The 72089-nt window shown below is 41.6% G+C and overlaps 1 protein-coding gene and 1 long non-coding RNA gene across 11 annotated transcripts; both read right to left on the bottom strand.

Moving 5' to 3' along the window:
* Nucleotides 1-38397: 38397 nt before the first annotated feature.
* Nucleotides 38398-54230, bottom strand: LOC307028912. Of its 2 annotated transcripts, XR_013805147.1 has the most exons (6): nt 54157-54230; nt 46043-46133; nt 45745-45823; nt 45412-45563; nt 39501-39583; nt 38926-39156 (listed from the first exon to the last, which is right to left on the bottom strand). It is a non-coding gene; the product is annotated as an uncharacterized lncRNA (long non-coding RNA). The 2 variants fall into 2 exon arrangements; XR_013805146.1 differs by lacking the exons at nt 38926-39156; nt 39501-39583 and adding an exon at nt 38398-38485.
* Nucleotides 54231-60219: 5989 nt separating this feature from the next.
* LOC307029342 (uncharacterized protein) lies at nt 60220-65521 on the bottom strand. Of its 9 annotated transcripts, XM_079665229.1 has the most exons (7): nt 64317-65205; nt 64036-64175; nt 63223-63388; nt 62726-63067; nt 61969-62104; nt 61705-61758; nt 60220-60733 (listed from the first exon to the last, which is right to left on the bottom strand). In XM_079665229.1, exons 5-7 carry the CDS (start codon nt 62001-62003, stop codon nt 60316-60318), a joined length of 507 nt encoding a protein of 168 aa, XP_079521355.1. In that variant the 5' UTR covers nt 62004-62104; nt 62726-63067; nt 63223-63388; nt 64036-64175; nt 64317-65205; the 3' UTR covers nt 60220-60315. The 9 variants fall into 9 exon arrangements, 4 of the variants coding, with proteins under 4 accessions (XP_079521355.1, XP_079521354.1, XP_079521356.1 ...); XR_013805291.1 differs by having other exon boundaries at nt 61651-61758; nt 64036-65521; XR_013805292.1 differs by having other exon boundaries at nt 61522-61758; nt 64036-65209.
* Between the last annotated feature and the right edge of the window lie 6568 nt (nt 65522-72089).

The following is a 72089-nucleotide window of genomic DNA, read 5'->3' as shown; positions in this document are numbered from 1 at the left end:
GACATTAAAACTTAATGAAACACTAGAACTAGATTATATTTTACAGACCAGATCGATTCTTATTCCAATGTTGGGCTATAATGTTCCCATCCAGGTCCCTCTTCCTCCAGGAAACATTTGATCCTTGCGTTATTTTCTTTGGTATCTTCTGTATCTTCGGTTTCTTTGGTTTCTTTGGTATCTTAATATATAAATATATAAAAGAGATTATATATTTCCCTTAATTGTTGCACACACATCTTTGTAATGTGTGTGTCTTTTATCATTTGAGTAAATGTTATAATACATATTTGGATAATGTTGTACTTGCCTTATTTGCCAACTCATCTGCGAGGGCATTCCCTATCTCTAGCCATTCATTCAGTTGCTTGGATGCCATTTTTAAGTGAGGATAAAAAGGGCAACAACAAACAAAGGATGAACTGACATACAGGGAGGGAGAAAAACAAAACAAAAGACAAGAAAACGAGAGGGGTGAAAGAGAGTAGGAAGAGGAATATGGCTCTGAAAAGAACCGTTGATTTTTTTATGATAATAGGCTACTTCAAATAATTGAATTGATAGATGACCTGAAAAAAACCAAACAGATGAACTCAGATTAGCTGTGCTACCATGTAATTAAGTAGTTAATTGTTGCTTCATAAATAAGCATTTGCCAAAATAAAACTACAGGCAACAAAATCAATCAAGTCCCAGGTAAATCAGTAATTACAGGGAAATATATTTCTCTTTTTAACTAGATGTGATGCTTTCACAAAACTTAAGTTGAATTAGCGAATGTTTAAAGTAGTAAAACAACTATGACCTGATGATATTCAAGTGTTGAACTTACCCTAACTATCATTAATGCAACATGTTAGGTGACATTTAGAAGAAAAAAAAAGTGTGTGCATTATGAAAAGCGCCATGTAAATGTCAACTATTATTATTATTATTATTATTATTATTAAAATGCCATTTCCTTTCGCATTGTTTACGGTCATATCATGTCCTGGTCTGGTTAGCTAAATATACATACTTTTGCCATTGTTATGTGTTATGTCATGTGCTACCAAGGGTTTTGTTTTGAGGCAAGATTTTAGCTCCTTTTGTGCGAAGGAGAAAACTCTCCCTCCAACTTGTTGTAGACGAACCTTCTTATATTGCAATACATATCCGTTAGCGCATATAAGCTAAGCGCTAAGCTAAGCGCTAACCTTTACAGCCATGCTATTGCTAACAACAAGCATTCGCCTATACTGCCTATGCCACGGGCCAGCCCTAAAACGTAAAACTGAAATATCGTGGTTAAACATGATTAGTAGAAAAACGACAGGATTAATTAAAAGCGTAAACAAATCAAATGAAATACAGAAATCAGATTTACCACTTGTAAAACTCTGACGCTCTTTAACAATTCTTCTTCTTCTTCATCTTCTTCTTCATCTTTATCTTCTTGGCTCGTCGCACTTTTATTGATGCGCAAGGTTAAAGTTCACGGGATTACGATCGTGACAAAACGTGACAAAAGGTCGTAATAAACTGCTGCTAGAAATGAATAGGGGGAAAGCTACGTGGCTATGGGTCGTAATATCGTGATCAACACTGCTTAAACAATCAACCTATTTGGTCGTTTTTTGTAGGAGGACAGGCTGTTCACATCATTCATCCACATCTGTAAAGTAACTAAAAGTATTACATACATAGAGTGCAGTAGAAGTACACCATGTACCTCTGAACTGTAGTGGAGTAGAAGAACAAAGTAGCAAAACATTGAAATACTTAAATAAAGTACAACTATCTCAAAATTGTGCCCAAGTATAGTAGCCTACTTGTTGAGTTTATGAACTTAGTTACTTTACACCATGTGGCTATAAAGATAAAAAGACTTAAGCCTTGCACAGAGGCATGACAATATATTTTCAAAATGCTCAACAGTGCTGCCAAAATTATAAACTGACTGCTACACAATTTAAAATAAATGCTTTTATACAGGACTGTCTCAGAAAATTAGAATATTGTGATAAAGTTCTTTATTTTCTGTAATGCAATTAAAAAAACAAAAATGTCATACATTCTGGATTCATTACAAATCAACTGAAATATTGCAAGCCTTTTATTATTTTAATATTGCTGATTATGGCATACAGCTTAAGAAAACTCAAATATCCTATCTCTAAATATTAAAATATCATGAAAAAGTATACTAGTAGGGTGTTCAACGAATCACTTGAATCGTCTAATTAACTCGAAACACCTGCAAGGGTTTCCTGAGCCTTGAAAAACACTCAGCTTGGTTCAGTAAACTAAATCACAAGTATGGGGAAGACTGCTGATCTGACTGCTGTCCAGAGGACCGTCATTGACACCCTCCATCAGGAGGGTAAGACACAAAAAGAAATTTCTCAAAGAGCAAGCTGTTCACAGAGTGCAGTTTCAAAGCACATCCACAAAAAGTCTGTTGGAAGGGGGAAATGTGGCAGGAAACGCTGCACAACCAAGAGAGATGACCGCAGCCTTAACAGCATTGTGAAGAAGAGTCGCTTCCAGAATTTGGGGGAGCTTCAAAGACAGTGGCTGGAGTCCAGGTATCAAAAGTCACTGTTCACAGACGTGTCCGGGAAAAGGGCTACAATAGCCGTATTCCCATGGTCAAGCCACTTCTGAACTCAAGACAACGGAAGAGGTGTCTGACTTGGGCTAAGGAAAAGAAGCACTGGACAGTTGCACAGTTGTCCAAAGTCCTCTTTTCAGACGAAAGCAAGTTTTGTATTTCATTTGGAAGTCAAGGCGCCAGAGTCTGGAGAAAGGCTGGAGAGGAGCAAAATCCAAGTTGCTTGAAATCCAGTGTGAAGTTCCCACAGTCAGCGATGGTTTGGGGAGCCATGTCAGCTGCTGGTGTTGGTCCACTGTGTTTCATCAAGCCCAGAGTAAATGCAGCTGTGTACCAAGAGATTTTAGAGCACTACATGCTTCCGTCTGCTGAAAAGCTCTATGGAGATGAGGAATTCATTTTCCAGCATGATCTGGCACCTGCCCACAGTGCCAAAACCACCAGTAACTGGTGTACTGACCATGGCATTACTGTCCTCGATTGGCCTGCAAATTCCCCTGACCTGAACCCCATAGAGAATATGTGGGGTATTGTGAAGAAGAAGCTGAAAGACACCAGACCCAACAATGCTAATGAGCTAAAGGCCGCTATTGAAGCATCCTGGGCATCCATAACACCTCAGCAATGCCACAGGCTGATTGCCTCCATGCCACCCCGCATTGATGCAGTAATCCGTGCAAAAGGATTCCCAACCAAGTACTGAGTGCATTAATGGACATTTTCAAATGTTTGATTGTGTTTTGCTGTTATAAATCTTTTTTTTTTACTTGGTCTGAGGAACTATTCTAATTTTTTGAGATAGGATTTTTGAGTTTTCTTAAGCTGTATGCCATAATCAGCAATATTAAAATAATAAAAGGCTTGCAATATTTCAGTTGATTTGTAATGAATCCAGAATGTATGACATTTTTGTTTTTTTAATTGCATTACAGAAAATAAAGAACTTTATCACAATATTCTAATTTTCTGAGACAGTCCTGTATATTTCTATTAGATGTGACTCTTTGGCGTTTCTGTTATTATTAACACTGCTGCTTTAGTTGTTCTGACTGCTAAAATCCTCTGTCATTCCGTGGGGTGGGGGAGCCGGGGGCTCGGATCCTTGTCACCTTTTTCATACCTGATGAGTTTGCATCCCTGTATGTTAAAAAGCCTCAATCACCTTAATTCATGTAATAAAAACATCTCAGGTCAGTAACACTCAAAGCTAAATGTGCAATACCATGTTCAGCTATGTTACTATTTATAATGTTATTGTTGTTACATCAGAAGATGTACATATTGGAATGATTTCTTAAATTACAGTAGGCTATTTTTTACAATGTGTGTTGGAAGGATTTATTAAATTAACATGAATATTGTCATTGTTGAAGGCTTTTAGAGAAGGGTGAACTATAAGCCTGAATTACATAACATTTTATACCTAAAAACATAAAAGCCACAATAAATAAATCACAATTATTCTAGTTATTTTTACCTCCCGTATTGCTTTCAACCCACCAGCTTTTATGGTGTTGTTACGTCACTAACTGGAAGCTTGTCACATACAGTCTATGGTCACTCAGAGTAACCTACTGTTAATTTAGCTGCTGGAGAAGAAAGATCAGGGGTGGAGGGGGGGAGAGAGCTGTGGTTGATGGGCCATAAGTTGTGTAAATACACAGCTGAGAGCTGCTGTTTCATTCAGACTGTTTAAAAAACGGTAACAACGGACTATTTTTCTTAGCGGATGCATGTCAATTTAAATCAATACATACAACTATTTTTTAAATCAATAAAAACATTTTCTAAATCCATAAAAGCATTTCAATTGATATTGGGAGTCATGTCGTTACTTTGTTGAGAATGTGGCCATGTAATAAGCGGGATAATTTGCAGCGACTTGTTCCTTATGGGGAAAATAACACCCTTCATCCAGATGAGTATCCCTCCGCTACGCTTTGGGATCTTGATCGACCGACGAAGCTCCATTAAAATATACATATTTTTGGTGAATTACTGAGTTTAGGCACGTTAATAACGTTTTAATGAAGTTGAATACATTATATTCATATGTGTCAGTGATTTCATGTCAATTCGGTGAACATAAACATAAATTATCGTGGTGAAGATGATGATTAAATTAGGATTAAAAATCGAGAGCCGGGCTGCATTTCCTCCCGTTCGTTTTTTTCGAATAACAAAATTATTTTGTTAAATAACAACATGGTGATGTTTTGTAAATGATTACATGTTTCTTATTTAGCACAGAGTATGATATCCGTGACATATGGATCTTAACAAAGTTCCGCTGTACATCCAGCGTACTGTATCTGACTTTATTTCACATGAGCTCCAGTGTGGAACCCCACTGCACCCCCCTGGTGGATCAATGATCCATTGCAGCTGGCTTCATTATAATTACATTTATCTATCACGGGTGCGGTCTCAAGTCAAGCTGGAGGTTTTCCCTTGAGCGAGGACAGATCACGTACCAATCACGGCCCTCGCGTTTCAAACGGTCTGAAATGAATCGCTACATCTGTAGTTAGTATATCTTTAGATAATTTGTTTCGTAGATTCTTTGGGCCAAGTACAATAACTTCAGTTTTGGTCGTGTTTAATATCAATTTAAGGTCATCCACGTTTTTAAGTCCTTGAGGCAGTCTTGAATTTTATTTAGATGATTAATTTCATCAGGCTTGATTGATAAATATAGTTGAGTATCATCCGCATAACAATTAAAGTTTACAGAATGATTCCTTATAATATTGCGTAACGGAAGCATACATAATGTGAACAAAATAGGTCCGAGCACTGAGCCCTGTGGCACTCCATGGCTAACTTTGGTTTGCGTGGAAGATTCATCGTTGACACGTACAAACTGAGAGCGGTCAGATAGATAGGACCTAAACCAGCCTAAAGCAGTTCCCTGTATGCCAACTAAGTGCTCTAGTCTTTGCAATAGGATATCATGGTCGATAGTATCAAATGCAGCACTGAGATCAAGCAAAACAAGAATATTGACAAGTCCCTTGTCTGAGGCTATTAGAATGTCATTTGTGACTTTAACCAGAGCTGTCTCTGTGCTATGATGTGTTCTAAAGCCAGGCTGAAAATCTTCAAATAAATCATAGTTTTTTAAGTAATCACACAGCTGTTTTGCGACTGCTTTCTCAAGAATCTTTGAGAGGAACGGAAGATTAGAAATAGGTCTATAGTTGGCTAAAACCTCTGGATCGATGTTCTGCTTTTTGAGAAGCGGTTTTATCACTGCTACTTTGAATGATTGTGGAACATAGCCGGATAATAAAGACATATTCATAATATTCAATAAAGAAGTGCTAATTCATGGAAAAACTTATTTTAACAGCTTAGTTGGAATCGGGTCTAAGATACACGTTGATGGTTTAGAAGAGAGAATCATTGAATTTAATTGTTCAAGGTTTATGGCTGAAAAGCATTCTAGTTCACTATCTAGTGTAATCTTAGAACTTACGTTTCCGGGAGCTGTTGATAACACTATACTGGTCAAAGGCAAGAGATCATTAATTTTGTTTCTAAGAGTAACAATTTTATCGTTAAAAAACACATAAAATCCTTACTACTGAGTACTATGGGAATAGAAGGCTCAATCGAGCTGTGGCTCTCTGTCAGCCTGGCTACAGTGCTGAAAAGAAATCTCGCATTATTCTTATTCTCATCTATTAATGAAGAGTAGTAGGCTGCTCTCGCTTTACGCAATGCTTTCTTATATTCATTGAGAGTAATATGTCAAATTAAATGAGATTCTTCAAGTTTAGTGGAACGCCATATCCTTTCAAGTTGTCTCGACTTTTGTTTTATTTTGCGGGTTTCGGCATTAGGCCATGGAGCTAATCTATGTTGTTTTATTTTCTTCTTTTTCAAAGGAGCAACATAGTCTAATTTTATTCGCAGCGCATCTGTAGCACTATCAACAACATGATCAATTTGGAGTGGTGTACATTTTGTATAAGTTTCCTCCCTTACATGCAGACATGCTATCGAGTTAAGTATTGGTGGAATCTCTTCCTTAAATTTGGCTATAGCACTAACAGATAGGTTTCTGCTGCAGGAGCTTTTGACTAATGCTTTGTAGTCTAGTAACAGTACTTCAAAAGTTACTAAGAAATGGTCGGATAAAGCAGGATTATGCGGTTCGACTAATAGTTGCTCAATTTCAATACCATAAATCAGAACAAGGTCAAGAGTGTGATTATAACAGTGGGTTGGTTTATTTACACTCTGACAGAAACCAACATAATCTAATATAGAGTTAAATGCAACAGTAAGGCTATTTTTATCATCGTCAACATGAATATTAAAGTCACCTACGATAATTACTTTATCTGTTTTAAGTACCAAAGCTGATAAAAACTCAGAGAATTCTGATAAGAATTCTGAATAAGGACCTGGTGCACGGTACACTGTAACAAATAAGATTGGCTGCAAAGTTTTCCAGGTCGGATGCGTAAGACTGAAAACGAGGCTTTCAAAGGAGGTATAATTTAATTTTTGTTTAGTATTGATAAGTAAACTTGAGTCAAAGATTGCTGCAACTCCACCTCCTCAGCGTGTGCCTCGGGCAATATGAGTATTGATATGGCTGGGTGGAGTGGCCTCATTTATGCTGACATATTCTGCATGTCTCAACCAAGTTTCAGTGAGACAGCATATATCAATATTATAATCTGATATTAAATCATTTACCTATTTACTATACAGTCCGGATTTCTATTCATTTCATGAATCCTGTCATCTATCAATATGAGTTGTGTGGTGTTACTCATCCTGTCTACATGATATCATCGTGCCATCAGCGGAAGAAGACTCTTTGCTGCCGTCACTCTTCACATTCTAACAGCAGACAGATCTTGGTAATTGGCCTCTCCAGCACACTAATCTGTGTTTTAACTTTGACAGCTCGAACCAGTCCTTTAGTGTCTGCCATAGCTTCTAAATGGTAAATGGTCTGTACTTATATAGCGCTTTATCCAGTCTTTAAGACCCCTCAAAGCGCTTTACATACTACATGTCATTCACCCATTCACACCCATTCATACAGAGCAGTGTACCTTACTCTATAGGACCTAACATTCATACACATTCACACACCGTTGGCCATGCCATCGGGAGCAACTCAGGGTTAAGTATCTTGCCCAAGGATACATCGACATGTTGACTGCATGGGCTGGGATCGAACCCACAACCTTCTGGTTGAAAGACGACCGCACTCCCTCGCAGCCACAGTCGCCCCTTCTAGCACTCTTCCCAGGATCTAAGAGCTACGTGGAGCAGTAGGGTCAACTACCATTACTACATCTCCAGGTTTAAAGCTTCTCTTCTGCTTGCACCATTTCTGTTTTTATGCATGAGGGGTAAGTATTCCCGGCACCAGCGTTTCCAGAATAAGTCTGCCATGTATTGCACCTGTTTCCATCGGCGTCTTACGTACAGGTCCTTCTTGTCAAAAACTCCAGGGGGCAGAATTGGCTTGGTTTTTAAGAGCAAGATGTGATTTGGGGTTAGAGGCTCCAGGTCTTGAGGGTCATTTGAGACTGTTGTGATTGGTCCACTGTTCAAAATTGCCTCTACCTCACATAAAAGGATTTGTAGCCCTTCTTCATCCAAAGTCTGCTGCTTCAAAACAGAATAGAGAACCTGCCTCACAGACTTTATCAGACGCTCCCAAACTCCTCCATGATGGGATGCTCCTGGGGGGTTGAAACTCCACTTTATGCCCTTTTGCAGCAGAGTTTCCTGAATTCTGTGCTGTTTCAGAATGGAGAGGGCTTCCTTCAACTCTCTCTGAACTCCAACAAAACTGGTCCCATTGTCAGATCTTATATGTTTCACTTGACCTCTTCTGCATATGAATCTTCTCAAAGCGTCAATACATGAGTCTGTATCAAGTGAGCTGGCGACCTCAATATGCACAGCTCTGCTTGTCATGCACGTGAACAGCACTCCGTACCTCTTTAATGGGGTACGTCCTCTTTTGACTTGAATAGGGCCAATGTAGTCCAGACCAACATTGGTAAATGGAGGCATGTCTGGCTCAAGCCTTTCCTGTGGCAAGTCAGCCATCTTCTGCTCTCCAACTTTGGCTCGTTGTCGTCTGCACAAAACACAATCTCCCAATATTTTTCTTACAGCAGAGTTGGCTTTGATTATGCAATACCTCTTCCTAACTTCAGAGAGGATGTGGTTTCTTCCTCCATGTCCAGTTCTTTCATGCATGTGCCTTAATATGAGAGTTGACACATGACAATTCTTTGGCAGTATGACAGGGAACTTAGTTTCTTCTGGCATAGCTGCCCTCCTCAGGCGTCCTCCCACTCTTAGAACTCCATCCTTTAACACAGGATCAAGCTTGTAGAGGCTGCTTGTCTTTTTGACACCACGTTTTGTTGTTTGCAGTGCTGTCATTTCCTCTGGAAAATACTGTCTTTGGGTTTGGCATATGATGGAGTTTTCTGCATTCTCAAGATCTTCCAGAGTAATGGTCTGTCCACCCAGTGTGGCCTTCATGTTTTCTATTTTCTGCTCAATATTGCTTTTGTTTTGAGCATCAGTGTGGGAGTCATTTAAAGTGGAAACAAGCTCTTTTCTCCTTTGAACGAGCAGATTCAAGCCTTCTTTGAACATCAGGATCCATGCTACTGCAACTTTCAGTTTTCTCCAGCTGGAGAAATGCATCAGTAGCTTGCCTGTAGGATTTTCTGTGACTATAACTGTGTTGATCATAGCATTTCTTTTGACCTCTAAATCATCGCAGGAGAGAGAGATGGATTCCAGGGAAAACAGCGGCCAGTCCTTTTCTGACTTCCAGAGCATTTCTGGGCCATGGATCCATGTTCTGTTCTCCATAAATGTGTCGGCCTTTTGTCCTCTAGAGGCGACATCAGCAAGATTTATCTTTGTGTTCACATAGTGCCATTGGGTTATCTCTGTGGACTCCCTGATGATGGAGATCCTCTTTGCAACAAATGTGTGAAACCTTGTGTTTTGGTTTGCAATGTATTTTAGCACAGATTGGCTATCAGTCTAAAACATAGAGCTTTCCAACTGTAGTTGCAACTCTGTTCTGAGTAATGTGTCCACTCTTGTAGCCAGCACTGCAGCAGCAAGCTCCATCCTGGGGATTGTGATCTTCTTGAGAGGAGCTACTCTTGCCTTTCCCATCATGAATGCCACGTGACTGTTGTTATTGTGGTTTACCAGTCTCAAGTAGCTCACTGTGCCGTACCCCTGCTCACTTTCATCCAAGAAATAGTTGTGCTTGAATCTGTTGGCCAAAGTCATTGGGCTTGATGCACCTTTTTACCTTGAAGTCAGTAATCTTCTGAAGATCTAGCTTCCATGTAACCCACTGCTTAGAAAACTTCTCAGGTATTTTCTCATCCCAACCGTAGCTAGTGCTACACAGCTCTTGTAATAGCAACTTGGCAGGCAGAGTGAAGGGTGCAAGGAACCCAAGAGGATCATAGATGGAGCTCACCATAGATAATATTCCTCTCCTTGTATGTGGTTGTAGCTTAATGCTGACATTGAATGTAAAATTGTCATCTTCCACACACCATTGCACTCCAAGTGCTCTCTCAGTTGTGAGTCGATCTCTGTCCAGGTTCAGCTCCTTCACTTCTTTAGCTCTGTCAGCTTTGAGGAATTGAGGAGAGCACCCTGTGACTGTTGCTTATCCATTTAGAGAAGTGGAAACCTCCCCTCTGACATGCAGCTGTGAGCTCTTTGGCCAGCAGGATAGCTTCTTCCTCTGTAGCAACATACTTTAGGCAGTCATCCACATAGATGTTTTTCAGTATTGTGTCAATCACTTCAGGTCTGAAGTACTCCCTATCATCCATTGCTGTTATTTTTAATGCGTAGCTAGCGCAGCTGGGTGATGAAACAGCGCCAAAGAAATGCAAAGGTCATGCGGTACTCAGAAGGGGGAAGGCTTGTGTCCCCACCAGGCCACCACAAGAATCTTAAAAAGTCTGTATCTTTTTCGGGCGCCTGGACTTGGTGAAACATCGCTTGGATGTCCCGCATCATTCCTATTGGCTCCTGGCGGAATCTGGTTAGTACTCCTCAAAGGCTGTTAGTGAGATCAGGACCCTGCAACAGTTCTGAGTTTAAGGATGTGCCTTTGAATGATGCTACACAGGCAAAGACCACTCTGAGTTTTCTTTTCTTGGGGTGGTAGACCCCATGATGAGGTATATACCAGGCTTTACCCTCCTTTTGCTTCAGCTGCCCCTCTGGCACTTCTTCGGCATTACCTTGGTCAATTACATCACTGAGAAATCTGGTATATTCATCATGAAATGATGCATTCCTATGAAGCTTTCTTTGCAGGCTGGAGAGACGTTGCTCAGCAACGTGGCGATTACCTGGCATTGGAACATCATTCCTCGTAAAAGGTCATCTTAGACTGTAGTGTCCATCCACAATGTTTGATGAGTCTTTTGCTATTTGCATGAATTGCTTGTCCTCTGCTGACATTTCCTTTGTGTCCTGATAGGCCTTTTCACTGAAGTCTCTGTTGTATTGTGTGATCAGTAACTCCTGTAAATTGACCAAAGAAGTTCTGTTCAAGGAGGCGGTATTGCTGTCCTTTGCGATTCCTCCTCTCAACGGGCCATTGACCACCCATCCAAGTAAAGTCCTGCATGCGTATGGGCCTTCTCCTTGGCTATTAATAATTTCTAGTGGTTCCATAACTTTGGGTGCATTGGTACCAATCAACATGCAGATTTCTGCATCAATGGTAGGGAGTTTGATTTGACTGAGGTATGGCCACTTTGATATGTCTGATTGGGAATGTTATGTTTGGTGACAGGCATGATTTTCTGGGTGTAGATTTCTGGGAGAGGGATGAACCTGTTGCCATGTAGCTCACTCACTTCCAGTCCTGTGATGATATGACTGCTCACAGTCTTTTCTTGGCCCATGGTGTGAAGAAGGATGTTTTTTTTTTTTCCTGACATGTTGAGCTGGTTCATGAGCTTGCTTGTGCAGAATGAAGCTGTACTTCCAGGGTCAAAGAATGCATACGTTTGAATAATTTGATTTCCTTTGTTAGATTTTACTTTAACAGGCACAATAGATAACACACACTCCTCTTCCACTTCACCGGCCCCAATATGCCCACATGCTTTTAGAATAGCCTTCTCTCCGGTCCTTGAAGTTTAAGACCTTTCACCTCTTTCCAATTTTCTTTCCTTCTCTTTTCCTATATGGAGCACAGTAGGGTGAGATTGGTTGCACACTTTACATGTTAAGCGGTTATTGCAGTTTTTGCTCATGTGACCTGGTACAAGACAACCAAAACAGATTCCTCTTTCCCTTATGAAGCTTATCTTTTCTTTGTGCATTTTCTTTTTGAGTGAGAAACATGCATCCACTGTATGTCCACCTGAACAGTACAAACAGGAAGCTTGGGAGGTGCTGCTGTGAGGCTGGGGAGATGTGGACCGGCAGTCAATGTTTATAGTTGGAAAAGCTGCTGCTAGTGGATTTTGGCATCTTGTTAATACTTGCTTTAAAGACCAGCTTTGCTGTGTTGACCGTTTGGTCCTGTATACAGCCAAAGACAGGGTCTGTTAATATCTTTACATGATGCTCAATGAACTTGACAAGGTCGCTGAATTTGACCTTGTTGTGCCACCTTTCCATTAGCCTGTAGACTTCTGATCGCCACCTCTCTCTGAGTTTGTATGGTAACTTTGTAAGCAAGGATTTAAGATTTGAAGAAAGATCCAATTCCTCCATGTAGGTGATTTCCTCCATTGCATTACAGCATCCTCTTAAGTACAATGCAAAAGCCTGTAAAGCCTTGGGGTCCTCAGGTTTGATTTGAGACCATGATAGGGCTTTTTCAATGTATGCGTTAGCTATTTTAAACTCATTGCCATAATGTTCTTGAAGAAGTTCTTTCGCCTTTTGGTATCCCCTTTCTGGATCCATGTATAGGCAGGTTCTGACCAGTTCACAACACTGCCCCCTGGTGTACTGTTCCAAATAGTACAGCTGGTCTTTACCACAGAGAGTCTTAGCTTCAATGGCATGCTCAAAGGCCCTTAGAAAGGATCGGTATTCAACTGGATCTCCTTCAAATACCTTGATGTCCTTTTGGGGTAACGAGGAATGGTGTTGTTGCAGAACTAGAGAGGCAGTAATGTCATTCTGTTTTTGTAATATGCTGTACAGAGTTGTGTCTCTTATGGAGTTTTCTTGAGTTGTTGGCTCACCTTTTCCATGTGGTTGTGTTGGTTTCAAAGTGGGGTTTTGTGATGCCTTTGACTTCCCTCGAGCAGGATGGTGCAGTGAGTATCCATACTGGAGTCCTTCCTTTGGTCGCACACCTTGTATATCCACTCTTTCATCCTTTGTGTAATCCTCTTCCTTTGCAGAGATTACATCCTTTTGTTTTCTTTGGCTGTTTGTCTTGAGTGTCCAGAATGTTGAATACAGAGATTTTAGCATCAGTAGCTTCTAATTGGGATTGCAGCTCCAAAGTTTCCTCTCTTTTCCTTAGTTGCTCCCTTCTTCTATCTAGCACCTGCTCCTCCTCCTGCAAAGCATGCCTGGTCCTTAACCTCTTAAGGCTTAGTGGCCACATGCGTGGACAGCACTTTTTTAGCTCTTATGTCCACAATGGTGTACACTGCTGAATTGGGGTCTTATAGCCACATATGTGGACACTTATACTGCCATCTGGTGGTGTCAGAAGAGTATAACATACAATGGTAAAAATTCAAGATGGCGACAAATACGAGGGATGATTCAAGTGGCCACTCCAGACACAAACATCGATCAGGTAAGAAGTCCTGCCTTATTTCATGGCTTATTCTTATTTAGATATTTATATAAGCGTTGGATATTTGTCATGACAAGCAAATTTGGAAAAAAAAGTGTAAAAATAAGAACGTAACATGTCGCTAAACATGAAGTACACGTTTGTGTACTTATGGACTGAAGCTCGTCGAAACAGCTAATATACTAGTAAACATGCACACATGTAAAATGAGAAAACAAGTATATCTGGTGCAGCTAAAAGGCTGTACATTGTCTAAATGTAATACATAACAATTCAATCACTAAATACATATATACATACATAAATTAGTTGGATTAAAACGTTGTACAGTACCATTGAAATCCATTGTTTTTATTTCCAGAGCGTTTTTCTTTACACCAAGCTATGCAGCTACTTGGCTTGATTGATGAAGACAACTCAGATTTAGACCTATCTGACAATGATGATCCCATCCTGGATACAAATTACCAACCATCACCACAGGAGGAAAGCAGCAGTGAGGATGAGGGTGACAGTAGTGACAATGAGGACCCCATTCCTGAGCCCACAGAGCACAGCAGAGGACATAAACGTCGCCGTGGTGCAGATAATGGTTAGTCAAGACCCAGTAGATTTGTGTTTATGTTATGTAGTTAGGGCCTCAGGGCTACGTGAAGGATTGGAGGCAGAATGCTTATTTACATTGACAGGGACAGAGAGTACAGGGACAGGTTCATCCCACACTCCCAGACGTCGATGTCGAACTGTACCGATTGAGACTGATCGTGCAGAAGATGACTCTGAGGAGCCAACACCAGGACCAAGCCAAACCAAAAAAAATAAAAAGGGAGAGTCCAAACAAGGTAATTGTTATTATTTTAGCATGCCTTGAGGGTAAATCTTCAAATTTCATGTAAACGTCCACACAGATTCAAGTTTTTTTGCTTACATAGATAAAATGTAACTTACTGCAATAAATACTATACATACTAAATACTATTTTATTCTGATTCTGGTTGTGCAGGACGTGGAATACGCTGGAAGGCTACTCCATTGACGCCAAACCTTGCGGAGTATCATCATCAGGACGAAAGCGATCTGGACAGACATGGCTGGACCCCACTAGAGTATTTTGACCAGTACATCGATAGAGATCTGATGACACTGATTTCAGAATGTTCTAATGCCATGTCACTGTCTAGGAGTGGGGACCCACTCAACATGTCAGTCGATGAGGTCTACCACTTTTTTGGTGCCTGTATTTTAATGTCCTGCATCCGATACCCAATCATTAGGATGTATTGGTCCAAAGCCTTTAAAATCACTGCCATCACTGACAGATTCACGCGTGCCAGATTCTTCAAACTGAGGGGAGCAATAAAAGTGGTAATTGATGATGATGTGCCTGAAGATCTGAAGATGTCTGACACATTCTGGAAGGTGGGGCCTTTTCTGGAGTGGATTCTGCGAGGCTGCAAGTCTCTGAATCGACCTGATTGCACATCTATTGATGAGCAAATGATACCCTTCACGGGAGCCTGTCCGTACAGACAATATCTGCCAATGAAGCCCAACCCAGTTGGCATTAAGAACGTTGTGTGTGCTACAGCAGATGGCATTGTGCTTGACTTTGAGCTCTATCAAGGTACACAATCACTGATCGAGAAGGTCGAAGAACCTGAGGGCCTGGGCTTGGGAAGCTTAGTCATGGAGCGTCTTTGTCAAACCCTGAAACGCGGCATAAAAGTGTATTGTGACCGGTTCTTCACCACAATCAAAGGTGCGCAACAAATGATGGAGAAGGAGCTGTACATAACTGGTACAATAATGAAGAACCGACTCGCTGGAGCGAACGACAAGTTACCCAGTGACAAAGCCATGAAAAGCGCAGGAAGAGGTACCTCATCAGAAGTGTCCGCTGAAGATGGAAAACTGTGTGTAGTGAAGTGGTATGACAACAAGCCAGTATTGCTGATGTCTGTTGTTCATGGTACACAGCCTGAGGACACCTGCCAGCGCTGGGACAAGAGGTTGAAACAATATGTCACTGTTTCGCGACCAAGCATTGTCCGTGAGTACAATACCAAGATGGGTGGAGTTGACTTGATCGAGAGAATGATCAGTTACTATCGCATGAGCACCCGTACTAAGAAGTGGACAATGCGGATGGTCATGCACTTCACGGATCTGGCTTTAGCCAACAGCTGGCTACTCTACCGCAAAGACCATGCAATATGTGCTGGACCAAAGACAAAACCCATCCAGTTCCTTGAGTTCCGTATGGAAGTGGCAAAGATCCTCTTGGCCCAGCATCACGGTGCAGATGCTGACCTATCGGAACAATCAGAGGAAGAAGATGCACAACAAGGAGTAAAACGTCATGTGACAGAGGTGCCCCATGTCTCGGTCCGCAGGAGGGCTAATGCCCACCTTCCAGAGATGATGGGCCTGAAGAATGCCATGCGCTGCAGACAACCAGGCTGCACTGGAAGAACCCGAGTGCGCTGTGTGACCTGCAAAGTGTTCTTGTGCATGCAAACCGAACGCAATTGTTACTTAGCCTTTCACAAATAGGTGATGGCAGTGTGATGGCAGAGATTCTGTGAAGGTCATCAGGTGACCCCTGGGCCTCCGTAAGCAGGCCGGGTCCTTCTGTCCTCAATGTTCCCACCCTTTCACATATCCTATTTTTTACATTACGAATGCAACATTTCACATGAGCCATACTGTGACTGTCAAAAAGGGGCAACATTTTTATTTATTTTTTTTCACTATGACGTTCCGTCATTTGTTGTACGTACCGTGTACGTAACGTGACAATTTAAAAAATGATTTGAATGTTTTATATTTTGTTACAGGCATACAATGTCATCCTGCAATTACTGTTTGCACTGTTGCAGCTTTTCAAATTATCCATGCATTAGTTTTAACTGTCCAAAGGGGCAAAAGTGCAATGTTTCCATGTTGTTTTTACTCTGATATTCAAAACATGTTCAAAGATATGTGTGTATGTGTTATTAATACATGCAAAAGCAGTCAGGAAAAACACTGCTGTGTTCAAGGTGGAAATAAAGAGTTTTTCATTCTATTACTCAATGGTGACTTAATTGGGTTTTATGGAAATTCGGACCAAGAATCCACATATGTTGACATCATTTTTCTCTAAAAGTACATCATATCAAAAGATGATTCTTAGTTTTTATTCTAATTAGGGTCCAATAAGCCCAAATAGCAAAGAGAAATAAAAAATGCATGTAAAAAAACAGCTTGGGCCTTAGGAGGTAATGAAGTTAGTTTTGCCATTAGCGCAGCTTTCTCTGCTTCTGCACAGATGCGAGCAGATGAACTTGATGAACGTTCACTTCTTTGAGATCTTTTGGAGACTCCAGACACACTTTCCCAAAGAGAATCCTCCTTTCCTGTTGCACACTCAGACAGCCATCTTGTCACAAAAATAATAAACTCGTCAATGCTAGTCAATTTGGATTGAAACCAAGCTTCACTTTCACATTTTGCTTCTTCCTCGTTTAAAAGTATGTGATATGACAAGTGTGAGTCTTTAAAACTTTCCTTCAAAGCATTACATTTGACCATATTCTCCTGCACTTCCTCTGCATTCATGCAGTCCTCCGTTAGCTCCTTAATAATGTTGCTTCTGCGTGTAAGATGTCCCAATCTGGCTTGTCTGGATAAACACAGGCTTGAAACATCATCCCCCTCCACTTGGTTTTCAGTTTGACACAGATTGGCCACAGCTGCTCCAATCAGTTCCTTTTCATTCGTTTTGCTGATTATTTTTCACTATATCCGCATTTATGAATCGGCACACTTTAGAAAGTTATTTTCAAATAGTTCAATACCGTAGTGTGTCTGCTTGCGCCGTTCATTAATTATATTACACAGCGGACATCCAAATTAAATAATTCCGTTTCAATGTCCAACAATGTCACAGTTCAGTAAAATTAGAACGATATTGGCAGATTCGAATTTCACGGATCAATAACTCATGAACAAAAAGTTATTCAGACACAAATTAAGTCTCCTATGTACCGTGGTAAAGTTAAAAACGAACTACAATCAAATGTTGATCAAAAAAAGCCAATATGTAATGTCCCCCGAGCTGGACACATTAAATTGGTCTCTTTCCGCAGCCGGAGAAGAAACAAGTGCTCAGGGACCGTCTGCAAAGTGCAACTCCGAAAAAAGAGAATACAATAATATTCAATAATATTCAATAACGTTACTATTATACAGTATATTAATACCAAACTCACTACACACAATAGTCTCCTGTTGGTCATACTACAGCAGAGAGTTTGGAAGAATGTGCTTTTGAATAATTTTGGTGAATATTTATGGTGTAAAATCTTCAATAAATATGGTATAATCTTCAATAACGTGACTATTATAAAGTGAAGTGCTACCAAACTCACTACACACATCAATAGTCTCCTGGTGGTTGGACTACAGCAGAGAGATTGGAAGAAAATGTTTTGGAATAATTTTGGTGAATATTTATAGTGTAAAATCTTCAATAAATATGGTATAATCTCCAATATCTTCACTATTATACAGTATATTTCTACCAAACTCACTACACACATCAATAGTCTCCTGGTGGTCGGACTACAGCAGAGAGTTTGGAACAATATGGTTTGGAATAATCTTGGTGATTAATTATAGTGTAAAATATTCAATAAATATGGTATAATCTTCAATATCTTCACTATTACACATTATATTTCTACCAAACTCAATACACACATCAATAGTCTCCTGGTGGTCGGACTAAAGTAGAGAGTTTGGAAAAATAAGTTTTGGAATAATTTTGGCGAATATTTATAGTGTAACATCTTCAATAAATATGGTGTAATCTTCAATAACGTCACTATTATTTAGTATATTAGCAGAGAGTTTGAAAGAATATGGTTTGGAATAATTATGGGGAAAATTTATAGCGTAAAATCTTCAATAAATATGGTATAATCTTCAATATCTTCACTAGTATACAGTATATTTCTACCAAACTCACTACACACATCAATAGTCTCCTGGTGGTCGGACTACAGCAGAGAGTTTGGAAAAATATGTTTTGGAATAATTTTGGTAAATATTTATAGTGTAAAATCTTCAATAAATATGGTATAATCTTCAATATCTTCACTATTACACATTATATTTCTACCAAACTCACTACACACATAAATAGTCTCCTGGTGGTCGGACTACAGCAGAGAGTTTGGAAAAATATGTTTTGGAATAATTTTGGTGAATATTTATTGTTTAAAATCTTCAATAAATATGGTGTAATCTTCAATAACGTCACTATTATTTAGTATATTAGCAGAGAGTTTGAAAGAATATGGTTTGGAATAATTTGGGGGAAAATTTATAGCGTAAAATCTTCAATAAATATGGTATACTCTTCAATAACATCACTATTATACAGTGGAGTGCTACCAAACTCACTACACACATCAATAGTCTCCTGGTGGTCGGACTACAGTAGAGAGTTTGGAAGAATATTGTTTGGAATAATTTTGGTGAATATTTATAGTGTAAAATCTTCAATAAATATGGTATAATCTTCAATAACGTCACTATTATACAGTATATTTCTACCAAACTCACTACACACATCAATAGTCTCCTGGTGGTTATACTACAGTAGAGAGTTTGGAAGAATGTGCTTTGAATAATTGTGGTGAATATTTATAGTTTAAAATCTTCAATAAATATGGTATAATCTTCAATAACATTACTATTATACAGTATATTTCTACCAAACTCACTACACACATCAATAGTCTCCTGTTGGTCGGATTACATTAGAGAGCTTTGAAGAATATGGTTTGGAATAATTTTGGTGAATATCTATATTGTAAAATCTTCAATAAATATGGTATAATCTTCAATAACGTCACTATTATATGGTATATTTCTACCAAACTCACTACACACATCAATAGTCTCCTGTTGGTCGGACTACAGCAGAGAGTTTGGAAGAATGTGCTTTTGAATAATTTTGGTGAATATCTATAGTGTAAAATCTTCAATAAATATGGTATAATCTTCAATAACGTTACTATTACACAGTATATTTCTATAAAATTCACTACACACATCAACAGTCTCCTGTTGGTCGGATTACAGCAGAGAGTTTGGAAGAATATGGTTTGGAATAATTTTGGGGATTTTTTATATTGTAAAATCTTCAATAAATATGGTATAATCTTCAATAACGTGACTATTATACAGTGGAGTGCTACCAAACTCACTACACACATTAATAGTCTCCTGTTGGTCATACTACAGCAGAGAGTTTGGAAGAATGTGCTTTTGAATAATTTTGGTGAATATCTATAGTGTAAAATCTTCAATAAATATGGTATAATCTTCAATAACGTTACTATTATACAGTATATTTCTACCAAACTCACTACACACATCAATAGTCTCCTGTTGGTCGGATTACAGCAGAGAGCTTTGAAGAATATGGTTTGGAATAATTTTGGTGAATATCTATAGTGTAAAATCTTCAATAAATATGGTATAATCTTCAATAACGTCACTATTATACAGTGAAGTGCTACCAAACTCACTACACACATCAATAGTCTCCTGGTGGTCGGACTACAGCAGAGAGTTTGGAAGAATGTGCTTTTGAATAATTTTGGTGAATATTTATAAAGTAAAATCTTCGATATATATGGTATAATCTTCAATATCTTCACTATTATACAGTGAAGTGCTACCAAACTCACTACACACATCAATAGTCTCCTGGTGGTCGCACTACAGCAGAGATTTTGGAAGAATAAGGTTTGGAATAATTTTGGTGAATATTTATAGTGTAAAATCTTCAATAAATAATGGTATAATCTTCAATATCTTCACTATTACACAGTATATTTCTACCAAACTCACTACACACATCACTAGTCTCCTGGTGGTCGGACTACAGCAGAGAGTTTGGAAGAATGTGCTTTTGAATAATTTTGGTGAATATTTATAGTGTAAAATCTTCAATAAATATGGTATAATCTTCAATAACGTTACTATTATACAGTATATTTCTATCAAACTCACTACACACATCAATAGTCTCCTGTTGGTCGGACTACAGCAGAGAGTTTGGAAGAATTTGGTTTGGAATAATTTTGGGGAAAATTTATATTGTAAAATCTTCAATAAATATGGTATATTCTTCAATAACGTGACTATTATACAGTGGAGTGCTACCAAACTCGCTACACACATCAATAGTCTCCTGGTGGTCATACTACAGCAGAGAGTTTGGAAGAATGTGCTTTTGAATAATTTTGGTGAATATTTATAGTGTAAAATCTTCAATAAATATGGTATAATCTTCAATAACGTCACAAAAACAAAGACATTAATTTGCAAAAATAATAAAAGGGTATTGATTTGACATTAAGTTGAATTTAATGTCAACTTCCAGATAAGTTTAACTCAGCTTGCTTTGTCCTATAACACATAAAACCTTCAATTTAAGGGTTTTGCAAAGAAAGAGGCGGCCATTTTGAATTTTGCTGCCTTTAGCTTTCCAGTCTGTAAACTGAAAAATCTGTAAATATTGAATCAATTCAACTTAGCATCGGCAGCAAACCTTGTCTATATTAATGTAAACCCTTCAATATGTTATATAGAAATAATCTTTTAAGTATATTTACCCATTTTGAACACAGCAAACAATCCAGAGGACCACAAGTTCATTGCTTTAAATAGATTTCGCTTTGGAGAGACAAAAAAGGCACAGTGTCATCTAGTGGCCTTATTGAGAACAGGCTTAACCAAGGCATCACCTGAAAGCTTATTTTCTGCTCTTTCAATAGGTTGGCTCAGTTTGTCTTTACTATGAACTGTCACAGAGATATTCAATTAGAAAGATAATGATGGCATCTGATACAGACAGAATTTTTGACTTTTTTTCATATAGGGGTTGCATTGTTTGGACCCTCACTGTAGCTTTCCAGTTGCTAGTTGACCGGGTTGTCCACCCAGGTTGTGATCCCTGAAGGTCCTAGATATCATTTCTGGTGGACAGCCTTTTACAACATTCCATGTCTGATTTCCTAAATAAGTGGGTTTTGCCCCCTGGGTATATATGTCTACCAAACTCACTACACACATCAATAGTCTCCTGTTGGTCATACCACAGCAGAGAGTTTGGAAGAATATGTTTTGGAATAATTTTGGTGAATATTTATAGTGTAAAATCTTCAATAAATATGGTATAATCTTCAATAACGTCACTATTATAGAGTGGAGTGCTACCAAACTCACTACACACATCAATAGTCTCATGTTGGTCATACTACAGCAGAGAGTTTGGAAGAATATGTTTTGGAATAATTTTGGTGAATATTTATAGTGTAAAATCTTCAATAAATATGGTATAATCTTCAATAACGTCACTATTATACAGTGGAGTGCTACCAAACTCACTACACACATCAATAGTCTCCTGGTGGTCAGACTACAGCAGAGAGTTTGGAAGAATGTGCTTTTGAATAATTTTGGTGAATATTTATAGTGTAAACTCTTCAATAAACATGGCATCATCTTCAATAATTTTCCGATGGAGCCATTGGATTTGTGAATATAAGAAATGTGCACTGGAAGTTTGTGGTGAGTATACAGCTACTCGTGTAGTAATACTCTAGCTGCTTTTACAGCATGTATGTTTTGCTCAGGGTTTGGACATTTCAAGTTAATCAACTATTACTTTGAAGATGTATGATTACATTTATTCAAATGCATACAACTAAATATACATTGCTATTAAAACCTATTGTAATACATTGCTTATATACTGTGACAGAGTTAAGACTAAAATGTGTATCTCATGCAGCCCCATTTTGTAAATGCATCTTTGCCTCAGGATTGATTTAAAAATGCTTATTTTAGTTTTAATGTCTTCATGTTCTTCATCTATATCATAGGGAAACAATATAAAATGTAGTCCAAAATAAGTACTCATTCAACCATTTCTCATTGGTGGTTTCTACTGCTCCACTAAAGATTTGAGTCTTCTGTCCCCAAATTGTGCAACTTTCTTTCATCTGATCTTTAATTATTTCAATACTTTTAAGTCTTAATTATACCCATTTAAAATGGGTAGTTATTATTTTAGCATTACTTTTAATAGCTTTTTTAACAGTTGAAGTGATTTTAAGAATGTGAATCTATTAGTTAACTGTGGTTTTCATTTTTGAATAAAAGCTGATACATTATTGTTGCTGCTGACATATTGAAAAAGGTTTGGTTTAATTATACGGTATGCTACTTTTTAAAACAGTAACTCCATGCCCTTTCAAACCACATTTGTGTGGTTGATCCTCTGCAAGGGTCAAATGAAGTTGAGGACTCCAGAAAGGCTGGTTACAAATGTGGGTAATACAAAATATATTACAGGACATACATTGGTTAAACGCACAATTGGTAAAGGCAAAGAGTAAGCGCCAATTACATTTTTTTCCCTATTGTTCTATAGAGAGTATTTCAAGATGCGCCGGAATAGACTGGGTAAAAAGGACTGGGTTAACATCAAATGGCAGCCTGGAAAGATAACCCACACCTTCCAGAAAGATGCCACCAGTTTTGGAGCCTTTGTCATGCAGGTGATTTAATGCAACATGTTGTGTTCATTAGTAATAAATCATTTTATTTTCAAGGGAAATTCAAAAACACGTCATAACGTCATGTTATTTTACCATCCGTCCGCATGGCCAAGATGACAGTGAAGGAATTTCCGAAAATTCCACAATTCCTCAGAGACAGCAAGGAGAGCAGTTTTTGTGGAGTGACCTGCCTTGAAACCAGACTGGTGCGGATCTAGAAGGTTGTTCTGATGGAGATAACAGGAGAGTTGTTTAAAGACAGCGTGTTCAAGTGTTTTAGACAGGAACGGGAGGAGAGAGACAGGCCTCTAGTTTATAACATCAGACGGGTTGAGAGTGGGTTTCTTTAGGAGAGGGTTTACTCTTGCCTCCTTGAGACTGTTTGGAAAGTGACCAGAAGTTAGAGAAGTGTTGATGAAATGGGTGAGAAACGGTAGAATATCAGGAGCGATAGTCTGAAGGAGGTTTGAAGGGATAGGGTCCAGAGGACATGTTGTGGGACGGGCTGAAGTAATGAGGGTAAGAACCTCACTTGGAGAGAGAGGGGAGAAGGAGGTCAGTGTGTGGGTGAAAGGAGGGTCTGGTGACCCAGCGGTGAGTAAAGGTGAGTCAGAAAAAGAAGAGCGAACATCATCAACCTTTTTTTCAAAGTGGTTAACAAAGTCGCTTGACAGAAGGGAGGAGGGGGAAGGGGCTTTGGGGGGGTCCAAGAGGGTGGAAAATATTGAAAATAGTTGTTTGGGATTGTAATAGGAAGATTGGATCTTATCTTGAAAGAAAGTGCTTTTTGCCTGAGAGATTGAAGCAGAGAAAGAGGAGAGGAGAGCCTGATAGGTTAGGAGGTCGTCATGGTGTTTAGATTTCCACCGTTTCCGCTCAGCAGCCCGAAGGATGGTTCTATTAACATGCAGTGTGCCATTTAGCCAGGGAGCAGGAGGGGACTGACGAGCCTGCCGAGATGTGAGAGGACAGAGAGAGTCCAGAGAGGATGAGAGAGTAGAGAGGAGAGTTTCTGCAGCAGAGTTTGGAGGCAGAAGTTGGAACGAGTCAGAGGAAGGGAGGGCTGAGAGCACGCAAAGGTAGGATCCATCGAGAGGGAACGGAGGTTACGGCGGACAGGTGCAGAGTTAGAAGAGATTAGTTTGTTATGTTTGGAAAGGGGTAGAGAGAATAAAATGATGAAGTGATCGGATGTGTGAAGTGGGTTTACAGAGAGGTTAGAAGTAGTGCAGTTCCTTGAGAATATGAGGTCAAGGACATTGCCAGCTTTATGAGTTGGTTGGGACGGAGACATTGAGAAGGCAAAGGTGGTTAACAGAGATGTTAGTTCGTCGTGGAGGTTGAAGTCTCCGATAAGTACAGCAGGAGGGCCAGTTTCAGGGATGTGTGAGAGGAGATTATCTAATTCCTCCAAGAAGTCCCCCAAGGCACCTGGTGGATGGTATAGCACAACAATGGTTAATTGTATGGGATGGGTTAATGTGACGGCATGGAATTCAAAGGTGGAAGGAGTGAAGTTAGGTAGCTTGAAGAGGGAAAAGCTCAATTTGGGAGAGAGCATGAGACCAGTGCCACCTCCTCTGCCAGAGGGTCTTGGTGTTTTTTGGTTAAGGAATATGCTGTGGAGAGAGCTGCTGGGGTGGATGTGTTGGATGGAGTAATCCAGGTCTCAGTGAGAGCAAGGAAATCCAGAGACTGCAGGGAAGCGTAGCCAGAGATGAAGTCAGCCTTAGGAACAGCAGACTGGCAGTTCCACAGGCCCCCTGAAACGAGATGTTGGATCTCAGTGGAGCATGTGGGATAGACGAGAGCAGGCCGCTTATATCGATTAGGAGATACACGGAGCCAGTGATAATTGCGAGAAGACACATGAACAGGAATGGAGAAAATACACATGATTACAGCATGAGGGGCTAGAGAACCAAATAAAATAAAATAAAACACCAGCGATACTTAGCTCAATCAGAGTAGGATTTGCCTCCTCTTTGCCTCCCTTGTGACTCCCGCAGGACTCCAATGTCTTTGTCTGTCTGACACTGAAGCTAACGCTCCAGAAAAGAGCTACCGAAAATGGACATCTGATTGCTGAGTTTTCACAGCTATGGGGCCACGCCTCTAATTAGTTAACTCTCTACTGCTGATGTGCGACAGCAGAGTCTTCCTGCCTATTGTAATGCAGGGTTGAGGCGCGTGACCCACTGAGACCTGTGTTACAGGTTGAGTTGAGCAGATCTGAGATTTAAAATCTCTCAAGAGCGCCGTTTTAGCTTCAATAACTACAGAACAATTATACAGAGTAGAATAAATGAAACAGAGAAGTCTATTTAAACAAGAATATAACTTACAGTGATTGCTGAGTCAATAGGTAGTGTCGTCACCCGGTCTAGATGCAAACATTTATCAGTAGTTTTCCATTCACCTGTCTCACCTGTTAACCACACCCACGTTTTTGCTCACTCTCTTTCTCTTCTGCACCCATTAGCTTTACTTCCAGTATTTAAAGACCCTGTGAAGTGTGCACCTGTGCATGATCTGTTATGCTAATACGTATAGTAATGACCAAAATTGTCCATTGGAACCCATATCAAAAGATGTTGGAATAGCAACGAATTTGACGAGTTTTGAATTTGCCGGGGAAATCTGCAGTCGACCTTCGCCTTCGTGGGCGTGGCTTGCGATCTACTGCGTGACTTCACAAGATGGACGCCGCCGCACTGTTTACATTCACCACCGTTCATTTTTTCTCTTTTTCAAAGTCGAATTTCTCAACGTTTTTGAGCTAGTATTTTCCTGGAAAGTGTGTCGGAGTCGACTGGAAGTGATTGCCAATCGAGAAAACCTGACAATGGAGGCGACAGTGAAGAAAGAGGGATGAAAAACACAGGGGAAACGATGCATTACCGCTGGCTGTAGTAATGTCAAGTCTGCCGAAGTGGCGATGTTTCTGTTCCCAAAAGATGAAGGTGAGCCTGGCTGGTGTCATTGTTTCGTAGATTCTTTGATTGATCATGATAAATAAAGGCCACTGGTCGATTCGAGAGAGAGAGAAAGAGAGACTGAGAGAGTTACAGGGTTGTCGTTAGCATCTGGTGCTAGCTCGGAGCTAACGGAGATTAGCTGTTTCAACAATAAGGAGAGGGAGAGTGCTCTCCTGTGGGACTGAGAGAGATAACGTCAGCTCAGGGAGGTAAACTGTAGCCTAAGTTATCTCAGTGGGTTTGGTCATCTATGTAAACAAATATTTCTATCTATGTAATATTAGTTGTATAAAATAGGTTAAGAAATCCTTCAAATGTTTTTTGATTATTGAAATATATGTTTCATATGAGTGTTGAGAGCTGTATCCATACATCTCTTAATGTTGCCCTCAAAGTGCACCAAATTGATCACTTTCCTCATCTATCCTGTCCGAAAAGCTGTCCAAATCAATCATTTCTCTCACACTAGTATCACTTTCCAAAGTCTCCGCCATGTTTACAATCGCAACTGGGTACATCTTGTGACGTCACAGCCACTATCGTCTGCAACTTCCGTTAGGCTCAGATGGCAAAATTAATAATTCATTAATTATGAATTATTAAAAATTATTTTAGCCATGAACAGGCACAATGATATGTAAGGAATGAAACTGCCATTTCATTTTGGTGCAAAAACATGCAATTCACTGGGTCTTTAAACCCTCAATAGACACACACCCGTTGCCAGATCGTACTTTGCCTTCATGCTAGTCTTTCACGCGTTTGTTACTAGATTGCCTACCCGGTTCCGACCCTGCCTGTCCCCGACCTGCCTGCTCTGCCTGATCCTTGATCCTGCCTGTCCTTGGACTATCCTGCCTTGCCTGCTGTCTGACCCTGCCTGTACCTACGTTGACCGCTTCGCCTGCTCCCTGACCCTCTGCCCGGCCCTGACTCACCTTCTGCCCGCTGTCCTCTGGTTCGTTTGCCTGCACATCATCCGGCTGATACTGTTCTGGTATTATTACCAATAAACTTCGTTACCAATACTCCTTGGTTTCTCGAGTGCTGCATTTGGGTCCTTCATAAGATTGTGACCATTTTACTGTTTCATAGCTAATGAAAAAATTGTTAAATGTCTTAATTTATATAACATACTCTATATACAATGTGTAACATTGTATATACAGCATGTTATAATACACTATAGATATTCACCAAAAATTATTCCAAACCATATTACTCCAAACTCTCTACCAGTCTGACCACCAGGAGACTATTGATGTGTGTAGTGAGTTTGGTAGCACTCCACTGTATAATAGTGACTTTATTGAAGAATATTCCATATTTATTGAAGATTTTACACTATAATTATTCACCAAGATTATTCCAAACCATATTCTTCCAAACTCTCTGCTTTAGTATGACCAACAGGAGACTATTGATGTGTGAAGTTCGTTTGGTAGAAATATACAGTATAATAGTGAAGATATTGAAGATTATACCATATTTATTGAAGATTTTACACTATAAATATTGACCAAAATTATTCCAAAATATATTCTTCCAAACTCTCTGCTGTAGTCCGACCACCAGGAGACTATTGATGTGTGTAGTGAGTTTGGTAGAAATATAATGTGTAATAGTGAAGATATTGAAGATTATACCATATTTATTGAAGATTTTACACTATAAATATTCACCAAAATTATTACAAACCTTATTCTTCCAAACTCTCTGCTGTAGTCCGACCACCAGGAGACTATTGGTGTCTGTAGTTTGGTAGCACTCCACTGTATAATAGTGAAGTTATTGAAGATTATACCATATTTATTGAAGATTTTACACTATAAATATTCACCAAAATTATTCAAAAGCACATTCTTCCAAACTCTCTGCTGTAGTATGACCAACAGGAGACTATTGATGTGTGTAGTGAGTTTGGTAGATATATACTGTATAATAGTAACATTATTGAAGATTATACCATATTTATTGAAGATTTTACACTATAAATATTCACCAAAATTATTCCAAAACATTTTCTTCCAAACTCTCTGCTGTAGTCCGACCACCAGGAGACTATTGATGTGTGTAGTGAGTTTGGTAGCACTCCACTATAGTGACGTTATTGAAGATTATACCATATTTATTGAAGATTTTACACTATAAATATTCACCAAAACTATTCAAAAGCACATTCTTCCAAAGTCTCTGCTTTGATTTGTGTAGTGAGTTTGGTAGTAATATACTGTATAATAGTAACGTTATTGAATATTATTGAATATTATTGTATTCTCTTTTTTCAGAGTTGCCCTTTGCAGACGGTCCCTGAGCACTCATTTCTTCTCCGGCTGCAGATAGAGACCAATGTAATGTGTCCAGTTTGGAGGACAGCACGTTTCTTTTCATGAGTTATTGATCCGCGAAATCTGAATCTGCCAATATCGTTCCAACTTTACTCAACTCAAAGACACTCCAATAGTGCTCCTTCATTAAGATACTGTATGTCTTCTTTAACGGAATAGTTCCAATCCATCCAGTTTTTTTCACAATTTGTACACTTTTGAGACTTCTGAACTTTATTCACCCCTGTGGCGTTTCCTGGTTCGCACAGTCTCCATTGTTCCTTTGTCTGGATGCCGCTGCTCCTTCACAAACTTTTCCTCCGGTTTTTCATCCAAAAGCAAGTTTTTAGACTGTTGTAGTGACGACGATATCCATTTGTTTTTTGTCCTTTGTTTGTGATTCACTCGTGGGGCTGACTGACGAGTAGACACTTGTAGTTTGAGAGAAAAAATATAAATGTCCAGATGCGATTGAAAAGTAAGATTTCTTATCCAAGAAAGGCAAAAATAAATAAACGTTTTTAAACAAACTATTTGTCCTATAAACTGATATTTCAATGTTAAAGGCAGAAGAAACAAGCTGTGACGCTCCCAACCAGCAAGGTCTAAAAACCCTTTGCTTCGGTCAGCCAGACCAGTAGGCTGCAGCACCTCTCCTTTTATGCTGCAGCATCTCGACCTGCAGAGTAACGCACTCAAATAAAATAATAAATAATATACACCACAGAATCTCAGGTTATGTACTGTAAAAAGATAAGATTATATAATCCAAGGAAATGGCTCCTACACAAGATCTTGGATGACTGAGCTCACGTTGAGGACGTAATGCATGTGTGCAGGTTAGGTGCCAGTTGAATAAAGATGGACACTCGGAATGAGAGAAGTAGTCCGCATCGTCTGTTTATGTAGACAATTATATGCAGTGGTGTAGTGGGGATTTTTTTACTGGGGGAACACTATTTTAATTAGGTTATCCCAAACAATGCCACACAAGTGCGCACGCGCGCAGCGCACTTGCAAAACGGTCAGACAGGTCCACAGAAACTACCGGTATGCTCAGTCCTACTTTAGTGAATGTACTGCAAAATGCAGACGGCGCTGCGCTCAACACACACACAGACTCAAAACCATGAACACAATGGCACATAAGTCACATATACAATTTAAAGGCCTAAATTGCATAAACTACAGTATTGCAACTAAGCAGACCTCTCTCTCATAACAAACAAACAAACACAATTCCCAAAGTTGTCCTGAAATTAACTTATTAAATAAACGCAAAACGAAACATATAGCCTACTTATGCAAACAACATTGAATCTGGACCTGAAATTATTCTGATTAGGCCTAGCCTACATTACAAATAAGCAGACAGCGCTGCTTTTCACACACACACACCTTGCGTTTTGAAAACTGATAAATCCGAAATGGATAAACACATTTTTCAGCCCAGTTTCCCAGCTTTGCAGTCTATCCACGGGTATTCCTCTTGTTTACTCTGCCACATCTCCTCCGTCCATACCTCTGGGCAGTGGCGAGCCGTCAGGGCCTATTTGAAAACATTAAAAAAAAATATATTTTTAAAAATATTTTTTTAAATATTTTGTTGTTGTTACATTTTTCATTAGTTTTACCAAAATAACTTGATTCAATTGTATTTAAAATAACATTCCAAAGAAATAAATCCTTCGAATCTGCCTGTTCAGTTTCTGTTGGAATGTGAATGGTTAAATGCGGTTTCTGCGAGTTATGTGAAGACGGGAGGGCTTGTTGGTCCCTCTCTTACGGTGGCCGGCAGGTACAAACGCTAAACAACGGCCAAAAACACACACATAAGCAAGAAACACCTGCAAATAATGAAAAGAAAAACCAACAAACCCTGAAAACAAATACAACAGAAAAACGCTGGATTTACAGAAATGATGCAAGCTAAACCTACAACACACAAACCCCGAAAACGCAAAAGAAAAATGCTGCAAAAACAAAAACGATATGCAAAGTCAAAAGCACATACAACCGAAAAACACATTACAAAAAAAAAAGACATTACAAAAAAAAACATTCCGGAAGTGCTCAAGGCCTCTAGGGGGCACGCTAAGTGGAACAGATTGATGTATGACCAGACATAGAGAGAACGAACAAGAGGAAAGAAAGTTCATTTAAGTGGAGAAAGATATAAGAAGGTAAGTTTTGTTTTGTTTTGATACATAGAGCGTCATATTTACGTAGCTAGCATTGTGCACCTAAATGTAACTCTTGACATAATATAGATATAGTATAGAACCGGGCCGCCCCTCCCTACACGCAGATCACACAGACTGGGTGGGGTCTCACGCCCTCACCTCGTGGAGGGGGCCTCAACTGAGCCGCAAATGCGATGCGGTGATAAAAAGGAAATAAAATAAAATGTAAAAAGTTGAATTAAAAAAGCAACACAACATTACTCCCACATTAAAAGCCAGTCTGAAGAGGTGTTTTTTGAAGGTGGGGGGCTCGGTGCAGTCTCTGATGTTTAATGGGAGTGAGTTCCAGAGGTAGGGGACAGCGATGGAGAAAGCTCTGTCCCCCCAGGTTCGGTGCTTGGTTTGTGTGGGGATAGGCAGGAGGTTGGCTTCTGATGAGTTAATTGAAAGACCATTCTTTAATACTATTATAATATTTAGGTAGCCGAAAAATATCCACTCTTTTTGACTTAACCTAGCTGTCCTACATTTTATTTCTCCACAGATGTACTGTCCATTCTGTGGTTCCAGCGTGACATCTTCACATGGCTTTTGTGGTGTCTGTGGCAGAGATATCACATTTCTAAAAGATGTGGCTAACAAAGTCCCTGAGGAGATGCCCACCACTAGTGTGCATCTAATGGCACATTTCCACTGCAGCGGAGTAGCCCCGTTTAAGCGTCCCTAAGCGTCCTCGCTCAGGCCTCGGGCTGCCTCGCTGGCCGTCCAAGGCCGTGGCGCATTCCCATTACAGTTTAGGACCTGGGGCAGCAACGCAGTGTAGGCGGGGCATCTGTGCAGAGACATCCTGGAACACTTTCACATTTTGAGTTGTTCCGTCGAGCTCCCGCTGGATTTTATCATCCCCAATGAGATGTAGGAACGTCGTCACCTCCTCGGTCGACCACGGTGTGCTTTTCTTTGACGTTGCCATTTTTGTAGCTCCTCCGTTTACAAAAATGCTGTGTATAAAAATGCTGCAAAATTGCTTCTAGATATATATATGCGACGCTAGGGATGATCTCGTGCGCGATCTTGTGACGATTCTCTCTGACCAATCAGCAGTCGAGAGTGTTGACGTCACTAGTTCAGCCCTGGTCCTGGCCTGATAGAACCACGATTTTATGGGGCCGGAAAAAGAGGGATAAATTACCCGCTAGACGGTACTACGCTATATGGAAAGGCCACCGAAAACTGGCCTGGCCGCTTGAGGACGATTAAGGACGCTTAAACGGGGCTACCCGCTGCAGTGGAAATGCGCCATAAGTGCTCAGCCTAGCACCAGTGCAGGTAAATAGGTTGTTCGTTTTATTACTAAACAATAAGTATTTAGAGAAAACTTGGTTTAAAAGTTTGAATTCTGTTATTATACAAATAAATCTCTAAAGCTGATCGGGTAAGACTAATTAAAAAATGTAATTATACCATGTAGGTTTGAATTTGTGAACATGAAATCAATAAATACATTTGTGTGCTAATGACACTGTCATCAGATCAACTGCATCATTATTATTTATTGGGTAAAAATAGGATGGAGAACCAACCCCTTTCCAGGAAGAGGTCCAGTCTGCCCGGGTCAGAACACCTTCTATAGGTAAACGATGTTGACAGTTGCCTCGTGACACAGTTGTGTGGTGTGTATTTTTATTTTTCATTTGTTTGTTTGTATAGCCTCCAATCACAGTGGGTAACATTGCCAGGAAGCAGAACAATTATACTTTTATACATTTCCAAAGGACACCTACAACATCTTACGTCTTAGTGAAGACGATACAAAAAACACCCACAAATATTGTTCAAAGATCAGATATTGTTTCTTGCATCCATTTCAAATGTTTACAAGGATTGTGCAGGAGTATGACAAAGTGTTGTTGTCAGTTTAGAACCCAATGTATTAAAAAAAAGAACAGGAAGAGGATCGACATCCTTTTGTAAATATGACTGTCATGCATATATTATGTATTTGAAAGCAATTATTCAACTGTCTTCTCACTGCAGCAACTACACAAATGTGTATGCTCCGATCATTATTGACAGCCAGTCTGAGCCAGAAGAGGAAACGGAGCAAACTGCAGAGGAAAGGTATTAATTGCTACTATTACCACTTTTTATTTTTTATTCTATACTGTATATCTTATTACTAGCTTCATCATTTAATATTACAATGCATCACTTTGTCTTTCCCAGCACAGAATACCTGACTGCGCCAGACGTTGTTGCAGAACTCTCTGCAAAAATAAAAAATACCTCCTGCAGCAGGTTTAATATTAACCGATGCAATGTATGGGATGGAGCAATCCGCGGCTTCAAACGGGCCTCATTCGACCCCTCTCATCAGATGCAGGTTAAGTTTACTGACAATGAGGGACAAACTGAGGATGGAGGGGACACTGGTGGTCCCAAGCGGGAGTTCCTGACCCTCCTAATGGAATGCCTGAGAATGAGAATAATATTTGATGGTCCACAGGACAGGAAATTCCTCACGTTCGACAATGCAGGTAATGATATTCGCAAATCTTTCTTATATTCAATACTGTACTGTAAATATAGGGGCTGCGTATGGCTTTTTCAGCTGGATTTAGGTGACAATTAAATTACCTTATAATGTATATCTTTATGATAACGTGGCAACTGTTGGTTAACGTGATAATAATTTGACAAAAAATATCAACAGCTGCATAAGATGACGAATACTTTCATGCTGGGAGGATGATTGCAACTTCTATAGTTCATGGTGGTCCAGGCCCCCGCTTCCTGTCAGAGACGCTCTACCAGCACCTCACTGGAATGAAAAACACCAACATTGAAGCCATCATTGAAGACATTACTGATGACACTATGAGAGCTTCCCTGCTTGAGGTAGGCTGGCATATTAGGGCAAACATTTGTTGTTTTACTATCACAGCCCAACATACAACATGAAGTTGTCTCCCTTATAACCTGTGAAGAATTTGGTTTTTATATTGTCCAGCCTTCGTTAGTTTGTTATTGGGCTTTTATAGCCTCTTTTGGAACCATAACAAACAACCTTAGCTAGCTGTTATGGCAAACCATTAGAAATTAGAAAATCATTAGAAATTATGCAGTATTTATTTATCATACCTCATTACAAATATCATTAATGAAAACAAATGTACACTAGTAAGAACAAGTTTATGTCATCTTAGAACAATATTAAAAATGTATTCCTCCTTTCATGACAGGGATATAGTTATATACGCTTTAATATCTTGCCACTTTGATTAATGCAACTCCTTACATTAGGTATCATTCATAATTCTTGCTCCCCTCTGCAGCTGGTCAAAAATGATTGGGGTAATTAAGTGTAAAACACAATGTTTAATACTGATAATAAGAATAACTTGGATTTATTTACCTCTCAAGAAACCAAAGGACACTTACATTTATGATACTATTTAATGAGAGTAGTAAATCAGTCAGATTTAAACCGAACACCATAGGAGGGAAAGAAGATGTTACAATTATTGAGAATATATATTTTTTATTTGATAAATTACCTGTCTTCCTTCATATGCGAGTTTGACAGCATATTGATTTATTTTTATGGATTATGATTGTTTTCTACCCTAGATATCCAGCGAAGCTACATTGGAGGAACTACATGCATCAATCGACAGAAATTCCAGCTTGTCGCAGACTGCAGGTTGCTTGCAGTACCCTGATGGTGTGGATGGCAAAAACGCAATCATAAAGGATTTCATGCAGTGGTACATAATTTGCCGCAACCATTTTGCCATACAAAGGTAATGTTTCTGCACTATTTAACCTAAGTTCAATATATTTTAATTGTTATCGAGTCAAACACATCAACATTTAGATGTTAAAGCAAGGTTATAATTTATAATAGTACCATTCAGACACAAAGCAATTCCAAGTGCTTTACACTTTCAGAAAATACAAAAATTGCATTTAAAACATCATTGAAATTATTAAAAGCAGTTTAACGTGTATTGAAGCTCGGAACAAACATTTAAAGATAAGAAAAGCCTAAATCAAGCGTTCTATGACCAATTGTGATACCAAGGCGATTGAGGGTTTACAAGGGTAGAGTTTCATCTATCGATTCACTGGACAATCCTGCATTTGGAGATAATTTTATTATCAGTTTAGTTACTTTCACAGAGGTTATTCTGACTTTATTTAATATATGTTATTGGTCTTGGTCAAAAAGTAAAATATGAAACAGAAATATGTAAAGATTATTGATTGATTTACTTTACTGCATGTAAAACCCAGAGGTCATTAAGAAATGAAGTAGATCTAAAATTGGTTCTAATACTTTTTTCAGATATTGTTACTAACCTGCACTGTAAAAATATCCACTGTGAATTCACAATAATTACCTGGCAACTTGTTGCATGACTTTCACAGTAAGGTTCACAGCAATTTACTGTGAATGTCTTCACAGCAATGTATTGTAATTTCACATCCATGATATTACAATGCATTGTTGTAAAGGTACAACTGTATACTGTAACTTCACAGCTTCAATTACTGTGATATTACCAGGGGTGCACATAACTTTTTTTGTGAGTTACTCAGATGAGTACCAGGAGACAGCGTTTGGTACTCACCCCATACGAAGCATGGTCCTCCTCAGTATCTCCTTCACTGTCCTCTATTTACACTTATTGCATGCTAGATGATGAAGATGCACCTCCCTGTCTCTTTTTAAGCCTCCGATTTGCTTTCTCCAAAACTTCTTGCCAAAACTGTGAAGTCCTAGCATTTCCTGAGGCCAAGTGGAAGGATCAAATACTAAGAAATGATCACATGACTTGAAGTCATATCTGATTTCAGATGTGGGAAGTTACTAAGTACACTTCTTCAAGTACTCTACTTAAGTACAATTTTGAGATATTTTTACTTTACTTGACTTTGATCTAATTTAACCAGCTTTGAGAACACTTTAATGATCAATCATTACAACACATATCATATATATTATTCTGAAATCGACCAATCTGCACATTGACTACTTTTACTTTTGGTACTTTGGGAACTATATTTTGATGATAATACTTTTCTAATTTTACTTGAGTAACATTTTGAATGCAGGACTTCTATTGTAACAGAGTAACACTCTACTTTTACTCAAGTACAATATCTGAGTACTTCTTACACCTCTGTCTGATTTAAAACTCTTCCATAACACCCTGAGTAAGTTTGCAACTGTGTGTTTTACTCCACTTTGTTGGAAATAAAATTGCAGCAGCTTGACCACAGAGCGTGAACGTTGTGATCAGCTGATTTTGCGCAGTTCTCCGGTGTGTGCGCGGGGCACAGAATGTGCACAGAGGAGTCTCCCACTGCAGCCAGTTGGCGGAGTTTTGGCACAATTCTGTTGTTCATACCGACGTTAACCCTTTCTGTCACACGGCGACCAACTCTGTAGTCCGGTGATCTAAGCCTCTGCCTCCTGTAAGCTTCACAGGTCCGTCGGTTATGTCCTGCGCGGCTCGGCCAGCACCCAGTTCAGTCAGCCACAGAAAGTCCGAAGATTTTTTGCAGGGAGCGAAACGGCAACGTAGCTGCTTAATGTCTTTGTTTTTTTTTAACATGTCTCGTAGTTTACTCCATTGACTGTTGACAAGAAACTCGTGTAGACGAAATATGTGTTTTGTTTAGATGTTTTGAGGTACGCAAAGGCGCGTAGTGACACAAGTGACGTTACGCAATTCAGATTTTTGCCGCGCATGCATACCTGCGTACCAGTTATGTGCACCCCTGGATATTACAGTATGTTACTGGGGAATTACATCATTTTGTTGTACATGCATTACATCTATTGTGAAAGTAATGCAGGAGTAGCCAGTAATTTACTGTGAATTTACAATGTGTACTGTGAAAGTAATGCAGGAGTAGCCAGTAATTTACTGTAAATGTACAATGTGTACTGTGAAAGTAATGCAGGAGTAGCCAGTAATTTACTGTGAATTTACAATGATACATGTGCATAACTGTAATCCCCAACTCCAGTACTTCCTGGAGGAAGCTCATACAATGGTTTCCTTTCCAAGTTTAACAGGAAACCAAAGTGTGAGCTTCCTCCTGGAAGTACTGGAGCTGCACTACAAAAATGCACGTAATCTTATTGTACAATTAAAAACAACACCAAACGCACAAATGAGGTAAAGTCAATGGAAGCCCACTGGCATATTTATTGACAAAATAAACAACAGTGTAAAAAACAGAGTAAACAAACAGGAACATGAACTAGTTCACCTCAACTATCCATAAAAAACAGATTAACCCTTAACGGATCCTTTAAATAAATAATCCCTCGCAGGTGAACTGACCTTAATGCTTCCCACTGGACTTGTCCCCGCACACCATGCAGTCTATGCAGACCATTCTAACTCTATCAGCTTCCGGTGAAGGGTGCTCACGTGAGGGTTAATGGAGCTTTGCTTCTTTGCCTTGGAGCCTTTCTCCGGGTTGATGCCCAAGAAGCACCTGTTAATAAGCAAAGATAAGTTTCAGTTTTAATTAGACTCATGTATTGCAGGCAGCATTTTTCAAGGTGTTCACCTGTGTCTTTTCCCACACCGACTGTTACTAGTCCAAACCTGTTGGATCATCCTCTCACAATAACATTATTTGTAGCCTAGCAGAGTGCCTCAGGTACCTCTAACATAAGGTTTACTTACTTATCCGAATTTTGAAGCCATACTATAAATGTGAATTAAACCATTATGTCAATTTTTTAACAAGATAGCCCAGCAACATCAAGTGATGGTGTGGTCCCAATTCGCATAATTGGTTCCAGGCTTCATACTCAAAGCATTTAATCTACTTCGTGGCCTCTGTAGAAAGGCATGGACTTAATAGCCAGATAGTGAAACACAACTTTGCATGATAAGTCTTACTGATGACATTGATCATGTGTTTGAGTGTTACAATACCTTTGGATGAACTCCAGTGTGCATGATCCAACGGGATATTCGAGGTTGAAGACATAGTAGCTGCTGAATAAAGCAGCTACCCCATGCAAAAAAAATGGGTGTGGGCCCATTACCACTTGTCCCTCGATGGATAGCATCCACCCAGAAGGCTTCATTGTGTCACTTGAAATGAACAGATACCCCGTCATGCGTTATTGTGGAAAGGTACATTCCTAGAATCAATCAAAACAAAAATAATACTTGAGCTAGAGATCTCAATACCAGATCCGAGTAACATTCATGATTGGCCAAGGACCAAAAAGCAGGAAAATATACAGTGCAGAGCATGCAAGGACATTACACAGAACCCTCCAATTCAGGTGGACAGCACTTTTCTTCTCCACCATCAGTGAGGTAGGCTACTTAACAGTCACTGTAAAATCATCAAAGGTCCCTGTGCAGATAGGAGAATCTGGCTGAACAACAAAGCAACTCCCTAGCCCTCCTCCCTCTGCCTTTATGGCTAGACGGTTTAACCTCATTCCTCTATGGGTAGATGGTTACGAGCCCAGCTGGAACGAGAACATGTCAACTTGTCAGACCCCTGAATCATTGAAACAGCCTAGAAATTGTAACCAACGCGAATCGCTGAAACATGTGGCGTCAGAGTATCGTAAGTGTCGTTTCACAGACTGGACTTGAATGGAGTGCAGGAGAGATGGAAGGCCTTCAGTCAGATTCTCCCCTCGATGCAAAGGAACACTTAAGCTCTTTAGAGTAACCATTCAGTATCCTATCCCTCATCGATGGTGGAGCAGAACAGGGATGTCCTAAGTGAAATTATATAATAAAAAAAAAAACTGCAGTGAAGTCTAGCCATTCAGGTCAGAAAAGCAGGAAATCCTGTATAAACAGGAACAATCCCATCCCTGAACATTACATGACCTTGAATAATCAAGCAGGGGGTGCTTGGGAGTGCTGCAGTATTCACTACATCAGCAGCAGTGGAACAGGTCTGTAACAAAGTAACACACAATAGTATTTATTTAACATTATGCAAGGATGAAGATCGTTCATTGGTCAGAGGTAAATCAGAACATAATAAATGGTCTAATAATAATTAATTGCATTTATATAGCGCTTTTCAAGACACCCAAAGCGCTTACAAATGGACGTCCGCAAACCAATATGCAGCCCCCGCCTGGGTGATGCTAAGGCAACAGCTAATCCGCGCACTACAGCTCAACACAGATCAGCTCGGCCCATTTGGAGCAACTTGGGGGTTAAGTGTCTTGCTCAAGGATAGTTCCGACATGCGAACAATCAGAGCCAGGATTCGAACCACCAACCCTACGGTCGATGAAAGACCAGCTCTACCAACTGAGCTTCAGTCGCCCCTAATGTAATTACTCGTTTAGCATTTTAAATAAATTAAAAATAACGTACATCAACTTCGAGCACCAGTTTCTCCGTAGGCTCCTTAAAGTAGACCGTAAGGAGCTGGAGGATGCAGGCAGCCTTCTCCGAACCCTCTGGATCATAGCTGGCAAGAACTTCCCTGATCTTCGGGTTGTCCAGTTTCTGGCAGAAATGCAGGATGGTCTGTCCTCTCTGACCCAGGGCCTCTTGGAGCTTCTGAAGTATGTTGACGTCCGTCAGGAGGCCAAAGTGGGAGAAAAGCCCTCTCTGAGAAAAGAGAAAAGGCCATTCCTCTTTGACCTCCAACATTGCTGGAGCAGGCATTCTGTTGAGGTACCTCCGCAGAATGACATAGGTCCTCACCATCAGAGTTTCTGCTCTCTCTGCCCCACCCATCCCTTCCTCTGTGTACAGACATGCAAATACATGTTTGAGAGTACCCAAGTAACAACAATTAAATTCAATGTCCCCACCTCTGGGAAATGTTGAGTGTCAAACCTTTAATTTCATGCTCTCATCATTACTCATTCTGAATATTAAGGTGGCCTTTTTGCTTAATGTGGGATGTTTATTTAGGTGTCAATTCACCAAAAATAAAGTAGATTGCATACCTGAGTAGATGTTCCGCAGATCCCTTTTCGAATTCTCCAACGTTGCCTCGGTCTCCCCCTCTGGTAAGTCTGCTGGGCACCACCTCACACACATAGGGATAGGAATCATAGGTTAAATCAATACTATTGGGGCCGATCATTTGGACTGGTTTTGGAGTGGGAACATTTCAATTATCATGGACACAGTTACACTGACGGCGATTATACAAAATCTACACACATAATTTAAACATTCAATTCAAATAACCTAAGTTAGTCTAGCATGGCAGTGCCCCTTTAACCCCTAATTGCTCCCAACGGGTCGTGTCAGTGCCTTGCATGGTTGCTGATCGCCATTAGTGTGTGAGTGTGAATGGAGAGGACACTGGCGCTGTATGTTCGCCGCTTCTCAGTGTGTGAATGAGAAGACCATCGTAAAGCACTGGGTGTCCTTAAAAGAGCTATGTAAAAGCAAGGAATTATTATTACTGTAACCTTCAAAACCTTCAACGTACAATAATTGCAATATCTATATTTTGTCCACCCCTACACATACCCGTATTGGTCGACAGGACCTCTCGTCAGTCTGGACTCTCCTGCCACTCCAGTGTTCCTTCTTCCCTCTCAGCTTCGTCGGCGTCGAGCCAGAGTGTTGTTCCTAGTTTTATATTCCACTCTAGTTTTAACTTGTTGGAGAAGAGAGGGGCATCCATCTCCAACAACTTCACCTCACCTGCTAATGTCAGCAAAGCTTTTTGGGTGGCTCCTGACTATTAATCGGACGATGCTGTGGCACATGGCTCTGGTTGGGTTGCGCTCGTGCTGCATCATTTGATCCACCAACGCGTTCACAAAGGCCCTTCTCTCATCTGGCATTGGTCTCTCTTCTTTTTCCACCGCTTGCTGAATGGCTGTTGGCATCTGGTTCCAGTTGACACGAAAGTCTACATGCCATGGCATGCCAGGCTGTGGAGACTGTGAGGAGCTTGAAGTACTTGGGGGGCTGGACAACAGGTGATGTGGAGGCCGCAATGCTTGTGGAGAGGCCAGAGTGTTCGCGGAGCTTGAAGCAATTGGATGAGGAGAGAGCACCTCCATATTAATCGTTACAAATCCTAGAAGGGACAAAAACAATTCATAAATGAAGGCAGGGAAAGATGTAGGGCTAGGGGCCCAATTGTCTACCAGTTGTGACAATGTTCCAAGGGCCTAGTTCTAACCCCTAGTTTCCACCGGGTCCGTCTGCGCCGCGTCACGGCGGTTTTGGTCCGACCTCCTCCATCGTTATAACCCACCGGGCGCGTTTCAGAAGCGGAGCGTCTTGCGTGCCAGCTCGCAGTTTTTATTGATTTGGGCATATTACGCAGCCGTAACGCGGCGCAGACGGACCCGGTGGAAACTAGGGGTAAGTGTCATGTGAGTCAAAATATGAATTTACCTTGCTTAATACCATTCAGCAGCTTCCGACACTGGATTAGTTTAAGGTATCTGACCAGATCCTTCTCCTCCATTAAGGCCAGGTCTTCGACACTCTCCACTCCAAGCTCATCAATTAGGGTAGTCAGCAAGTCATCAGGGAGGTCCGGTAAATATGACCAAACTGCTCCCTTTATAGCTTCCATTACCTAGTTTCATGGGCATTAACAGTCAACTGTGCTCGCTATACTATCAACAATAAAAAATTTAACTATCTTCAAGGTTACAATTAAAAACTGAGCTTTAGTTTGCCATGACTAAATAGCCTGGTCCAGAACTTACGCCTGTCCTCACGTCTGTCATGTCCTCTCTTTCCTCCCCGTCCCTCATGTCCTCTCTTTCCTCCCTGTTTAAACTGCTTCCGGAAAAGAATGGTGGAGAGCAATAAGCATCTGATCATACATGTTGTATGCTGGAAGAGGATAGTAGTCCAGTAGATCTTCGTGCTTAATGCACACATAATGCTCTTGGGCCACTCCTGAGTCACAGTACACACCTATGTCACTTAACTTGACAGAAGTGTGTTTCTCTGAGACAAAGTGTACAGAGTTATGGGCAACAATGACCAGCATAATCTTCCCCATGTGAAGTCCTTCATCACTGTTCCCAAGCAAGATGAACATCCCCTTTCTGTAGTCTGTGCCTTTGACAGTAACATTGTTACAAGCCACTGCAGACTGAGACTCAAATTGACAACTGGCTACAGATGCCCTGATCTTGTCGTTGTAATCATCTACATAAAAATCAGTCCCCTTCTCTACCTGTATAAGTGGAGGGAACAAGCTTCCCGCACTCAGGTAGGCCTGGAGAAGTTGGTGTCTCTCTGATAAAGTTTTGCACAGATTTTTGAAATTGTGCAATTTTCTGGCACACTGTTTGAAAAAAGTATGTTTGCTTTCAAACCGCAGAGTCCACAGGCGAATAAATGGGCCAAAGTGGATGATTAGATCTGGATAATGGCCAAGATAGTGATGCTTTGGCCTCAGGGTGTCATTGGGGAATAGCCTTTTCCTGTTGCATATGTACTCCTCTGTGATGACTTTCAGATATGCTACCTGACCTTCTGTAATGACTGGTGCACAGATAAGCTCAACTATCTCTCTCAGCTGAAAAATGAGCTGCCACACCTAATTGTCACATGGATCTTTAATCCTGCCACCCACGAAGAGAGGGAGTAATCTAAGGAAACACCAATTTTGAACTGCATGCCCACTTAGTTTGTCACTGCCGGGAGAGAGGTCTGCTGGTTTATCCCTACCATCGTTCCCTTCATATCTGAACTGGTTCTTGCACCGATTTAACTGCAGGGACATAAAATTATTCTTCTCAACTAAATAGCGAATATATAAAGGAAGGTCATAAGCCATGACTCCCACAAATAAGTCATGGCCTAGACATGGTGGGAGGCCAGGCTGGCAAACATGGAAATGAGAAAGCTGGTTGAAAGGAGAGTCAAACTTGATACCGCATACAGAGTCTGTTGCACTAGTTTCCAGGTCTTGCAAATTACTTGTGTATGATTGGGCCGTTCTTGTGGAAGCACACAACACTGGATTCTTCACGAAATCATCTCTATGCACCTCACAGTTGCGACAAAAATATTTAGACCGACTGAAGTTTTCTAAGAATCCCCCAAAAGAATGGGATCCCAAGTTGTCTCCTGCAATGTCAACCAAAGAGCCCTTTAGTACAGTGCCATCAGATATGACTACTCCTCTCTCTTCCAGGATTTTGAGGTCCTCAATTAGGGGTGCAAAAAGCTTATTTACTAGGGATGCACCGAATATTCGGCCGCCAAAAATTATCGGCCGAAAATGGTTAAAAAGGCCGTTTCGGCTTTCGGCCGAAAGGGTTTTAGCACCGAAAAAATATCACCGAATGTCAGAGAACAGGGTTACGTTGGTAAGCTAACGTGTTGTTGTGAGGACGTAATCAAAACGCAGCGACAAGCACGGCGCGCGACCATGCTCGCGGCTGGCTCACAGCCAACATGTCTGCCGCTTGGAGATATTTAAAAATATCAGAGAAAGAGGCGCGGATTGCGATTTGTAAAACGTGTTCAGCTGACATTTCTCGAGGGGGTGTAACTGCAAAGACTTTCACCACTTCGGGATTACTCCACCACTTGAAATCAAAACACCGGGACAAATATGCGGAGTAAGATCAAATCACAAGCACTGACAGCGAGAGACTGTTCAGCGCTGCCTCTCATGTGCTTGATGAGAAGAGGAACAGACTTATGGCTGATAAAGCAGAGAAGCTACTGTTCATTAAAAAGAACCTCCCACTTTTCCTTAATAAGTAGACAAGGCTGGTTTATCATAAACTTATCTATTTCTACATGTCTACTCCATACCCACTTTCCTGAACAATTTTCATTGTGAGTTATAATTCACCATCTCAGGTTATCATTAGGGGGAAATGACAGCAGCACAGTGTTCAATAAATTGTACTTTCGTTATCTAAATGATACAATGTTGTTTACATTGCTCATGAGGACAGACCACCTTATTTGCAGATTCTTGAAATTGTAATTTAATTTGTAATTGATTGTGGATTTTGTATCCAGTTTTCACTTTATGTATCTTTATACAATGTGTACTACTTTGCTTATGAGGACAGACAGCCTTATTTAGATTCTTGAAATTCAATTGTAATTTCATTTGTAAATAGTTACATTCATGTGGATTTATCCATTTTGCACATTTGTATGCATGCACTTATAGGTGCATTTGTTGTTGTTGAAGGCCTGGCTGTTAGTCTTTATTTACACTATTTTGTTGTGGGCCTACTGGCCTAGATGTTTATGCAGTTTTAAAGCACCTTGGCTTTGTTCTGAATGCACTTTGTTGTAGTTATCCTACAGAGAAAAGAAAATGGACTTGACTTGGAATTAATGTACTGTATGCATTCAAAAGTGCTGAATAAATGTTTTATGGACCCATACTAGTGATTATTATTTAAGTTAAGTTTTGCCATAATCATGTCTTTTTCCATAATCAGGAAGCTGAACAACATTGGTAAACATTTTATACATTATATATATTTCTATTAATCATTTTCGGCCTTTCGGCATTCGGTTTTCGGCCAACTGTTTCCTATTTTCGGTATCGGTTTCGGCCAAGAATTTCCCATTCGGTGCACCCCTATTATTTACCCCAAAATACTTAAAGTCCTGCTCCCTACATAAGAGGACAAGTTGCATCTGCTCTATAGAAGATCTATTGTGAGGCAAGATGTCAGTCAGGGTTAGGTAAACAGCTAAAACCTTGTGCTTTTTTTCCCCTGAGCCCAGTGGGTTCACAACCTCAAAGGCATCTTGGTACAGTATCAAACCAAGTGAGGAAGGGTCAGCTTTCAACATTGGATTACTTTGAAATCCTTCTCCATCCTTGACATCCTGATAGACAGCATCAGTAGATGGCTGCAAACGTGTCATGGTATACTGTTCTTGTAGAGACTCATTTTTGAACAGTGTCACCAATGTCTCATGTATAGGTACATACTGAGCAAAGCATTCTTTGTCATTTTCATCATTGCCCAAGAGCAAAGGCAAGGGATGAACATAGTTGAAACACTCTTTAAAAGCAGCCTTCCTCTTTGCATCTGTACTGAGTCTTCCCCTGTTATAGAGTGTTAGCAGATCCTCTCTGTTCAGTTCATCGATGATGCTGCTTATAGTGGCCTGAGGGATTCCAAGTTTCTTCAATTTCTTACTCAGAATGTTAAGTGAATGAGACAGACCAAGTTCATGAGCACTTTGAAAGCCATCAATAATGGTTTGTATGGTGCTTGCCGGTAAGAGTAGCTTAGATTGCAATTTCAAATACAAAAGTGTAAGGTTATGTAAAAAAAGGGTTTCGTCCACAACTAATGGCACTTCTGGTTCATCATCATGTTCATCATCATGTTCACCAGCAGCTTCTGAAGATGACTGAATGGATTCTGGCAATGACTCTGTAGTAATAGACTTGTCTAGTACCAAGTCAACTAAAACTGAATCCTCTGCACGCCTATGTTTCCTGTTAATATGTGAAGCAAAAGTCATCACGTTTGTGAACCTGCAATCACAACCTCTAAATGGGCATCTAGTTTCCATTCCTCCCCTTACGTGTGTCTTCAAATGCTTAATAAGAGAGGCTAAAGTGTCACACTTAAATGCACAAGCCTCAAGCACACATTTCAAGGATGTGTCAGGTGGTAGAGCTGATATGTCAGGCGGTATAGGCCGAGCAGCTTGCAGGTAGCACTTATGCAGCCTATATATATGCGATTTCAGTGCTGTGTGTTTTCTGTACCTCCGTGAGCAGTCAGGCACCCCACACTGATAGTGAAAATTGGGGGCATTACTTTGCAGCTTTGTGTGCTGAATAAAGTTATGCACCTTCTCAGACACATGCTGACATCCAATATATTTACAGTGGAACATTGTTGTGCGTGGTAACTAGTTACCTACCCAAACATAATTCAATCTGCCTGACAATGAACAGGACGGTTAGCCTGGCTGCCTGACACTGAAGAGGATGGTTAGCCTGGCTGCCTGACACTGAAGAGGATGGTTAGCCTGGCTGCTTGACACTGAAGAGGATGGTTGGCCTCTCTGATGACCTAGAAAAAAGGAGACCAGAGAAAGGAGAAATTACAAAGGCAACCAACAAAAGGAATTTTTCAGTATGTATGCAGATTATGAACATGAGCATGTTGTAAAGGTGTAGCCATTCAGTCAGGTAGTTGAGCATCCCATTTAGACGAGACCGCTGTCACACAATCATATCGAAATGTTAACTACCTTAGCTGCAACAACACTCGAACAGTCACTAGCAATTTCCTCGAGGCGCACGCACACCAGGATCACGAGGATGTCAAATCTGGAATAGAGGCAGTAAAAAAACACCACAGGGAAGCAAGAGAGGTAAGCTCACATAAATGTACTGTCAAACAGTATTGGATGAAGTGATTAATCTCAGGTGTGCTGCACAGGTAACGAATGCCTGAGCTTCAGTACTTCATGGAGGGAAGCACTGGAGCTGGGGACTGCAGTTATGCACAGTCTATAAACTACGGTCTGTGTTGCATACTAGGCCTACCTCCAACTAGGAAGCAATCCGTGGATTGGATTTAGGATTTAGGCAATACACCTCGTCGCGTCGGTCAACACCAGGCAGGCAATCAGTAGACCTAGAGGAAGATACAAGATACAATATCTGTTTATTCGCCATGTAGTTTTACAACATACTAGAAATGTGTTGCTGGTAGGTACTGACATAAAGACAACATTGGACAGGGTGCAGGGACAAGACAGGAAAAATGCAAAACAGGACAGTGCACAAAATGCAGGTAAAAGTAGAAGCTAATTTAGGCTAGAATAGTATAGAAATAAAATAAGATAGAAAATGTTTGTGTTTTCAGAGAAATAACATTATGCATTGCAATAACCTATAAACATTTCAAACCTATAAACATTGCGAACCTGTAAACATTGTGAAGAGGGAGAGAGAGTTTGGTAATCCTTTATCATCCAGAGTAGTGTTGATGAAAGTATTGAGTGATTGAAACTTTGCTTGCTAGGCGAGGCTTAAACTCTAAGTAAGCCACAGGCTACAATGAGGCTAAAAAAGAGTTCAACTTTTTATGTCTGAGCATGTTTTGAGAGCAGCATGCTCAGTCATAAAATGTTGAACTTTGTGTCTCAGAGCAACATTAAGAGATCTATGGATACATCTCTCAATACCCATATGAAACAGAACTGTAAACAGATTTTATTTTTCTTTATGGATATCTTACAAATCACTCCCCTTTTAAACTGTATTCTTGTTATTTTTAACAACTGTTGTGTTACTGTTATATAGTATTTTATACCTGTTTTTCATTTAGTCTCTTCTTTTTTTTAAACTATAATGATGATATAAAAGGTGTGCCTTTACGTCACTGAGATGAGGTTATCAGCCTCTCAGTCTGTCAGGAGAGAGCACAAGTTTAATATTCTGAAAGCCAAGACACTAGGGGTGCAACAACTAATCGACTTAATCGATTAAAATTGATTACCAAATTAGTTGGCAACTAATTCAGTCGTCGATTCGTTGGTGACGTCATCACATGTGTTCTTCTACACCCCGTTAAGCTCCAACGTTATCGCTCTTTTTTATCAGTACAGGAGACATTTAAAACATATGTCATATGTATTATGAAGAGTTTATCGCCAGCCACTAGAGGGCAGTGTCACTGCTGTCGCTGCCCGGTTATGCCATGCTCTGACCCGGTAGTACCGAGCGGCCATCTTAGTTCAAACATTGTTAATTCACTCCGCCTCGAGTTGAGACGTTCGTCCACTCATTCATGTAAGACTGTTTCCACTATTATATTATACTATATATTATACTATATATATATTATACTACTATACTCTGTTTCGTGGTATATATTTGTGTTGATTAAATTGCATGGATGTAATACTTTGTCAGCTTATCTTGCTGCATTACTCTGTTTCAGGGTGTCGTCATCCTTGTCAATAAATTACCGAAACTGACATTGAGGAGTGTGTTTCTTCATGACGACACCATGGTCGTTGTTGGATGCCCTGTCCTCGGCTGCGAGTTCAAATCCGATGACTTGTCTGAAGCACTCGTCATTGCTATATTGACGATTCATGGATGTAGCCACCAGCACGCAGCGCCTGTCATGGCCGCACCAGCCCAGGCCCCAGCCCCTCACGGCCCGAGACTCGATCGGCCCAGAGTTGATGTGGGCGTGTCAATAGAGGAATGGAACGTGTTCATCCGCCGTTGGAACGTATTCCGCGCCGGCTCAGGCATAGGGGACGCCCAGGCCCCCTTCCAGCTGTTTCAGTGCGCTGGGCCTGTACTTGGAGACAGCCTGTTGAAAGCCGTCCCCGACGCCGCTTCCGGACCCTTGCCAGACCTAATCACCGTCATGTGTTCCCTAGCTGTCATCCCAGTCGCTACATGCGTCCTGCGCACCAAACTACTTCAGTTACGCCAGGAACGCGACGAGACATTCCGCGCATTCGCTGCCAGAATGCGGGGTAAAGCAGAGACATGCGCATATAATGCGGTATGCGAGTGTGGTAAGGACTTGGACTATACCGACCACATTATCCGCGATGTGCTGCTCAATGGCATCTATGACTCGGACATACGCCGTGAGACGCTGGGGACAACTGACGTCCTGGTCAAGCCAGTTAACGACGTGATTGCACTCGTCGAGAACAAAGAGATGGCCCGTAACGCTCTCCCGTCGTCCTCCCTATCAGCCATGTCGTCATTCCGGCGCCTGAAGACGACTCCACAGGCGAGCCCCGCCCCGAGCCCTGCGGACGGGGCTAAACGTGCCTCGTGCCCGGAATGTAAGAGCGTCTTTAACGTCTTCACGGATGGGCCTCGCGGGTGGAATCCTAAGCCTCACCAGGTGTGCATCGGCTGCTACAGGGCCCACCGACGACAGAGGCGTCAACAGCCGTCATCCGACAGTCAACAGGCCGCCATGGGGTCGGAGCTGGTATCCCAGGTCTCGTCGGTGCAAGCCGGAGCCCGCCCTGGCCGACGTCGCGGGAGCCTTCGCCGACGCCGCGCCCCTACGTCGCACGGCTGTGTCGAAAGGCCTGCACCTATCAGACTCGAGCACCACATCTTCTCCAAGGGCGAGTGGAGGCGAGCCAGGCTGAGAGACCACCCCCGGGCATTAATCACCATCTCGATGGACATGCCAGTCGGGCTGAGGGATGGCACCAGCAACCGGGGCTCGGCCGACGGAGCTCGAATATCCGCCGTCGTGGACACTGGCGCGCAGTCGGAGATTTGGTCTCTGGAGGAGTTCCTGGCCTGCGGTTTCGCGCGGGACGACCTGCGACCCGTCAGCCTCAGCCTGTCGGCCGCCAACTGCTCCCCTATAGCCTTTGAGGGAGCGTTCTTCGCTAGGCTCTCGACGACCTGCAGCGGGGGGCGTACTACATCCTGCCGTTCCATGTTATACGTGAGCAGCTCAGACGGCCATGTACCTCTCCTACGAGTCGTTGCTCAACCTCGGCCTCTTGCCCGTTAACTTCCCGTCGAACGACGTTGCAGGGGGGCCCAAGGACAAGCATAGCCCTGACACGGCTGACACGCCAGTCCAGCCCCTGTCCATCAATGCGACGAGGTCAACCAACGGCGGCTGCGTGGGGCCAAGTGACCCCCGGGATGCCCAGTGCTCATGTCCTCAGCGCACGGTCCCCCCGGCGCACCCCGCAGCACTGCCGTTCCCTTGTACGTCAGAGAACAATAACCGGATGAAAGGTTGGCTACTCGGGAGATATGCCTCGTCAACATTCAATACTTGCCCCCATCGGGCACTACCATGGATGGAGGGGCCACCTATCGAGATGCACGTGGACCCCGCAGCTACGCCTAAGGCATGCCACACCGCGGCTACAGTGCCTCTACACTGGCAGCGGAGGGTTCACGATGACCCCCTGCGGGACGAAGCCCTTGGGGTCATTGAACGCGTGCCATACGGCGAGCCGGTGGCGTGGTGCCATCGTATGGTAGTCACTCGGAAGCACGACGGTTCCCCCCGCAGGACCGTGGACCTCTCCCCCCTCAACAAGTTCTGCCAACGTGAGACCTTCGAGACTGAGTCCCCGTTCAACCTTGCATGCCGCGTCCCGAAGGGCACCTGGAAGACCGTCACGGACGCCTGGAACGGCTACCACAGTGTCTCCCTGCGTGACTCGGATCGCCACCTCACTACCTTCATCACGCCCTTCGGCTGTTGGCGCTACACCAGGGCACCACAGGGTTTTCTGTCGTCAGGGGATGGCTACAACCGTCGGTTTGACGCCGTCCTCTCGGACTATGAACGCAAGGAACGTTGTGTGGATGACACCATCCACTATGACACCGACCTGGAGCAACACTGGTGGAGGACCATCGACTTCCTGACGCGTGTCGGCCGGTCGGGCATCGTGTTGAATCCGGACAAGCTTCAGTTCGCGGAGAGGTGCGTCGACTTCGCTGGCTTCAGGGTGTCGGAATCTACCATCGAACCGCTCCCAAAATACTTGGACGCCATCCGGGACTTCCCCACCCCAGGCTCCACGACGGACATCAGGAGTTGGTTCGGCCTTGTCAACCAGGTGGCTAACTACGCCCAGCTGCGTGACACGATGGCTCCATTTAAACCGTTCCTCAGCCCACGCTGTGTGTTCCTATGGTCCCCCGTTCTGGAGGAGGCCTTCCAGACGTCCAAGCAAGCCATAATGGAGGCCATCCGCGAGGGCGTGGAGATCTACGACATGCAGAAGCGTACCTGCCTCCGCCCTGACTGGTCCATGCGTGGCATTGGCTACTTCCTGCTCCAGCAACATTGTCACTGTGCCTCGGGCATACCGGACTGCTGTCCAGGAGGGTGGAGGATCACCCTCGCGGGCTCGCGTTTCCTGTCCCCTGCGGAGCAGCGCTATGCGGCCGTCGAGGGAGAGGCCCTAGCTGTGGCCTGGGGCCTGGAACAAACGCGGTACTTCACGCAGGGGTCCGACAACCTCGTCGTGGTCACCGACCATAAACCGTTGGTGAAAATCTTTGGCGACCGTACGCTGGATGAGATCACAAACTCGCGTCTGTTTAGACTCAAGCAGCGCACCCTCCCATGGCGCTTCGACATTGTGCATCTGCCTGGCAAGAGCAACTATGCCGCTGATGCCATGTCGAGGCATCCTTCCCCCTCGGGTTCAGCGAACGGCCTCTCATTGGGGCTGCCGAGCGGGCCTGACGCCGTGGAGTCAGCACTCATGGCCTCCATCCGCGACGACGCACGGGAGCTCGGAGCCGTCTCTTGGCCCCTCCTCGCACGGGAGACAGCGGCTGATGGATGCCTCAGCCACCTCCTCCAACTCATCGAGCAGGAGGGTGGGATTGACGTTAACGACCCTGCCCTGGCGAGTCTGTCATCGGTCTGTCAGTCCGTCTACGACCAGGACGGCGTCCTGCTCTATCCGGACCGCGTCGTGGTTCCCCCGTCCCTCCGTGGGAGGGTCCTTCGGCATCTCCATGCCGCTCACCAGGGGACCTCAGCTATGGGGCAGCATGCCCGAGCCATAGTTTACTGGCCCGGGATGTCCGGGGAAATTCAGGCCACCAGGGACGGGTGTGCAGACTGCAACCGCAATGCTCCGTCACAGGCGGCTACACCCCCCCGGCCATCCTCACCCCCGTCCACGCCATTCGAGGCGGTGTTTGCTCACTTCTTCGACCATGGGGGCCGTCACTACCTAGTTGTCGGGGATCGGCTCTCGGTCTGGGTAGAGGTCCTGAGCTCTAGGGCGGGTACTACCCTGGCGGGCTCAGCTGGCCTGGTCCAACACCTCCGGTCGTTCTTCGCCACCTTCGGCGTACCAGAGGAGCTCTCGAGCGACGGTGGTCCGGAATTCAAGGCGAGCCACACTGAGGACTTCCTCCGCTTATGGCACGTCAAACACCGTGTGTCTTTCGTTAGCTTTCCGCAGTCGAATGGGAGGGCGGAGGTTGCGGTTAAGACTGCTAAGCGCCTCTTGATGTCAACACCGGCCCGTCGGGCAGCCTTAATCAGGACCGCTTCCTGCGCGCTATGCTGTAGTTGCGTAACACGCCTGACCCCGACTGCGACCTCTCGCCAGCACAGATCATCTTCGGCCGCCCCCTTCGTGGCTCGCTCTCCTTCGTGGCTCGCTCTCCTTCGTGAACCGCCTCGAGAAGTTCTCAAACCCGCATATCCGCCTGCTATGGCGCGAGGCATGGGCGGCAAAGGAGGACGCCCTTCGGACCCGTATGTCCCGTACCACCGAGTCTCTGGGGACTCACTCGAGACCGCTCCTCCCATTGGCACTCGGCGAAAGGGTATTCCTCCAGAACCAACAAGGCCCGAGCCCCCACAAATGGGACAGGTCAGGGATCGTGGTGGAGTCGCCGGGCCACGACCAGTATCGGGTCAGGGTTGACGGTTCGGGACGTCTGACACTGCGCAACCGGCGGTTCCTCCGTGCCTACACGCCGGCCGCACCCTGCGCCCGTGAGCAGTCGGCGGCGCCGTCGCCGCCGCCCGCTGCCCTGGGTCATCAGCCCCCACCTATCCGCCCGGGCTGGGCGACGCCCCAGGGGATTGCTCAGCGGCCGGCTGTCGGGCCCCGCGACTCGGCTACTGGCACTTCCCCACCGACGCCTGCTGATGAGGCGTCCTCTGACCTCACTGTTCCTACGGGTGCCTTCCTGGGCGCACCGCTCCCGGTGCCGCAGTCGCCGCCGACGCTGCCGACGCTGCCGCTGCTGATGAGGCCGGGCCGCGTGAGGAGGCCGCCTGCACGTTACGAGCCCGAGTCTGGCAGCTGGGTACGGGATTTAGACCGTTAACATATTCCGGCCCATAGCTTTCCGGTCTGGGGGGATGAAGAGTTTATCGCCGGCCACTAGAGGGCAGTGTCCCTGCTGTCGCTGCCCGGTTATGCCGTGCTCTGACCCGGTAGTTCCGAGCGGCCATCTTAGTTCAAACATTGTTCATTCACTCCGCCTCGAGTTGAGACGTTCGTCCACTCATTCATGTAAGACTGTTTCCACTATTATATTATACTATATATTATGATATATATATTATACTATTATACTACTATACTCTGTTTCGTGGTATATATTTGTGTTGATTAAATTGCATGGATGTAATACTTTGTCAGCTTATCTTGCTGCATTACTCTGTTTCAGTGTGTCGTCATCCTTGTCAATAAATTACCGAAACTGACATTGAGGAGTGTGTTTCTTCATATTATTGCTACATAAACATTATATCGCAGTCTTAGTGTCGCCAACTCAGTTTCTAATATGCAATATGACTACAAAATGCGTCTATAATGTATTTTCGATCTTCCCAAATCAGACGAGAGAACTCTCCCCCGCCTGCTTGCGAGGGGGCGGGGCAGTTTACACACACATGCAGGAGATGGCGGAGAGAACGCGCTCCGAGGTGTGGTTAAACTTTAGCCGTCTCGATGTGGACAATGCTCGTTACCAAAAGTGCAATAATAGTTTATCATATAAAGGCGGTAAAACGAGCAATTTGTCTAAACATTTAGCAAAAGTGCACCACATTCAGACGGAGGAATGCACCGGGTTCGACTGTCTTTCTAGTAGCTCTGTAGCCCCGTCCACGAGTAACGTTTCCACGTCAGGTGTTATGTATGCTAGCAGCAACACACAGAGTTAACTCAGTTATAAAAACATAGGTTAATGATTAGAGGTATCTGAGTTATTTTGTTAAAGTTTCAGCTATTCTGTTTACAGTTCTGTCATCACATTATTTAATATGATTTGTTAAAACATTGTTGTTTCTTTTGATGTGAAATATTATGCATTTAATTAAAATAAAAAGCAATGTTAGTTTTGTTCACAATTTGTTAAGTTAGTTTACCTTATTTCTTGTCAAAAGAACCGTTAATACTATCGTTAAAATGACCGGATCGATAAGCAGTATTGATATAAGTAGTAGTACAGTTAAAACCTTAACGATCCGAATAATCGATTAATCGTTTCATTAATCGATAGATTAATCGATTATCAAATTAGTCATTTGTTGCAGCCCTATGACACGTGGTGACACAAATGTGCAATAGGGTCCGTGACAAATTCATTAAGAACATTATAAGAGCAACTAACGTTACCAACTTTGACACCGATTTAGATTAGGCCTAATTTGATTAGACAATGTCATGAAACCACCAACCACCTAGCACAAGAAATATTCATTAGCTAGCTAACATCAGCTAAACTACTAGTAAGTTAGTTAGACCATGGCTTCAGAATACAAACTTAGCAGCAATGCTAAGCTAACTAGCTTATACCAATGGCAATTATGCCAGTCTTACCTGTTAAAGTATTCATTGTTCGCTCTTTCATTCGAATACAGCATAAGCCTTCTCCCAACAAATGGAACAGTCAGCAACAGTTGGCTGGCTAGCACCAGAGCCATCTACCATAGCCATATACGGCGCTGGCTAGCACTAGCTAGGCTAACGTTAAGGCCACCTGCTTGAAGGTGGACATGGCTGCTATCAAGCTAATGTTACTAGCTAACGCTAGCTATCTATTCGCTACCATGTACAAACCAAAACGACACTACTCCACTGGCGTTTGCAATCGAAAGCACATAATATCCATCACTACTCCACATTATGGGCAGTACTTACTTGCTGTTTACCGATGGTAACCGCCTTGGAGAAATTCACAGATGTTCACCTTGACTGTTGCCTCCGTGCGAATTTTCGAAAGGATCGAGGCATCTCTGTCAGGAGGCTTTGGGTTCCTCAAAGCGCGATATGATTGGCCGTTCGAGCGAAGACGTTCCGTTTCGTCCCTTCAAACGTGACACCAACGGTTGACAAATACCCGGAAATAACGTTTTTTCTGGCGTGTATGTCACGTGATCTTCAACTTTCTCAACACTAATTCGGCTGACTTATATATTTGATCCAATTGGTAAATAGGGACACCTAGTGGTTAAAGCACGTTATTGAAATGTTTTGTTGAATAATCTGTAATCTTTAATAACCCGACTTTGGAAAGGGCTGGAAAGATCTTTTTTTCACCAGGGGACTCTAAATAGGGTCCAGATAAGGTATCTGAAATATGGGAACCGTAACCCACCCGGAATTTTTTTTCAATCTAATGTCAAACTCTCACAAAATCCTGTCTAGAGCTAAGGATTGGACACCCTTTGGTGAGGGAGGGAGAGAACATTGAAAAAAAATGAAAAAAGGTGCTTGGCGCTCCGAGACTTTGAGAGTATGTTGCTTAACTTGTGTGGAACCCGCTTGCAAAATTTGGGGCCGCTGTGACCTTCAACCAGGTCGCAAACTAAGGTTAAAGGCCATGTTTTCATGGCTCTCAATACTCTAGACGGCACAAAGGAAGGTCCGACAGCTTTGAGCTTGATGTCGTTGGAATCGTCTCGAAGAGTACATGCAGAGTCATCCCTCTGCTGCTCCGAATGTCAAACGTTACGGCTTAAAACGGGAAAAAGCCTTCCGTTAAGCCGCTTTCACTCTCGCTCTTGTGGTGATAGAGCACTCCAATTTCCCCGCATGCTAGGCAGTCAAGAGTATTCTAGTTAGCTTCGGCTTGATGTGGAGATGTGATTTGATGTGTCGCTTGTCCCCCAACTCCTCTCGGATGTCCTCTCCAAAGTTGAGATATTTACTAAAATGCTCAGGGGAGTTTTCTGAATTTTCATGCCGAAAGCCAAGCACTAGGCCCTGGGTAAATTAAGACGCTGATTTGGGGCACTTTTTCCACTTTCCCTGGTGCTAGAAACTCAAGTCAGGCATCCCTGGAATCGTTGCAAAAATACATTTCTAGCTAAACGTAATGGAGAATGCAGTTTAGTTCTGTGGGAACGTAATTTTTAGGAGACAGGGTTGCCAGGACACACGCCGGTTAGAATAGTCTATTCTGCACATGTGCAATGGTGCACAATTCAAATTTTACAGTAATGAGTTGTGCTCTTTATATATATAGTCTATCATGGTTGTGCTAAGATGATTTTGAGTACATTGCTTTACTGTGAAATAATAGTTAAATAATGTGAAATCCAATTCTACTGTTTTATAGATATTTTGTTGTGATATTACAGGGGCTTTTGATTACAATATTTCTCTGTAATATGATACTCTTAAATGCTGTGAAATCCTTGCAATTTTTACAATGTTGTTGTGATATTACAACATTTGATGTGATATTACAGAGGATTTTGATTGCAGTATTTTATTGTGAAATAATAGTTAAATGCTGTGAAATCCAAGGATACAGTCATTTTTACATGTATTTGTTGGGATATTACAGGGGGTCTTGATTACAATATGTCACTGTAAAATAATACTGTTAAATGTTGTGAAATGCTGGTAATTGTTTACAGTGTGGCGATAGGGGATAGTAGATTGATGGGTCTTTGTGTCTAATGTTTCCTAGATTCAAAGACGGACTTGAAACCTTGGATGTGATTCATGCTTTGGAGCAGCATGGAAGTGTTTTCAGAGCTTTTATGTGCTCAAGTGTGGTAGAGCTGACTTCTTCCACATTGGAGGAAGTCTTTGAGGTTCAGCACAGCAGCGAAAAAGGAAGCTCAAGACGCCATGAGGAAACCAGGGTGCAGGGATTTTGGAGAGACTATCTCATTGAAAAAGGTTTATTTGAGTTCCAACATTGTTCACATCTTAAAATAATTAGCTATTAATAGCAGTTCTATCAATCTTGATATTTAAAAAAAATAAAAAAAAAGGCCTACTACTTTCTCTTCTCGGAAAAACGAACAGGACTCCTCCTCAGTGACATCCTGATGTTCTCAACAGGGTTAAACACCCTGCCACCGTCTGGAATCCAGTCGAGACCCCGATTGGTTTTTCACCGGACATCTCGCTTTCCAATCGGCAGAACCTGCTCAAACACAATAGAAATACCAATGTCAAGCACCTACGAACAGTTTGAAAGCAACATGGACTTTGGAATCCAAAATTCGCCTGGTTTTGGACTTTATTGAAAGCTGGGCTTACAATTTACAAATTAGCCATGTTTTTCATAGTTATATAGTTCGCAACACAAGACTCCCAGGTCAAGGGTTGCATTAGACCACTCATTCTTTGAAGGTTCTCAAAGTGTTCCTGGAAGTGGTCGTCTCCACATAGACTGTTGGTCGAGTCCAGAACAAACTGGCCCAAGTCGTCTTGTGGGTCTGGGAACCCACAGTCAGTTCCACCGTACCTGGATGTGCAATATGTTCAACAGTTTATTATTCACATGTACACAATTGTTCTTGAAATGTTGTTTTGTTGTTGAACTTCTTTGAAAATTAAAAAAGTTACTGTCACTTAATAGTAGATATTATTTGAGTAATAACTGACTGACGGAGGTGAACAGATTATGACACAATCTTAATTTATAGTGAAAAATGTACTTTGGGGCAACTGATTTTTTCTTAGAATTTTAGGCAGTTACTAAAAATAAATCTGAACAAAATTGAGAAATATGTTTAATTGATATAAATAAACCTGTATGGCACGTTGTACATGACATCTGGTTTCCCGGATGGACAACGAGACTGGTTTACAGGTCTGATAATATGCGTGTTCCACTTTTCCCTGCATTCGTCAAGGTCCCTCTGTAGCACACCCATGAAGACAAACCGCAGGCATGTGTGCGCATGACTGCCACTGAAGTGATGTTTTTCTCTCAGGTCATTCATGAGACCCATCCAAAATTGAGACCTGAAGAAACAGATTCAAATGAGAGCTTTTTTTTTATACATTGATGATTTCCATCTAAAGGGATTCAAAATAAATATAACAAATAACAGTAAACCTGTGGTATCAAATAGTCATATTTATAAGAAATGTATTAAGGAACAGAGATAAAGGGGTAATCTGTGTTTTAACTGATGATTCCGATCAATTAAATTAAAAGGAAATCAGCAACCATACTAGGCATACCATGTTTTGGCTGTGCCTGTGGTGCAGAGTTTAGTTGTAAAACAATTATTGTAGGAGATCGGAACTAATACACTGAAAATACAATTACATTACTTTTTATGATATACTATGTTCACTGTCAAGGATGTAAAAAAAAAAGAAAGAAGCACAACACCTCTGTTTTCTGAAGTACGACCACCAGCTTTCAATTCTTTGATTTGCTGTTGAAGAGCCATACATGTGACTGGCAGCCCCAGCAAAATGGTCAGTGTGTCTTGATCTTAAAGCACACTGGATGGCTGCCATTGTGCCGTTTTCAGTGCCGCAGTCTGTACGCAGCCTCATAGGTATGACTCCATGCTCTGTGACACAACGTATGTAATTTTGAGCAATGACCCCAGGGTCTTTGTTTGTTGCTCCACACTTCAACCACAATACTTTTCTGGAGTAGCCATCAATACATCCGCTGATGGCCAAACCATAGGGCCTTAGCTTATCATAGCCATCAACATGCCAGACGTGGTTGGGTCCTTCAGAGCTGTATGTTCTTCGTACAAATCTTCTATTACTGCGAAGTTGAACTCCAGAGGGATCAAGCTCTCTCATCAAGTTCAGGACCTCATCCCTTTTTACAGTAAGGGAGTGCTTTTGCCGCAATGTCTGACACATCGAGCGGTAACCGTAATGCTGGCCAGGTCCATTTACCTACTCTTGAATGGCAGCACGAACATTAGCCAGAGGGGAGTAGTTTTTTTTCCTTGATAATGAAAGACTTTTAAATGTATTCTTTAAAGTACGCAGACTCATTTTTACATTGTGGGTAGTTTCCAGAAAATCCAAAATGTCATCGTAGCTGAAGCCATCATGAAAGTATTTCCGAATGAGGTCCTCTTCTGTGGGGCTGTCAGATGCTGATTGTAATAAAAAAAAAACACAAGGAGAAAAAGAAGAAAACATCATGTCATGGCTCACTGTCTCAAAATCTGATTCTAAATGTATAATTTTCTCTATAAAGAGAGAACTAATACACAATTATGAATGTATAATATAAGCTGTTTTGTGTATTTAATGCATTGGTCCACAATTTAATGATGGCTTCTACATATGTCACATGAACAGCAATGAAAAAACGTGTCCTTCATGCTGATAACTAGTGTATGCATCTGCCAATTAGTATTCTAAACAGAGTAGTGTGTTGACTCCTTATTTCTTGCATTTGAAACAGATACAATTAAAAAAAGTGAACTTACTGTTGTGTTAAACTTCTGCCAAAAACTGTACATTTTTGCCACAGAAGCCACAGAAGACTTGAACTGTCCCCAAATGTTGGCCACAGAAAGGATGGCGGCCTGAAAACACATACATTGAGGTAGTAAATCCATTTAATCAAGTCAATCAAAAACACATAGTCTAAATAGTGGATAGCTAAATAAATAGAAAGATACATCATGTTTACCGTTGAATCTGTGTTTTGTCTCTCTCTCTCCTTGAATGTCTTCTCTATATTTGTTCTTGAGCATGTCTAATGCAAACTACTATTCTGTCATTACTTTGTCCCTCTTCACATGTGGTCACTTCTCTCTCTCTCCCTCTCTCTCTCTCTCTCCCTCTCTCTCTCTCTCTCTCTCTCTCTCCCTCTCTCTCAATTCAATTCAATAGCTTTATTAGCATGACCATAGTTACAGGTAATTGCTAAAGCTCTGTATAGTTGCAACATCTATACACAAATACATACATATAAACCAGGGGTCGGCAACCCCTGGCACGCGTGCCAGCATTGGCACGCGGCACCGTAACCAGTGGCACACTAGGAATAAGTGGAATAAGTGTGCAAAAATATTTAAATTGTATTTTCGGATCCTGAACGAGACCGCCGCCAGAGCGCGTCTCCCCGTTACCTGCAGAAGGAAGCCATGCATGTATGGAAAGCCAAAAGTGCCATAATACGGGGGTGAAAAAACGCGCGAACATACGGGGAGGTCCGTATGTTCGCGCGAAAAAACGGGCCAATATACGTGCGAATGTTCGCGCGGTTTTTTATATGATAATGAGCCCCTCCTTCTGATTTCCTTAGCCAATAAGTTCAAAGTGTCTGTAACCAATCAGTGAAGGATAAAGCCAGACCAAAACAATCTGTAGATGAAAAGTTCCTGACATGGTGAGGCTGTGCTGTAAATTGTGCATTATTCCAGATTCAGGGGACTAAGTATTAATTTGCCTTTGAATATAATAAATATATCAATCAATATATCAATATAACCTGCCTTCATTGTTTTTTTAAATAAAATGGCATTACCCTTTTCCTTAAACCTCTGGAGTGTGAAGTGAAGGTATTTTCTCAATTTTTAGATGTCTCCTTAAATCCACTTTTAAATGTACTTCTTATAACATGGCATGGTGTTACATGTCAAAATGTTCAGTAGTCTCTGGTGTTGCTAGAAATGCAAATTCACTCACCTTAGAGCACTGTCTTATGAGAAACCTAGCTTAGAAATCCGATTTTTGGAAAACTTCAAAACTGTTGTGAAACACATATGTACTCATGTCATCCATTTGTTTTGGTGTTTCAGATTTTGTTCACCAAAGTCTTTGGTTCACAAAAGTAGTGAAATATATCAATTACACTATAAGCCTATATAAATGTGTTGTTCATGTCTAAAATGAAAATGTGTAAATTATAATTTAGAGTAAAATATTTCCATCCCTCTACTTTCACCACAGAAAAGTTACATCAGGACTGAATAATGACTTCATATTCCATACCAAGGTTTATGTGATGTGTACAAATACAAATTCAGCATTTCAACTTTATTTTTCAACCAACTATTTATGTTAACATATGAAACTGTAAAATCTCAATATTTCCAATATCAGAACTTTTTCAACCAACTATTCATTATAAATGTAAAGACAGGGGGTCTTTGTCCATGGTCTTTGTCTGTCTTCCAAGACAGTGGGTCTGGCTGCTGTGTAGGTGGGGGTGATGGTGCATGGGCTGCTGGTGGCTGTGTGGGAGGGAGGTAGGTGTGATTGTCCCGGGTTGATGCTGGTGGCTGGATTGGAGGTACGTCTGCTAGGCGAGACTTCTTTGCTGGCTGGGTTGATCGCGATGGCTGTGGTGGAGGCCTTTGTACCGAGGTGTATCTTAATCTTGTGGCAGGGACAGATGGAGGCCGCTGTAGTGATGCTGGTCCTTTGGTCCTCGGTGGTGATGGCTCTGGTGAAGGCCCTTGAGCAACGGTAGATCTTGACCTTGGTGCAGGCACAGATGGAGGTTCTTTCTCCTAGGCCCAGGCAGCTGTGAAATCTGAAAGAAATATAGGACAATAATTACAACTAAGTTCATTCAAATAAAGTTCAAGTGGAATGTTTCTAAAGCACAAATAACAATGCACAACTAAAATTAAAATGGAGAGGCGGGACAGGAGTCTCTCTCTTACACAGGTATTTTCCAGTTATTTCCCATTCAATATAAAGTCACAGACACAAATATAACTACATCTATAGGTGTGTATGTGTGGGACGAATACAAGTTGATGTTATTCATCTACACATGTTACCTCACTTTTACACACAGAAATCACTTTTACACAGAGTAAACGTTTACTAACGGAGAGTCTATTTTGTCACAAGAGAAAGTTCATGACTATCGATAAGAATACAAACAATACCTATGTGGGATTCACCATCAAAAAGTTTGTTCTCTTTTATCCTCCTAATGACACGCTCTACATGAACCCTCAGTCTGGCAATGGCCTGTGTCTCCCTCACCTCATAGGCTGGCATTTGCTTCTGCTTTGACAGAAAAGGTGGGCAGTACACCTTGCATTTGCAGCAATCGCTGATCAGGAAGCTCTTATCTACCATCACTGCTATGTTTTCAGTCAACAACGCAGCTATTCCAGATTGTTTGAAAATCTCCTTGTCGCTGACAGAACCACCATACAGACTGGAAACAAATGTCACTGCGCCATGTGGGGCTATGCCAACCAGGGCTTTCATGGTGCAGTGAGATTTCTATGTAGAATACATTTCACTTTGGAGGAGGAGTGAGGATGGTGTTTGACACCTCAGCTCTGTGCAATCCAGGATCACCTGTGTGTCTGGGAAATCTTTGAATGCCTCTGGGAGGTGGGCTTGAACTTCTGCAGGTGTAAGCCAGATGCACTGTGACCCCAATAAAGTTGTAAGAAAACTTGTCCATGTTGCAATGATGCGGCTCACAGTGGACTGGTGTACGTTGAAGCGGTTTGCAAGGTCCCTCTCTTTCAAACCCACCGACAGGAAGCATAGAAAAAGGAAGAACTCGTCAATTGGCTGAAGCAGCTGTCTCTGGAAGATAAAAACAAAAAAAGGTTACTATATTAATGTCATGAGTGTAGCACACTATGGGAAAAACATTAAGTTGTTTTAGTTCTCTGATGTATTCAAAAAGGATTGAGTACTTTAGCCTTTTAGCCTACACAAAAGCAATGAAATGTCGGAGAGACATTTTCCCTTCAGTTTGTGTTTAGATTGTGTGTTAAAAGAAACGTAACCTACCGTTGATGGACGTGCGTGTGTAACCACTTCTTCATTACTCTTGGCAGTTGATATCGCTCTAGTAACACAAACCATTTAATGAATTGAAGGCTCAATTAAAAACCAGAAGGCCATCAGGTGGTTATAGCTCGGGAATCTGTACACAAAAGACACATGTCAGTCATTAATTGACAGTAAATACAATCGTGTTAACTGTAACACATGGGCTAATGCTTTCCTCTTGTTTGCTATAATACATTACAATTCAAATAGACTGAGTAAGAAGGCACTAGGTGCAGGTATAGTAATCTACAGCAGTAAAATGTAGCAACTACATTAGCAGCAGTAATAATAATCTAAAACATACAGGGAACATTTTACACACAATGACTACGTTTACTCTTCATTCTTACGTGTGCAACTGGGGGAAACGCAGTGGATATTGACATACTTTTACTTTGGTAAGGTTTTGAAGATTTCCCCTTGTAGTAAAATATTATCAGTATGTTGTTAGTATTAATATGTTTTACTCCACCACATTTAGTTAACCTTCATAGTTTCTAGTTACTTTTTATATATGAAAACACAGGATTTATGATTCTACATGTTCAGTTCAGGAGTATTTTAAAACCATAGTATTTGTACTTATACTTCAGTTAAGTTGAGTACTTATTCCAACACTGCATGCATATAGTCAACGGTCACACGGCAGGTAAACAGGATTCTTTATAAGCTAACCCATCTCAAAAACTTGGATAGAATTTAGCCAAAACATTACCTTGTATAGAATCGGATGTTGTCGTCGGAGCCAGCAAACCTCTGTTAGCAAAACTCTCGCTGGACTCTTAACTCCTGCAGTTGCTTCTGCAGATCCTCCACTGTTTTGGAGTTGTCTTCTGCAGCTTGAGAGGACATGTCCAGTGAAGCTGCTTCTGGGTCTATCCGCCTCATGCTGTCCCGCACTCTGCGTCTCTGTATCCACATCTGCTGGGCCTGCAGCTGTGCCCTGACAGATTCAGGGCCAATCTGGTTATTCCCAGCCACTATCTCCTTGATGAGGTAGTCTAGTGTAGCATCTGAGATGGTGGAGTATGTCCCAGAGCGCAGCATGTGGAACTGCCTGAAAAATAAACATGTTTTAAATATATGAGACCTACGGTATTCAGATTTACTTTACAACATGCATAGTGTAACATGGCTACAACCCCTCCTTGGGATGTTTACAATAAATTGAGACAAGATGGCACTTCCAATGTTGAAGACATTGCTACATACCTCAATCGCCGTCTCACTGTGCGCAGAGATACTTTTAATATCTGTGCCATCTTTGTTGCTGTAAAACCACAGCTCCTCAAAAAAGAGAGTTGCTCTCTGGAAATGCTGAATTGTGGGGGACCTCGACCACCCAACAAAATGAGTGGGGCGTGGTAGCCAGAATGACCTGCAACAACAGCAAAACATTAGATTACATTTATTGTCATTGTTGTAAAAGCAACGCATTTATGCCGTTGTGCCAGAAACGCACACAATGCGTCTATTTTATTGTCATTGCCCAGCCTAAAGATACTTTAAAAAAAAATGAAATGCAGTTTGGCATTAAACCAGTGGACATGCAATACACTATAGTTGTAGTATACAGTAAGAACAAAAGCATAAATGTGTATGGGCATAGAGATACATAGTTGCAGTCTGTGTCTTCCAACCCTGAAGACAGAGACTCCCCCTCTGGCACCCTTTCAATGTCCTCATTCACACGTTTGATGATACGTGGTGTACTACAGATGGCCAGACTGCCCTCGACGGGGGAGGGGGAATAGCGTCTCCTCTACTGTGGCAGGATATAAAGGTGGAATTTGGAGTACAGTTTTAAGTGGACAACTCGAGACTCAGAGCGTCTCACCAGAATGTTGTAATTAATAGCTGGCAACTACAGATTAAAAAAGGTGTTTATATTGGTATTACCCATATTTAAAACAAATAATTACTTTAAAATGTATTGGCCTGTTGGACACTTAGTACTCAACAATACTAGCACTGGTTTATCAACGAAAGCCTATGCTAAAGTGAACAATTATCACATCGACCTACCTTGTTGTGCGGGTGTGGTAGGCCAAGATCTCCGGACTTCAAGTATTTATTCCCGAAGGTCCTGAAGTAAAAGATCAGCTGTTGGGACGTTAATTAGCCTGCCCCGTGACCACTCGAGGCTCCTTTCCATGGTTTCTAACCTGCCAGTAAACGGTTTGGTGAAATAGGGGAGAAGACAGAATTTGTAAGTGTGAAAGATCTCACACAACCTCAGTTTACGTTACATGCAAAAACAAACTACATTCCTTTGTGTTGGTAGTAGCGATAGGCTTGGCCCTTACCTCGTTACTGTGGATTGTAACACGGCATGACCGGCATCATCTGTTTGGAGAAGTCTTGTGCAGTCATTTATTGTCCTTTTGCAACGCAAGATGAAGTTTCTCGTGGACATTTTTCCGCCTGCTGCTACTGCTGCTGCATGCTTATAGAGAGGCGAAGTCCCTCCCTTTCCGGTTGAGCTCCATGGGACCTTATTTCGGAAAAGGTATGTATTGAAGTCAATGGAGAGAGAAAGATTATCTTTCGATCCCGTTTGAATTGAACCACAAATTACACATATGATTTTTGTCAATTTAAAAGATAATTTTGCAAGTCAAAAAAATTGAAATGTGTCGTAAAACTGTGAAGTAACACTTTTTTTTTGCCTGAAACCAGTCAATGACCTACATCTCCCGTCGCGCACCACACACCAAGACGGCCGTCACGTTGGCACATTTCACTTCTTTCTAGTTGCGTATTTTTCATAGTCTTATATTTCAACAGTTTTACGACAAACTGAGTTTTTTGACATGGAAGTGATTGTTTAAGATGACAAACATCATAAGTGTAATTCGTGGCACAATTCAAACGGGATCAAAAGATAAGTTTTCTCTCAAGATATATTGCCTGATCTTTTCCCTAACAGCCCTGATACCGAAAATTCATGGTATTTTTCTTTCTTCAGTGTCTGGAAAAGCACAATTATGTTGTTTTTCCGGTTTTGTAGACAACGAAAAAAGTAAACAATCCTTCCTTTCTAAAACAGAACAAAGAACACAAAAATGATGCAATGTGCAATTGCAATTGCACTGAAGAGAAACATTCGAATTCAATTTTTTTTTTTTTTATAAATTAATACATCTGAGGCTGATCAATTCCCATTTATTTGAAACATGAACGCAGGCGACATGCTACCACCTTAAACAACTGGAGAACAGACAGCTGTTGCCAAGCAGTTGGGACAATTAAGGTGAAGCAGACCTTGGAATACTTTGCATTTATACAAAGATTGTAAGTGAATGAAAAGAGATAACAAAAAAAAACGTTTCCTTTCCGAGACTCGAGCCCGGCCCTCCCGGATATTAGACCCTTTGACCGTTAGTCTACAAGCAGATAGTGGATAGATTTAGTTTGAAAGATATAACTGGAGTCCACCCACGCAGCGTCGAAGTGCGCATATTTTAGATATTTAATCATATATTTTCGAATATAAGGGGTAGAAATATGATTCAGATAACCGCATAAATATTGTAGTGGCAATTTCTTATGTTACTTTATATGGTAAAGCCAAATGATTATATTATGCTTAGAAATTGTATGGGAGCAACTCAACCTGTTGAACCACAAGGGAGTATCCCGCCAAGGTCGTACCTGAAGAATGCGGTCCTCCCTATGGGAGGATTGTAAGATAACAGTTTTCTGTCAAAGTCTTTAACTTTATTACCTCCTGCACAGCATCAGTCCTCTATAAAACACACACACACATTATACCCTGTGTGCACTCCTGCAGACTACTCTATACTCTGTGAGACATGTACCTTTGAAGCGCTTCAAATAAAGAACCAACGAAAGACAACGCTGCCTGCTTTCACCAGTTTATTATTGATTACTCTCATTGTACATCTTTACAGTATTGAAGAGTTTAAAATATCCACGACAATATGTGGGCACATTTTCAATGTATATTGTCTTGTATAAATTAAGTTATACTCTCGAAGGCATGTTTATGTTAAATATTGTATATCATTACAAACAGCAGAGGGCAGTATAGGACACGGAAAAGCCTCAGTGGGCATGCCGTAAAAGGGAATGTGTTGCTAAGCGCATGCCGTAAAGTAAGTGTTGTTATTATGTGTCTGCCGCAGACTTGGCATTCTGGCTGGAACGGCAACAACGTTCCCTCTGCTTCATTCATTTCTCCTGTTCAACAGGTTAGTAGTGTGTACAAAGATTATGTCATATTTCGATCTAAGAAGTGTGTTTGAAACTGTTCTTTATGTGTAGTTTAATGTCATTCTGTCAGCTAGTTCGGCTCCACTACAGTGGCTAATGGCGTCCGCTAGCTTCTTTGTTCTTCTATGTTACTAGGTGTATGACTCCCGTGCAGTAGTTTGGCTTACATTTCAAGTGTATTCTGCTTGTATAAATATGTGAAATGCTGGTCTGAGTTCATAATTGTTCATATTATTGAAATTCTAATAGCGCGCTAATGCTATGCTAATATTGTGCCTATCAGTGTACAACAGAGCCAGGTTAAAGTGAGTACAGTCAACCGGGTTGTGTGTGTTATCACTGTATTATATACTGGAAATGAAGAAGGCTTTAATCCTTCATAAAAGTCATAATATGGCATGTGGATTTATTTCCATTTTTGATTAGAGAAAAATACGTCATACAGTTATTTTGATTTGCTAAATGTAAAGGTATGTTTTTTTTCCTTCAGATTTCACAGCTGCCCGGGCCTAGTGGCCCAGAGGCGGCGTTTATCCAGCAGCCAGAACCTTCATCTGTGCCGGCCCCCAGGTCAAAATCTACCGTGGCTCAAAGACCTCCACCACAGCCATCACCACCAATGACCAGAGGACCAGCATCCCTACAGCGGCCTCCACCTCCATCTGTGCCTGCCACAAGATTAAGATACACCTCGGTACAAAGGCGTCCACCACAGCCATCACCACCAAGGACCCGAGGACCAGAGGACCAGCATCCCTACAGCGGCCTCCACCTCCATCTGTGCCTGCCACAAGATTAAGATACACCTCGATACAAAGGTCTCCACCACAGCCATCACGATCAACCCAGCCAGCAAAGAAGTCTCGCCTAGCACACGTACCTCCCATCCAGCCACCAGCATCAACCCGGGACAATCCCAGCATCAACCCGGGACAATCCCACCTACCTCCCTCCGACACAGCCACCAGCAGGCCATGCACCATCAGCCCCACCTACACAGCAGCCAAACCCACTGTCTTGGAAGACAGACAAAGACCATGGACAAAGACCCCCTGTCTTTACATTTATAATGAATAGTTGGTTGAAAAAGTTCTGATATTGGAAATATTGAGATTTTACAGTTTCATATGTTAACATAAATAGTTGGTTGAAAAATAAAGTTGAAATGCTGAATTTGTATTTGTACACATCACATAAACCTTGGTATGGAATATGAAGTCATTATTCAGTCCTGATGTAACTTTTCTGTGGTGAAAGTAGAGGGATGGAAATATTTTACTCTAAATTATAATTTACACATTTTCATTTTAGACATGAACAACACTTTTATATAGGCTTATAGTGTAATTGATATATTTCACTACTTTTGTGAACCAAAGACTTTGGTGAACAAAATCTGAAACACCAAAAAAAATGGATGACATGAGTACATATGTGTTTCACAACAGTTTTGAAGTTTTCCAAAAATCGGATTTCTAAGCTAGGTTTCTCATAAGACAGTGCTCTAAGGTGAGTGAATTTGCATTTCTAGCAACACCAGAGACTACTGAACATTTTGACATGTAACACCATGCCATGTTATAAGAAGTACATTTAAAAGTGGATTTAAGGAGACATCTAAAAATTGAGAAAATACCTTCACTTCACACTCCAGAGGTTTAAGGAAAAGGGTAATGCCATTTTATTTAAAAAAAACAATGAAGGCAGGTTATATTGATATATTGATTGATATATTTATTATATTCAAAGGCAAATTAATACTTAGTCCCCTGAATCTGGAATAATGCACAATTTACAGCACAGCCTCACCATGTCAGGAACTTTTCATCAACAGATTGTTTTGGTCTGGCTTTACCCTTCACTGATTGGTTACAGACACTTTGAACTTATTGGCTAAGGAAATCAGAAGGAGGGGCTCATTATCATATAAAAAACCGCGCGAAAATTCGCACGTATATTGGCCCGTTTTTTCGCGCGAAAAAACGGACCTCCCCGTATGTTCGCGCGTTTTTTTGCGCGAAAAAACGGACCTCCCCGTATGTTCGCGCGTTTTTTCACCCCCGTATTATGGCACTTTTGGCTTTCCATACACACGTAACGCAGCCCCGCTCTCTTTAACTCCAGGTGACTTTCTGCCGCTTTCCTCTGTGGTGCAGTGCTGATCGTTTCACCACGGAGGAAAGCACTTCACTAATTGCAGTAACCATAAGGAGCTGTACAAATGCCGCAGTTTTTGCGTGGCTGTGTATTTAGTTGAAAGCCCAGTGGCGATCTGCTCATTTCTCATCGAAATAATATGCTACAAAGGGGCGGACTGGCCAACTGTGTGTTGAACTTTCCTTTCGGCTCCCAGACCGTAGTCGAGGAGGGCAGAAGCAACAAGCTTCAGGTTCAATAACCAACTTTAGCTTAAATGACTGGAGAGAGGTGAGCTCTTCTTGGGAGGCCGTTGCATTTATTTAGCTGTTCTTCTGTTTCACAAAATACATCACAGACCTCTGTTTTCTGCTGCCTCGTTTCACTTCCAGAAACATACACGTTCCCTCACTGTCGCTCTACCATCCACAAACACACATGCACAACCCACCCCCCTCCCCCCCCCCTCTCTCTCTTAAAGGGACAGCGACCTCATCTCACTCTGCATGAATCTAATATCAGAACATGTGTGCTCTGGACAATCACAGAACGGACGATCGCCCTTATTATTATGCCGTTTAAACCAATTGTTTAAATGTGTTTGTTAAATTCTGCATCATGTAAGTTGCGCTGACATGTCCACACACTGCTTCCCCGCAGCGAGGCTGATAGTTGACGAGCGTCAAGCTCCTCACCCCACCCCCCCCTGTTGATAATTCTCGATCGTTGGCACGCTGATAAACATTTTTTTTTTAAATGGCACTTCATATGAAAAAGGTTGCCGACCCCTGATATAAACAAACTGCTAAGAATTCAAATGTCCTTTTTCTGCGGCACTCACTATGGCCCGTGTTATTTGCCTGCACTTGATTTGTCATCTCTTTTAACAATGTACTTCCCTCACTTTATCTTCTCTTCACGTGAAGCTCTCCTCTCCTCAGCTGGTGTAGTAGTTAGCAGTGTTGGGCAAGTTACTTTTAAAAAGTAACTGGTTACTTTACTAGTTACTGCTCTGAAAAAGTAACTAGTTATGTTACAAGTTACTAAATTATAAAAGTAACTATAACTAGTTACTTTACTTTACTTTAAATAATAAAAACAAATTTAAAAAGGTTTTGTGTTTTTTTCTGTGTCACAGTGAGAGAAAAGACAACCTGCTATCATTGTAGCAACTATCATAATGAAATGTAGTGGTACAATAAAGACAAAATAGATGTTTGGAAATTTTGACAGGCATCTTTATTGTAGCCTCAACTTTCTAATACATTCTTATAGTAGTTTAAAGTTAACAATACAATTTTGACAATGTGCAAGTAAAACAACTGCACTCTTTTGGCAGTGTAACAACAATTGAACAACAACACTCTTTTGGCAGTGTAACAAAAAAATAAATAAACTGTCAGACTGGCATTACAAAAAAAAATCAATTGAAGACATCTTCAACATTGGCAGATAAACTATGTTCAGTCTCATCACAAATAACAGTAAATAACAAATAAGGATAAATGAACAGTATATAAAATAATTTACCTCACATCTGGCCATTTAGCATAAACAAAATCAATATTGTTGGATAAACTTATGAAAAAAGTGCTTTCAGCCTTTCAAGTAAAGATACCGGTACAGATACCCTGAGATGCTTTTCAGTAAGACTGCAATGTCTATGCAATGCAATGCATAACACTAGGTATTCAACCAAAACATAAGTAGGCTAACACAATACACCAAGAGTCCTTCAGTCTCTTTAGACCAGCAGAAGGTAGTGTTAAATATTTGTTATCGCTCTATCTACCCCTCTCAAAATAAACATATCAGCATTCCCAGAAAACATCCATCCATTAAAGTCTTCCTTCCTAGCGCTCAAGCCAATGATTGTACCTCAAAAGGAGAAGCCTCTCAAACTTTTGATCTGATAGCCTGTTCCTCTTCGGAGACAGAATCAGGCTCCCCAGGCTAAAGAGTCTTTCTACTGGGGCACTGGATGGAGTGGCTGCATTATATCTAAGAGATATTTTCTTTATCAAAGGAAATTGATTGAGACTTTCTAAACCTGTTGCTCCTGATTTGAGGTAATCAGCTACTTCCGTTTCAGCTGAGGATTCCTCATCCTCTGAGAAGGAAAAGAACTCTGCCTCTTTGGCAGACCCTGCGCTGTGCTGTGGTGTTGGGTTGGGTGCACTTGTACCTGGTTGCTGCTCCTGCTCCAGGATCCGTTTGCGGCATTCTGCGAGCAGACTTGCCTTGGCCTGGTCTTTCCTCTCCTGGTCACGCAACCAACGTAGCTTGAACTTGGGTAGTGTCACAGCAGCCAGGATAGCATCTTCACTTGCAAGAACCGTTGTAAATCTTGTTTTGATTGACTGAAATGATGTATAAGAGTGCAAAAGACAAAAAAATCATTTGAGTTGTACATAATGAGCAGTTTTTTTTTTTTTAACAATTGCATTATACATTATATGCCTAGTTTCATAATGAGCATTTTTTTTAGGGACACAGAATGTGTAGGCCTAACCTACTGTATATGGTGTACAACATGTACATTGCACACTTTACAGCTAAAATGCTTTGCAGGTTTATTGTTTCACACATACAGTACATATCAATCACACTGTCACACAGCCTATGCACACATGAGTGACGTTTATAAAATGCAAAGCAAGAGGCTGATTGATTAAATTGATTAAATAAATCACAGTTCTTACCTGCACAATTGCATCTGGTAGGCCAACAAGGATTTGTAGTCCATTCTTCTTTTCCAGAGTCTTGGACATCAATGTTTCCAGTGCGGGTAAGAGTGTGCCATAATAACAATTCTCTTCTCCCTGAAGAGTGTCCAGTGCCACTGTAAGTGGATGCATGACGGTACAGTACTCTCTGAGAAACTGAAGTTCCCTTTCACTGAGACATTTCATCTGGAGTTTGGAGCAGATGGTGTTCAACTCCACCACTGGTATCCCAGAAATTCGAGCCAGGGCATCATAAAATGAATTCCACCTAGTTGTGCAAGGTACTAGCAGCTTCTTCTCAATAATCTCGTCCACGAGCTCCGAGACCTGTGGTGACCGACTGGCCTTGTTCCACAACCCTGCACACTTTGTCGTAGCATTTCTGTAGACTGTCTTTGTTTCAGGTGTTGAGAGCAACCACTTATCCACATCAGTGCATGAGATGAGATTTAGTGTGTGTGATGCACATTTCTGATGTGGGGGTAGGGTGATCACATCTAGATCTTCATCATTAGCAGCTAAATCCAGCAATACATCCCCTATATTTGTAAAGGTCACCTCATCATCCTCTGCATCCACATCTTCATCCTCCTCTTGTTTTTGGAACATTCTGAAGGCCTTGACAAAGTTAGAGCCATTATCTGTGACTGTTGCTGTAATTTTTTGTGATATGCCATGAGATGAGTGAATGTTATCTAGCTCAGTTGCAATACTTTCATATGTATGCCGACCTTTGAATCTTCTGCAAGCCAGGGCTGCTTTTCCACGTTGCATACTCTGTGGGTTTATCCAGTGTGCAGTTACACCAAGAAAACTTTTGTTATGTGCAGTCCATATATCTGCAGTGGTAGAGAGGTATTCTAAATCTTTAAAAGTATTTTTGACCTCATCTTCCATTTTAGCATATTCAGTGTCCAGGTATTTGGAAAATGTCTTTCTGCACTGTATCCCTGCTTTCACTGTCACTGGAATTTTGCCAAC

The sequence above is a fragment of the Notothenia rossii genome (assembly GCF_949606895.1).
Source record: "Notothenia rossii genome assembly, chromosome: 2".
Classification (NCBI taxonomy): Eukaryota; Metazoa; Chordata; class Actinopteri; order Perciformes; family Nototheniidae; genus Notothenia; species Notothenia rossii.
This window is presented reverse-complemented; position numbering and strand designations above follow the sequence as displayed.

Bases quoted from the DNA above. Each gene is read 5' to 3' on its own strand.
- LOC307029342 (XM_079665228.1), bottom strand. From the start codon at position 62,003: ATGAAGAAGTGGTTACACACGCACGTCCATCAACG. The intron at 61,759-61,968 runs GTAGGTTACGTT...TTTATCTTCCAG, and splicing joins CACACGCACGTCCATCAACG to AGACAGCTGCTTCAGCCAAT. The intron at 60,734-61,704 runs GTGGGTTTGAAA...TATTTCTTTCAG, and splicing joins TTTTTCTATGCTTCCTGTCG to ATTTCACAGCTGCCTGGGCC.